Here is a 71,514-nt window from a genome sequence, read left to right as displayed (position 1 = left end):
AGAAGTGAATTTAGCCGTTTTGACATCCCCCCTTGGTTGGTGGAAAATCAAGCTGAGGCCTCAAGTTTGGCACTTTGGCTGTTATTTCCTTGTTTTCTGGACAAGAAGTAGCCGTATTTGGACAACATTGGGATGACATTTATTATGTCTGTTAACTAAGTTTGTACACTATTGTGTTGAAAAAGACTTGAAACAAGATCCTAAAAATAACTCAATGGGAAAATGTTAGCTGAGATAATACTGTGTAAGGATATGCCCTATTATATTACCAAATAAATACCTGAAACAATTCAATATAAGGCTAAATCTGCCCGCCTGCTGCCTTAGCGCAAGTTACCCTGAATGAGGGAAGACATTTTTTTTATCACGGTGTCGCTCAATTTTTTCTGAGGGACAATAGCAGGCAAAGGTCTGAAGCTAGTGCTTGATCCCTCCCTGTTGATTTTTGCTGAACTGGTTGATTGTGCCTCATGTTTGTCTCCCCTGTGCAGAGCCAGGGGTGTGCACAAAAACATGGTTATTATAAGAAAAAAAAGTGAACAGAAAGCTAGTGGACTGTGCAATATTTGTTAAATTTAAGAAAAGAAGTGATGGATCATGATCTGCTGATTTTTTTTAAGAAAAAGAGCTTAAGAAGTTTTTACGATAAAGAAAAGTGTATTTAAAGGTATGACTATATATACAGGTGCCACTTGTGAGATATCATTGTGAAAAAATATTGGGTTGGGAGAGACAAAATAGTAGAAATGGGGGGGAGGGGATGGTGGGAGAAAGACTTGAAAAGACAAACTAATATAGAGAGGTGGAGGGTGTGGGTGAGAGAGCAGACTAAGAAGATTTACTGTAACTAAGTTATTTAACACTGATGTAAAAGAGGCTTATGATTCCAGCTTCGCTCCCACCTATCCAGACACACACACGAATGCATGCACAAATATACAACTGTGTGTGCGTGTGTGTGTGTGTGTGTGTGTGTGTGTGTGTGTGTGTGCGTGCGTGTGTGTGTGCGTGTGTGTGTGTGTGTGTGTGTGTGTGTGTGTGTGTGTGTGTGTGTGTGTGTGTGTGTGTGTTTCAGTCTGCCTTTGCATAACAGCCAATAGGATCAGTGTGAATCAGACTGAACTAAGCCCAAGCCCCTGGACTTTATTTCATGAGTCTAGGGCAAGAAGCGGTGCATGCGCGCATAAACTTATACATAACACAAACACACACACAAACAAACACACAAACAAGCATTTGACTTAGGCTTTACAGGAATGTATACTAAAATTCTCAAAAAATGTCACTGCTATTAATTTTTGTGCAAACAGTTTTTTGGTATGCTATGATTTTGAATTTGCTCAAGTAGTTTTGAATATAAAGTATGTATCTTATTGCTTTTCAGTAGGATTTGCTTTTCATTGTTTCTCAAATGAGCAAAGCAAGAAAAAGCTAACAAATGCAACAATATGAAGTTTGTCAAAATACCTCTTCCTCAAACAAAGAGCATCAAGATAATCCTTCGACTTGCTGAAATCTAATCTTTTCTGCTAGCTAAAGTTTTTTTCTTTTGTTTTCGGTTGATGATAGTTTTCAGATAGTGGCACTCTTCTCTGAATAGGAAACGAAAGAGATTCTAGTCTGTCCTTACAGTATGAAAGCACTTTATGCTGCTCCACTAAGCAAATGTTTAGGGTGAGGTCATGTTTGGCCTCAGCTAACCACTTAGTCATAGTAGCAGCTCTTTTCTTTGACCTTTTATGAACCTTGCTAACCGCTTTACAGCCTTACAGATCAATGCTAAATCTATTTGAACGGATTAGCATTAAGGCGATGTGTAATGGCAAGCGCTGTATCTGTTGGGATCTCAGGTGTAAATACAGACTATTGCTAATGCCACCATTGGCATTAGACACACTGTGGCCAGTGCTAAAAGCCATTATAAAACTAAGGTAGCTTTAACAAGGTCAGTGCATGTGGGCCAATTATGAGGCTGGAAGAAGGTCATATGACCAAGGCTCAGAGAGCAGTGAAACTGGCTGGATGATAAACATGCCATGTGGGTCAAAGGTGACACATTCAAGAGCACGCACTCCAAGAGAGCATTCAACAACATGATTAGAGATGGGATTAATAACTATTTTCTTTTCTCTTATACCAGCTTCCTCTAACATCACTTCTATCTAAAAAACATACAGAGCCACTGAACTGTAAGGTTCAACAGTGGCATACACACTGTTTTGTCCAAAAATGTGCAGTTGAATTTATGATTGAGTAATGACATTTTGACCACCTCAGGTGTAACATGTGATTGGTGTAGTTAGCCCCTTTCACTCATGAACTCATGGAGTGCCGCCTGCAAGCTAGTTCAGGCAGACAACTCAAGCTGCGCTCATTCATACTGACACGTCATCATCCTCCCTATCAGCTGACCTCAACATCCTCTCATTTGGCGGTCTATTTAAGCTGCAAGTCTCCCTGTCTCTGCTCAGTGCTGTGTGCAAACTTCGTACCCACATCCTCCCTGGCATCCACCTGCAGGCTCCGAGGGGGGTTAATGGGGGAGTAATGAGGTTCAGAGCCCATACGCCAAACACAGTGCTGTATGCTGCAATAAACTTTATCTTAAGTAAACGTGAGTTGTCTGACTGAACTGTCAGTTTCAGAACATTCAGGTGTTGAAATATTTTGGAACTGCCTTTCACAAACATCACACACAGCCAAAGGGTTAGACAGAGTATTGAGGAATCGCTACATTCAAATTCATGCTAGTTTTCTGTGACTACCAACCCTAGCTTTAATAAAAGACACCAGACTATAATGCTGATCTTTTTACTGAAAGAAACTACTTCAGTATGTCTCACAAACAAAGTACCTCTGCATCTCTGCATTACCTGTGTCATCATCCAGTTCTGCTACAGTTTGTGTCTTCTTCGTGCCCTTTCAGAGACGGCTAACATTGCAGCCTTCTTCTCTTTATTCAGATTTTCCTTGTGTACTGTAGAGGTTGCTGGCTGGAGTCAGTATGACAACACTCTTGAGCAAAAACAGACAAGTGAGCGTCATGTAACACCCACGAAAGGACGTGACAAGAGAAGTAAGACGACGTAACATGTAGAGCGCCATTTGTAATGTATTTTAGGTGCTATTATGACTTGCCAACAGAACTGTGAAATGCCAAGGACAGGAAAGAACACTGGCAGCTACACTCAAATAAATAATTTGTTGGGTGAATGTAATCAAATTATGGAAAGAATTTCCACCCAATTAAATTGCTTTCATTTCGCGAGACACAATTTTGTTGACCAAAACCAATTGTAAATATGTTGAGTGAACATAAAGTATTGATGTTACCATTACTTATTTGCAATGTTTGGGTCCGACTTAATTTTTTTTATTTACTAGAAATGCACAATCCTGATAGGGGAAGGAGTTGAAAATTAGCAAAAGCTGTAAACATCTGTGCAAACATCAGTTTTTTGTCTTGTATTTGAACTATGCTTAACCACATCGTCCCTGGATATGTAAAAGACTCATAACATTCAGCCCACCCTTTCTACATTCATAACATGACCACAGAGCTAGTCTTGTTATCATATTAAGAAAGTAAAATGTGTTGTACATACACTTTACGTAAGGAGTCCAGGGGGGGGGATGTTTCAGTTGAACATGTGCCTGCTCATAAAAAGAATCAAAAACAAGATGGAAATAATATGAGATGTTAATTTTGGAGTAGCAGAGGCAGATCAGTCTCGGCTGATTTTCTGATGAATGTAATCTAATGCGTCTCATTTACCCCAAACGCCCCATCGAACTCCTAGAAGCGTTAAGCCATCAAGGGCAAATTTGTCGATTGCCAAGCTCTTACACACTACATAATGTAAGTGACAGGCTGAACTGGTCAAATCAGACTCATAATCTGTGTTATAATCACAGAGCGTGACCAAGGGACACAGAAGAGAGTGTTGGGAAAAGACACTCAGAAAGTGGAAAAAGATTATTTTGAATGCCTCACACTGATTATTCACACCGTGTTATCAGCATGACATTACAAGGACTCGGTCTGTGTAGCTGTAGCTGATTACTTACTGATGACTTGTTATTTTTTGCTGCTAGTATCCCTGTAAATACCCATTTCCAGGGTTGTGGAGATAAAAAAGCATCAGATGCTACACCACAAACAAACACCATCATTGTTTCCAGCAGCTGGAGGCGAGGTACAGCTGTTTATTGGTGTGTCAAAGCAGTTGGATACAACTCTTGCACTCAGTTCATAGAATCAAAAAGAAGGAGGGTCTTATTTCCAAGGATCAACAATGGAAAAAGATGACTTCAGGATGATTTTTCTGTGGAAGAGCTGGAAACTCTGAGGTGAATTTCACCCTTTCAAGTCTTCTGCACGCCAACGGAGCTAGTGGCAGTGTGGTAAGGCGAGAAATCCAAACTGTCCCGTGCTTATCAAACACACTAGACTCAAACATCTCCTTTGAGAGAGGACTTTGTATGTCTGAACAGTAACTGCATCAGTGTTAAACGTCTGAAAGCAGAGAGGGTCAAAATGCCCATGAAACATGCCAGTTTGTGTGGGTGGATGTGTCAGTCTGCAACAATTCCTGAATGGCTGTGCCACTACACTCTACAGAAATAAATTCCAACATTATGACACAGAATTTCTTTCAGCTTTTAGTCAATGTTTTCTGCAGCCGAGAATACAAGTCAAACACTGTATAGCTAATAGTGCCAAACAAGATGTAAAGAAGAAATGCAGGGCAACCGAAATCTTCCCATCCTTGGTTGTCAGTTGTAGATGCTTTTGTAGTTCTACTTTCTAGTCTCATTGAGTAGCATGAGGACCTTTTATAGGTAGCATTTGTTTCCCTTTGCGATATAAGCCCCCCTAACACATGGTTTATCAAGGTTTAAGAAAGCATCATGGATTGGATTTGAATAAAAATGTCACATTGGAATCATAGCCTAGTATCCTGGTTGAAAGTCCTGTGTTGTTTGTTGCGTTCATCATCAGCCCAGGGGGACAATCGTTCTTTTTACTAAGCCACCTGTCTTTGCGCATGGTAGATGGAAAGAACAGTATGTCCCAACCAACCGGCAAACTATGGTCTAAAAATATGAGTCCAATGCAGAAGTGCTAATAACTGCAGTTCAACAAGGCTGGCTCCGGAAGTACCGGAAACCACATACACACCAATTCAAAAAAGCAGGTCTTTACAGCAGAAATAAACATTGTTTACAGCCTGGTACAAAAGACGAGTGTAGTCTGGATAGCTCATGTCTCGATCAGCACACACTGCAGGGGGGGTAATTTTTTTCTAACGCAGCAATATCAAAGATATTGAGATTACGAGTCTTCCAATGAGAGGCACAGCTGACTTGATTGACAGGCGGGAACACTGTAGCTGTTGTGCTAGGAGGCTCAAAGCCAGCAGTGCAGTCTATGGTCCCAACATTTAATATTGAGGTAGATGGGTTAAGTCCAGTCAGTCTAAACAATAAGGGATACCCTCAGTATCTGCATTAGAGGCCAGAGCAGCATGACAAAGCAAATTTGCAACACGTTTGACAACAGTGGGAAAAAAAACAGGCTAAAACGGCTTTGCTTTTGTTCTCTCTTTCTGCTTTTTTAAAATCCTTTTCGGCAAAAGCAGAGAGAGATGAAAGAATACCAATACCAAATGGCAGAAATCCACAGTTAACTGAAAGGAATAGCTGAGTATTTAAAAGCTAAGGAGCCAAATACCCCCCCCCCCCACACACACACACACACACACACACACACATACTGTAGGGGGGGTGATTTTTTTCTAATGCAACAGTTCAGAAGATATTAAGATTACGAGTTTTTGCCCAAATAAGGACATGACTGACTTGACTCCCGGACGGGAACACATAGCTGTTGGCTAGGAGGCTCAAACGCCGCCTCTTTACGTCACACTCTGCCTGATTGAGTTCTGCATATCCAATATGGCTGCTGCCGTCGAAAGGCTTCAAAACAGCCCTCAGGAACAGATGGGTGACGTCACGGATACTACGTCCATATTTTATACAGTCTGTGGTTATGGCCTCTTTTGATGTGCTGTTTCCGTGTAATGCCAAAATTTGATAATACAATGCCACTCAGAACTATAGAATACACTAAAGCAATGGTTTCCAAAGTGGGGGTCAGAACCCCCTAGGTGGGTTAGGAAACACTGATTAGGGGTTCATGAAGTGTGACTCAAAAATAATAATTTAGAATTAAAATTGTATCTAAAATTGTGAAAATATAAAGGAATCTAGTAGTTAAGATTTAAATAAAACCATGCAAATAAAAAATGTTCCATCTGTTTTAAACTTTTCTTTGTTGCCACAAGACGCAGAGTAACTATAGTACACCACATTGATTGAAGTATCAATGGCAGCAGGTAAATTTACAGCAGCACAGGAAACACAGAGATATGTTCACATAGGTAAGCACATTTTCCACCAACCAGCTGAATACAGTATCTTAGGACCATTTAACCCCCTCGAGGGCCAGTGGGCATCGCCACCTCTTTTTTGGGGGTAGCACGCTGAAAAGTTTGGGAAGTCCTGCACTAGAATGCTTCTGGAATCCCTCCCCTACAGAAAATAAACTTGTGTGCAGAATCTATAGTAATATGCGGAATCTGCTTATATAGACTAAGCACAGACTACAACAAAAACAGAGAGGAAAGTCAATGAAACGCTAATATTAATCAGGTGGTCATAAACTCAACTCCAAATGAATGCTAACATCTGACTATAAAATAGTTTGACACACCCATATATAAGGTTATACTTAAAATGAATCAGTAATGTAGAATTACTTTCTGCCCATAGTGGACTGATAAATTAAAACATTTTCCATCTTTTTTCTGCAGGCAAACCTTCTCTCGTGTCATGTAAATTTTGGGGGAGCGTTTTTTCAGTTTGCCACAGCTTTGAAGAGGAGCTGGCAACACTTGAGACTAAAAGTTGGTGAAAGGCCTCTGCTGTTCAAAGTTTCTGGCTCGGGAATTAATGCAAAATGAGTGAGTAACAAAACACATATGTGCTAACACACATGACGGCAGTATATGTGCATAAAGTATGATATTTGTGCTATGGTGTGTTTAATCAACCTCTGAAACCACATATGGTGCAGTAGCCGTATAGTGGTTTCTAAGTGTGTGTGTGTGTGTGTGTGTGTGTGTGTGTGTGTGTGTGTGTGTGTGTGTGTGTGTGTGTGTGTGTGTGACAGACACAGAGAGAGAGAGAGAGAGAGAGAGAGAGAGAGAGAGAGAGAGAGAGAGAGAGAGAGAGGTGCACTTGTGGTAGTTAAAAAGCAATTTTCCATGTTAAGAACAAAGCAGTACAGTGGCAGAAAGAACAACAGCAAACCGTGATGACGCGAGTGAGAGAGAGAGAGAGAGAGAGAGAGAGAGAGAGAGAGAGAGAGAGTGTGTGTGTGTCTCCAGGGGGAATTATGGCCTAATGAAAGGCAGGCAGACTGAAGTCCCAGACACACTGTGAGGTAGCGTGACAACGTGCTAATGACTTTGGTTGCCCCTTAATGCTTAAAAAAAAAGAAGCTATTTTCCCCTTAACATTATTCCAAACTCACATGGACACTTTCACTGCCAAGAAGAAAAAGAAGAAGCAACTCTTGTTTTGTAACCCACAATCCTCAGCCCACTATCTGATAGCTGAAAGCACTTTAGAGGGGCTGGATGGTTGAGCGGTTCGCAATGATGCATGTGACACCAGTGGTGCTGAGTTTAAACCCCACATCAGTGAAATTGCTTTTCCACATCCAAAAGTGCTCAAAGAAGAAAGTTGTTTGCAGACAAGCGAATGTTCAAGCATGACAGAAGTCACCATCCTAACACTGACAAATTGGGAGCTTCAAATTATAAGGTCTGAGATGTTTCTGTGGAGTTTTAAGGATCAACATTTTGACAACGCAGCTGGCAAAACTTTTGAGTCGTGGAATCTGTCTTTATAAAGCAACAAGGCCTGCATCACAGCTCTTCTTTCCCAGCAAGATGCTTTCAAAAACTCAAACGAGAGCAGAGTGTGTTACTGGATGTTAGCACTGTAACAGTCATATTGAAACTGCAGTCCATATAAAGTTTGACCGGTTCTTACAAAGTTTTGTTCGTGGACTCAAAACTAAAGATGGAGGTCATTTCAAAGGCCAAAATTGACGTTTGAAGAACTCATGCGGCATAAATGCGTTTGCATTTCTAAGTATGTGACCAAAATCAATCATCCCACTGTGATTTTATTTATCAATACAAAAAACAACTATCCAACGTTTTGGGAGAACTTCATTACCCAGTTCAAAGTGACCTTGTATCTGAGAGTTAAGCTTCTTATGACAATATCCATAACTACAATTAGACACTTTCCTCCACAGTCGGGAGGGAAAACACATTTTTCTGCAGTGGATTCAGCTGATTAAAGAAGAAAGAGACAGCAGCAGCATGATGAAGAGATGTTGACGATGACATCGACTACTAAACCTTTTTTTTTTTAATAAAACAATAAAGTGAACATGTTTAATATCTGCATGATCTGGATTTAATTGAACTTTTATGTGCACAGTATTGGTGTCTGCAAAATACAACAATGCCAAAGAGTGATGGCATCTATGTGCTTAGGATGTTAGGTGGCAGCAAATTTTGGACAAATGACAGAAAGAGAAGCAGATGCCCTTTTGCCACCTTTACTATTAATACCAAGGGTGATGGAAGTAATAGTGGAGGTACTTGATGCTATTCAAAGTTATCAGTCCTCAGATAACATATTTTGGTGTCAGCAATGACAAAATGTGCCTCTAAGATATACATTTCAATCTTCCAAGTACGCACAAAGCACACAAGTCAATATTTGCACAATGTAAGTCTTTCACTCTCACTTGGTTATGTATATATGAATTGTAAAAAGTAAATATGCATTAGGTTTTAAATTAAACAAAGGTGGAAAATGATGACATCAGAGGCGGAGGAGGGTGTGATAGTTTCGTCTGTTGTTGATCTCTAAGGGGACTTAAGTCAAAGGCATAAAGGAACATGTAATAAAGGGTATTTTTTAATGTTTGGATGACCTCCCTTCATTTGAAACAATTTACAGAACATGGGGTTTTTTTATAACAAAGCTGTTCTTTTCCTTCCCTTTATCATGGTATTTGATCCTTTTTTTGTTCCCCTTATATTGCCCCTAAAAAACCCAAAGCAAATCTGAAAAGACACAAACTTATCGAGGAGAAGGTTCACCCTGAAAATCTCTCACTTGGGTAATTGCATCTTTTTTTGTAAAACACCATCAGATGAGTTAATGCAGGTTTGTGCGTGTGTGTGTGTGTGTGTGTGTGTGTGTGTGTGTGTGTGTGTGTGTGTGTGTGTGTGTGTGTGCGTGTGTGCGTGTGCGTGTGTGCGTGTGTGTGTGTGTGTCTGTGTATGTGTGTATATGTGTGTATATTTCCTGATTGTGGGTGGGCGTATTAGCCCACAACTTCTCATGGCTCATGGGTCAGTGGTTTAGGAAAAAATGTTTGGAACCACAACCACTCACACACATTCATGCACACACTGACTTACCACAACACAGATAACCACACCATCATGTCAGATTCTATATACAGACACACACTCACTGAAAAAACAGCCTGATCATGTGACACACATCATAACAAACATTGATCTCATTAACCAAACACCCTGTGTGTATGCATGTGTGTGTGTGTGTGTGTGTGTGTGTGTGTGTGTGTGTGTGTGTGTGTGTGTGTGTGTGTGTGTGTGTGTGTGTGTGTGTGTGTGTGTGTGCTGTATGAGTCTTGGTGTATTGAAGTTTTATGATGAAACATGAAGACTGACCCTAATTCAAACCACATGACTGCAGCAGTGTTTGATCTCTGCAGGCCCTTTGAGTCACAGAGGGGCTCACGGTGTGTGTGGTCACACATTCACTTAACACATGTGATGGGTTAATGGTCACATTCAGGTGCACACACTTACACACACTTACACACACACTTACACACACACACACACACACACACACACGCACACACACACGCTCACACGCACACACACACACGCTCACACACACACACACACACACACACACACACACACTGACGCACACACATTTAGGGACAGAAAAAGGCAGGTTTTCTTGAGTAAATTATTACTGTATATTGCTGTTGGTCTGACACATTATACTGAAGTTAACTTAAAGATAATTATTACATGATCCATGGATGACAGGATAGGCAACATCGGTTTAATTTCACAGACTGTTCCTTTCTTTTGAAATACAGCTTCACAACATCAACACTGACAGGAGGAAAATTATCCAATTATCCCAACCAGAGGGAAAAGACTTGATTACAGAATAACTTTTTATACTTCATTTTGGTCCAATCTTTAGTTTTGTTTTTGTTATGATAGCTCTAACAAGAAAACAGATACTTAAAAAGTAATATTTTTCTGGCATTATGTACCTATATGCTCTTAAATTAAATCTGCTAGGTTTTTTAAGTTGAAGACTAAGAATTAAGATTCTGTTTTACTTAACATAATGTTATCTACTTTACTATTCCAGCAAGTATGAAATCAATTTATGATATACTATTCTTTTAAACAACCTTATTTTTGGTACAGGCCTCACATCTAGTATTTCAGGCTGTGAAGGCCTTTGCTGTATTGATGTTGTGGCAGACATCACAGCCTACAGCGTATTTGAGGACGGCTGTTTGTGTATCCAGTTCAGTCGTGGGAATGTTTGTCTTGCAAACTCTTGAACGTATTCAGCATGTGTAAAACCTTTTTTTTCCCCCACTGTTTGTTCTGAGTTTTTCTAAAATTAAGAAAACCAAGACTCATCATTATTTCAGCGATACCCTTACATTCTGGTCAACTTTAACTAAATATACTTTTTGCCTGCTATGTTTAGACGATTGATAAAGCTCTTATTTATTGGTGTAAGTATAAACTGTGATCAGACATGTCAAGCCTGGGGCGCTGGTGGCCCAGCGGTCTAGGCGTCCCACGTATAGAGGCTATAGTCAAAGTCGCCGGTTCAACTCCCGGCCGGTCGACCATTTCCTGCATGTCTTCCCCCACTCTCCACTCCCCGTGTTTCCTGTCTCTCTTCAGCTGTCCTATCCAATAAAGGCAAAAAAGCCCCAAAATATATCTTTAAAAAAGAAAAAAAAAAAATAGACAAAATGTCAAGTCTAAATGAAATGTAAAGTGGGGCACAGCACGAAACAGCCAGCCTGCTTCTGTGTAGGTGAATGAAGCACCTGCAAAAACATTTATTACATTTGTTTGATTTGTGCATACACTCTGAAAATATGTTAAATCCGCAACTAGAAACAGGAGGAGGAATTGCACCCTGTAAAAATGTCTTTGTAAAACAGCTGGGTGCAGGGAGTTTGCTTAGCAACCTGAAGTCTCTTCTGCAGGGTGACGTCTCCAGACTTGGTGCCATTGAAACAGCAGCTCTTTATAAATATGTAAAGAGCAATTAACATTAACTTAATGTTGACCTTGGCTTTATAATAAATGGTAAATACACCAAATACACCATATTCATTTCTACATTTCTGGATGTTGCTGATCAGAGATAGTTGGGTCCCAAGTAGCTCCTCAGGCTGCTCTCCCGTCTGAGCCCTATAACTGTCATAATTTACAACTTTCAAGACCAGTCTGAGACAGAAGAAAAATATGCCGATTGATTTAATGTGACTGGGAATCAGTCACTGTTGCTGTGGGGTTTTGACCGATTAGAATCAGATATTTCAGATGATTATGTATAGAAATAAAAGTAGGGATACATACTTATATGTTTCCTTATTAACACTTTTGCCGTGCAATATTTCATGTTAGTCATATAATGCTACACGCCATGTTTTTTAAATTGCTTGGAACATTTATTGTTCAAATACATAACCTAGAGCATGGTTTCCCAAAGTGTGGGCCAGGACCCCCTGGAGGGTCGCCAGACACTAGTGGGGGGGTCATGAGATGTCTTCCTGAACGTTTTTTTTTAAAAGTCATCTAAAAATATTTATTATTATTACCTTTATTTATTTACCTTGTCTTCTTATGTTTATCTTCCTTTTGGTTTGCACTGTTTATTATAATCATTTCTTTATTTTTTTGTATTTATGTATTTTTTCTTCTCTTTGTTGGTTTTGTGTTACTTATATATATATCTTGTGGTGAACAAAGAAATACTGAAAAAAAATGCAATAAAAAATGACAATTTTGAATGACTATGTTATCTAAATATAGTAAATTTGACCCATCATAGTAAAGAATATCGACAAGAATAGTAGCTAAACTTGAAATAAAACCTTGAAAATAGAAAATGTAATGAGTTTTCTGCCTTTCTTTTTGCCAGATGACTCCTAAGTTTAGGGTTAGTGAACAGTTAATTATCAAAAGCATCAGTAGCAGTAGGTTCATTCATAACGGCACAGGAAACAGCCACATGCTCATAAAGTAGGGTCATTTTCTGCAGACCAGCGAAATGAAGCCACATTAAATCACTTTGAGGGACAGTGGGGGTCACGAGTCTTTGGCACCAATATTTGGGGGGCCACCGACTGTAAAGTTTGGGAACCCCTGACCTAGAGTATCTATCTAGTCAATTCTTATACTTTGTTACCTGCCTTTTTTTTAATCTTTTATAAGCCCTATTTACTTCTCTCTTCCTTTGTGGGAAATCAATGGAGTTTATCTTATCATATCTTATCTTATTTCATCTTATCTTATCTTATCGTATCTTATCTTATTTCATCTTATCTTATCTTGTTGGAATTTTGTGTCACTTTAACTTTAACTCATCCAGTGGAAATAGTGGACATAAAAGTGTCAATCATTATATATTAGGTGTTACTTTGGACAGTATCAGGCTTGGGGTCCACCCTTTGACTCTGGATTTTATGTAAAGCTACGCTAAGCTAACCACATCTTAGACTGCAGTAACATAAAGACAGCTAATTGGCATCATTTGAGGGATCCCATTCTCAGACCGTGTTGAACCATTTATTTTTCTTTCTGCCTTTCAACCTTTCTATTATTAAACTTTCTTTAGCCTTCCTCCATTAACTTTTATCTCTTTCTATAGTAAATGCGCCCTCATCCAACCTCCCTCTTCTCCCCTGTTGATCTCCTTTACCTGGCAAGCTCCTTCTAGCTTTTCTTTCCCTGCTTCTCTCTCCCTCTCCCGAGGTTTTTCTCACTCTCAGCCTTTTTCTTTCCCTCTCTGCTCCTTCTCATGTTTTCTCCCTGCCTCTCACCACTGCTTCTCCTGTGCTGATAGCCTTTTCTCTGGGGAAATCTCACAGAGGAGCAGTACAAAGCTGTAAACCCCCCATGACTGTCTCTGTTTCCTATCACGTCCTTACAGGATCCACCAAACAGAGAGCGAGCACACATGTACACACACACACACACACACACACACACACACACACACACACACACACACACACACACACACACACACACGCACTTAGAGTCGTACTAACATCCAGTAACACAAAGACACAGACACTCACTGTATCAAGGGCTTACATCACAGCAGTGTGTTTGTGTTTGTGTGTAATAGAGCGAAACAGAGAGAACACATCTATCTGTTTGTATTTATTCCATGTTGACTCTGAGCAACACTGTAATGATGCTTGTCATGTTCCACTGGGAAAATGAGCTTACTAACACACACACACATACACACAGACACACAAACGCTACTCAAGCTTACACAGAGTCAAAACCACACAGAGAGATTTTGAAACATACACCCACTGCCACTAAATAGATACAGAATATTGGAAACCCAAACCAACACAGATGTTTAAGCCAACAAACAAACACACACATTTAATCAGGCAGAAAGCTCTCACACACTGTTACAGTCCGGAGTTAAGTCCAGTGTGCTTCTGATCACATGTAGGGAGACCCTCATAGAGCAGAGAAGTCTTTAAGAGTTAAATACTGCTCTGAACAAGGATGCTGTAGCAAAAGTAGTAGTTGACACTTACCATCCTACAGATCACTATCCTAAAATGTATCATTGGATATCAGGTTTAGTTTAGTTAAGTTTAGTTTAGTTTAGTTTAGTTTAGTCTAAAAAAAATTAATGTCCTAAGAGGCAATTTGTGGTACAGCACAGCTTTAAAAAACACAACAACATGAAAAGTACATCAGACACACACAACAAAATGATCCAAACAACCCATAGTAGCTCTTTCACAGTAGTAGTCAGTGCTAGCCCTATGTGAACAACAATCACAGTTTAAAAACAAATAAAAAAAATAACATGGTGTTCTTGTAGACAATCTTAATTAGATCTCTGGTGCATCGTATTTAATTAACTCAATTAAGTAAGATGCACCAGTGATCTAATGAAATATACCATGATGTATTGACTCACACATCAACTTGTCCAGGTAAGCTATAATGTGAAATTCCAAAATAAATGTGTTCATTTCTTTAATAGCATATTTGTCCCTTTCAGCACACTGTAGTTCAGTGTCTCCCTGCTCCTGCTGCTGCCTTGAAGAAAAGTCAAAACACTACTGCACTTTTGAACATCACTTTTCCCTTTACAAACTCCCAGATGGCTCATTTGGCATGTCAAAAGTAATATGCGTTGTGCCAAACACAATTAAAATATTATCAGAGTGCTTCAAGTTTAAAGTGCCACCTATGAGCTAAGCACACAGGTGCGGCTAATCAGACTGATTATTAAAGGGGCAACTCCATCACAAAAGCCAGCAGAGCACTAATTCAGAGTGTGCAAATTGACACAGACCTGTGGATGAAACTAAATGGAAGATGTTAACTGCAGTGCGTGTTAAATGGGTGGCAACTGACTGCAGGCCAGTCAACCCCATGGAATAATTGTCCTCAGGTTGGCATCTTGTGACCAGTCATGCCTTACCGTTGCAGGGAATAATGGTAACATGCATACATGACCTGTATAAACCAGAGGAACCAAACTGGAGCTCATGAAAAGTGCAAATTATATTGCATTAACCAAGGATCGAGTCATTGAGTAATCAAAATTTTCTAAGATGACAAGAGTTGCTTTACATCGCCAATGTGGAATTGTTTTGACTGTTTTGAAATGCAAAATAACTAACTTAAAAATATGATTAATCATATTTTTTTTTAAATTTGCAACATTTTTAAATAAAAAAGGTTTAGGACGTATAAGAAATAACTTCCTTGATAACTTGGGAGCTTTGCACTGCAAGACAAACAAAAATGGTAAATATTCAAGGTGATTGCTGTATTCTTATTTACTTAAATTTATTGTGCTAAAATCATGTGCCGCCGTCCAACAAACAAGTTGTATCCAGATAGAGCACGGTCTCAAAAGCCTTGTGTGGATAGGTTTTTCCCCTCCATGGAGTGCATTGCTGTGTTAGTACTGCAGCGAGCACAATCTATGGGTTGCTGACAATATTCCAGTCATTAACTTTCACTATTTGCACAAGCCAAGACCAAAAACCTCCATGTTTGTGTTATTGTAACATGGAGGCAGGGCTGATTTTTGTAGCTGTAGCAAAATTCTCATGCTGCAAGTCGAACACTGGATAATTGTTGGGTGCACTTGAAAAGCCGTTTGGTGTATGCTTGGCATTAGGGTAGGAGAGTTTGCCTGCAATTCAGCTATATTTTGGAAGCCTATTTTCAAAGTATTCATTTGTATTCGGTTCATTAACACTTAACTGGTAAAGTTTCAGGCTTTCCGTAGCTAGTCTTATTCACATTGCTCAATGTTTCAGGCATACAAACTCTTATGTTCAAGCCTCAAAAAGCTACTGTAAGCACAGATGGGAGCATCTCATTTTTAAACATCCTTACTGCAAGTGCATATATGTGTATGTGTGGGCATGGGTGTGTGTGTGGTTTTTATGTGTGCGAGTGTGCCTAGCCCTGGGCTGATGAGGGGAGGCATGTGGCGGCCATTTAGAAGGATTAGAACTGTCAGAGACATCAAGCACGACTAATTATTCTGTTAGCACACTACACTGCAGGGACAGAGGGATACAGTGTGTGTGTGCGCATGTTAGCAGAGGGCTGCAGGCAGGGGAAGATGGAGAGAAAGTAAAGCCAGAAAAAAGATAAAGAGAGAGATGGAAAAGATGGAAGACAGATGGAAATGAATCGAGCCAGATAGCTGCGAGAGGAGGGGTTAGAGCTACTGTTAATGCCCGTAGAGGATACACTCTCTGTATGAAAGATGGATTGATAAAGACAAAGAGAAGGGCAGATTTAGAGGTGTATTAGTTAAAGGCCCTGTGGGGGAATATGTGGAAGGTAGGGGCAGGACTGAAAAAAGTATGACAACAGAGACAGAATAAAAATAAGAAAAGAAAAAGATGGGAAAAAAAGAAGGGATGAGAGAGAAAGCAAGATGAGGGGTGACCTATACCTCATGCCTTCATGGATGACTGCGTTTGTATCCAAACATCCCAACATGCACTGCTCTGCCACTCGGGGCCAAATCAGCCTGCAGCACCCAATCAGCCGTGGCCTTTTACCACCTCGCCGTGGGGCAGAGTGTGCACAGGCCGAGTAAGAGAGTGTATTTGTGTTTGTGTGTGTTTGCATGTGTGTGTGTTCAAGTGTGAGGACACACACACACACACACACACACACACACACACACACACACACACACACACACACACACACACACACACACACACACATCTGTTTGTGTGTGTGTTTGTGTGTTTATGGATATAGACCTCCTCACTACACTGCCTCTCTGATTTATCTTCAAACAGACAGCTCAGCCATCTCCTCTCCCACACCTCCATCTCTCTCCTCCTTCTTCCCTCCCTCCCTGTCTCTCCTCTGCTCACCACCCATCCATCCATCTTCCAAATACCTTCCCCTCTCTCAGTCTAACCCTCCCTTCCCTAAATCCATCTCTCCCTCCACCCATTTCACTCCCCACATCCATCTCTCCCTGTTTCCATCCATCCATCCCTCCATCTGCATTTACTTCCCGCGGGCTAGACAATTTCCTGAATCCCACTGAAGTGGAAAGATTTCAGATTTAATACATCCCCCACTCATGTGATGTGTTCAGGCTTCAGAAGAAGGGGTGAGGGGTTCAAAGGAGGAGAGGGAAGGAGAAGGAAAAGGTGTGGGGAAAGTTTCTGGAATAAATTGAAGGATGGAAAACATCATCTGAGTTGGTCTTGTGTTACCCAAACATTATCTCTAGTCTTTGCCTTCAGGGGCTTTTCTCTGGTAATAAAGAATGTGTACCTAGACTTTAAGTTCTGCAGCCATGTTAGCAGCTCTATGAGGCTAATCCTAACATTAGAGTACTTTATGCTGATTTCTAACGTTTCAATTGAATTTGTAAGCATAGATATTTGGTATGAAGAACCAAAGTAGTCCAAGTTAAATCTGGACTTAATGGTGGTTCTGGATTCATCCTCTGGGGACCAAGAATAAGACTACATAATACCCTGACAATAGTTCTGTGTAAGAGGCTTTTAAGGAAGTTTTTCAATTTAATGTGCGTCAGTTTGAAAGATGAAAAAGACTGTCACTAAACTGCAATTTTCAACCAAGTCATGTAGCTAATATTAGCCGTACTAGCTAGCAGATACAGCTGCGAGCAATCTTTAATTTCAGGCCTGCAACATTAACAGCTGCTACCCAGAATTCATGAGTCCACTCTAAACTACTTCTGTCTGAAATCAACAACACATCGTTTGTAAACTTAAGAGTTAATTCTCTTTTTATTGTGCAAAGCTGTGAGATCACAAGTGCTACAGACCAATCCCACAATTTACTGAGTTAACAAGCCCTCATTACTGTGGTGGCAACTCACTACATTTGTACATTTAAATACAAGCCGTCCTCAGAAATGATCAAGTATTTACTTAAACCAATATTGTCTGTGTAAAGTTGTTTTTGGCAGCAGTGCAAAAGACATATGGACCAACCTGTTAAGTTCTCAGCTGCTCCAATTGTCATGACTAAATCAAGCTTTGAGGAAAAAATCTATGCACAGTATACAACAAGCCTTTACCTTATAAGAGCCTCTATGAAAAAGACCAGATTCACAGGCCATGCAGAGGACTATCATATTTTTCAGAGGTGGATCAAGAATATAGAGGTGCAGCTCAAAAAATTAGAATATCTTGAAAAAAGTTCAATATTTTTTGTCACTCATTTCAGAAAGTGAAACTCATGTATTATATTGATTCATTACACATAAAGTGACATATTTCAAGCCTTTATTTCTTGTCATTTTTACTTTCTATGAATATACAGCTTGGATACAGCACTCTGTGAACAACCAGCTTCTTTAGCAATGACCTCATGTGGCTTATGCTCCTTGTGGAGAGTGTCAATGACTGTCTTCTGCACAATGGTGAAGTCAGAAGTCTTCCCCATGATTGTGTAGCCTACTGAACCAGACTGAGAGACCATTTAAAGTCTAGTGTAATGGGTAATGAATCAAAAAAGTTTCACTTTCTGAAATGAGGGGGAAAAAAATATTGAACATTTTCAAGATATTTTAATTTTTTGAGCTGCACCTGTAGTAATTATTCAGAGGTGGGCACAGTTCATCAAAAGTTGACCTCTGGTAACTGTTAATGTAAGAACCTATCCTTTCCCCATCCTGCTGCAAGGAAAAGGGTCCCCATGATCCAAGTCCAGAGGAAGATTTGATCCAAACACATTGTATTCTCTCAAATTTACGAAGGCCATCTGATCTTGCTGAAGTTGTCTAAAATCCATCTTACCATTTAAATGTTTGGAGCATTCTTCTTTCTCAGGTAATCAACCTCAGCGTGGATGGGAATTAATTCTCTCTTTAGTGATCCAGATCATTTACCTCAGCAAGAACCGGCACCCAGCTGACCTGGTGTGTTTAGTCAGAAAGCTGCTGAGGAGTGCATCAGACCTGCCAGATGAATGCCTATTATACCAAAGGATCATTAATATGGCATAATAAGTCACTAAAAATGAATAAAAAATCTATTGTGAGAAAACGGGGTGAGAGCTGGGGTAATGTTAATGGATGATCTATTTGCTCTCCTTTGAACAGCTAGTGTCTAGTAAATATAATATACCTAGGAAAGATTTTTGGAAAAATCTTCAAATAAGAAGTTGTGTGTTATAAGCAGAAAGAAACAAACCCATTGCCCCAGTCACTTGCATTCAGGAGCTATTGTGATCAAACTGGAAGCTTAGAGGGGACTTAATCTGCCCTCTATTTCTAATGAACGTCCTGTATGATTATGAAAAGTAATATTGTGACATGAAATACAATACATGTTAACCTCTAAACATCACAAAGAGGAATAGACGCTTTGTTTATTTACCTTATTTTCTTATGGTTATCTTCCTTTTTGTTTGTACAGTTTATTATTATTATTTCTTTATTATTTGTATTAGTATTATGTTTTGTTTTGTTTTGTTTTGTTTTTTTTTGCTTTGTTGGTTTTGTATAACTTATATATAATTTGTTAACTTGTGGTGAACAAAGAAATACTGAAAAAATGCAATAAAAAAGTTGAATGACAAAAACAAAGAAAAAAGAAAGCTGCTGTCACTTTATCCATGATTTTTACTCCTCGGCAGTCTGACAGAGACATAACCATGTCACATCACTTATGCTTCTTCCCTGCTTGTCTATTTATATATACATTTCTGACTGTTGATGGATATACAGTGTAAGGCCCACACACTCATTAACACACGCACACAAACACACACAGATCAGTCATGTGCCTTGTCTGTGAGGGACAGTTGTCTATGTGATGAATATCGTCTGATCAACCTCAACATCATCATTGCTGTAGAGCCCTGGAAGTATATTGGATTCAACCAATCCCAGTGTTTCTTAGTGCCTCGGAATCTTTATTCTGTGTTTAAGTCTACAGTCTATGGTTTAAGTATGTGCTGTCATCTAATTAGCCACCAGTTGCTACACTGCTTTCTGCTTGAAAAGTATGAGTGTCACCTGCATACAGAGAACATTTATAAAGTAACATCCGCCAGTCATGTGAGGAACGAGATAAACTCTAGACAAACATCTGCAAAAGTAACACCCTCTACAATTCATGAAGTCATGAGGACAGCAGATGCTTTTAATTTGTCATCATTTTACGCTTAATATTGATGCTACTTTGATGGTTAGATTATGTCAATAATGTACAATGGTTGTTCCTGTGACTCTCATTCTTAGAGCGTGCCGGGAGTTTCAATGCGTTTAATTTAATTTGCAGGGCTGTTAAAAGAGAATACAGCCATTCATTGGATTTTACATGGATTTAAAAGCACCTCAAGGTTCAAACATTTAATGAATATCACACAGAAGCATAACAGTAGAGTATTGTAAGGGAGGAAGACTGCAGACACCAGTCAACCTCTACCATTGCCCCCAAAAAACTATTAACTGAATCAGTATGTAAATATTAACACTGTATAAAAGCTGTGTGACAGAAGTATAGTAACTCTAACAGAGCTGTTTTCAAAATTATATAAATACGCTCATTTTTGTTTGGAAGCCATGTTATTTTCATTAAAATTAAGACATTAAACTAATATAAGTGCTTTACACAATCTAAATACCAGGGTTGTAATTTCTAAAGTGGATTTCCTATTTATACATAAGGTTAGTTTCAGTTTGTATCTCTTTGTCTTCATTGTAACGTCACAGAATCATATCCCTTAACCAAAGATGAAGACTTTTAACTTTTTTTGTGTGTTTCATAGTTCAAAACCAGCATAATTTAAATTCAAATAACTGTAAGACAAGAATATTGTGTTAACCTCACACTGGAGAGGCTGTAATCATCAAATCTTTGACATCTTCAATTATATTTAACACAAATTTCTACTAATAATGCAAATATTAGATGAGCAATATGCTGTAAAGCTAGCTATTGAAGTTTTACTAGATGTTACAATGAATCTTCTGATTTATCCTGTGTCTGTGCAGGGATGACGTTTAAATTTTGATTAGTTTTATTAGAGTTTTAATGTATTTAAAAATATTGATCTTCTTCTTGTCAAGCTTTTCTTGAAAAATTTCTGCCAGACATCATAGTTCATTTCAGAATCACTTGCTACTGCAGATAATAGCACATCTTTAAATAAACAACCTTTGTCTCCTCTGTTATGCTTGGAAGCACACACTGAATTGACAGAGTGCTGCAGTTAACACGAACACAATGCTTTTTTCTGTTGTTTCCTTTTACTTTATTCAGTGTATGTTATAATTATAGTGTTGTTTAACTTTTGTAGCAACACGAGACCTGACTTTTATGAAAGAAGAACACTATTTTCAATATTTTTTCATCAAATTAAGCATAAAACTCGTCTCTTGCCCTCTCAATATTCAAACACCTGGCAGTTTGTGATCTCCGCTGGCTGTGCAAGAAGTACCACAGTGCGGAGCAGCATCCACATGCTGGTGTTTACTGCACTCTGCTGGTCAACCGGATAAGTGTTTTTTGTGAGTGTATCCACACCCAAAGAGTTTATCTTCTCCTTTTCCCCTCACAGCTCCCTTTATCAAAATCTTCTCACAAATACATATTTTTTAAAAAGCAACACAACATCAACTTTCATTCTTTTATTCTGTTTCTGTTATATGCTGAATTAAAATATAATAGAAACATTAAAAAGAAGGAAGAGAAATTAAAATAAATAAAAACTAAGTATTGAAAATTACTTGCAACTCAACTTTGTCCCTGGCTTTTTCTATCCATTAAAGAGAGAATCACAGAGAGCTCGTAGAGAGAGAGAAGAAGAAAGGGAAAAGAAAGAGGATCAGAGATGACAGACAATTAAAGTCAAATTATGTGAGCATGCCAAGTACATTAGCTGCCAGAGCTGATAATTAATCAACATTGTGCTGCTTGTCAGCGGGCAATATTCACATCTGTAATTGGGACAAATTGGCAACCAGTGGGGTGTATAAACTCAAGTCTGTGTGTTTGTTACGGAGAGAGTGTGGGTTTGTTTTGTTATTACTGTAGAGTGTAGACTGGGTAAAATGATAGTGAAAAATCAAACATAAACAGTGTCTCCCAAATATCACAGAAGCTGATGTCACTTAACTCATTAGCACCTTATTAACTACAGAGGAGATAATAATCTGTGGATTGAGCAGCTGTGTGTGAAGCAGCTGATATAAAACTGTCTTGTCCTTCTCTGCTCTGTTTTTTACACTAACATTTAACTAGATCAGGGAACGTTCCATTTTGTCCTTCAGTTTCTGCACAATATTATACAGCTGCTCTTCTTTTAATTTAAACTATATAAAACATTGTGTCCATATCAGAGCTGTTAATCCATCCATAAATCCATAAACTAGTAGACTTGTTAATGGGGGCAATCATTCTAAAATATAATTTTAATTGAAAAACAGAAAACAAGACAAAAAAGAGTAACAGGAAAAATTAAGTCAAGTTACAGGAAAAACAAATTAAATATTGTTTAATTCTCCACTGCAGAATGTACGGCCAAGAGCAACAGGCTCAATACAGTGGGCTATTGGTACAAGGACATTAGTACTGAATTTACCTGGGAAAGGAAATATTGCCAGCAGTCCAAATGGGTTAGATCAGTGATTCTCAAATGGAGGGTACCTGGGGGTATGAGGGAGTACTGCAAGGGTACGTGACAGATGTACCCCCCAGGGTGGGGTTGGTTGTAAATGGGAAGACATAAGGAGAGGAAAAGAAATGCACTAAAAGAAAGAAAATGTGTTTTAACTCTTGTAACTGTGTTACATCTTGATGCTTCTTGTTTGACAGAAATGAATCGGTGGGCTCCTTGGGCCATCAAAGGGAATAGCTGCTCTCAATCTTTTAATTTTTTTTCTGAAAATATTGCACTACAAAAGTATAGAATTTGTGTTATCATTCATTTAAATGTTATTATGACACTGTAAAACCACATGCATACATTTATTCGTGTTATTTTTCCATATTATTTCCTGAGAAATGTTCTCGGCCATACAAGGGGGTGCTTGGCTGAAACTGTTTTTGAAAAGGGGTACACAAGCCAAAAAAAGTTTGAGAACCCCTGGGTTAGATAACAAAGAGGCTGAAGATTCAGCAGAGGCAAATGATTGCCATACATAGACTGTAAATAAAAAGTTGCCATACAGTTAATTGTGTTCTTATGGACAGGTGTAGTTAATAGTAATACCTCCATGCACAGTTATATGGAGCCAAAACACACCAAAACGGTGACAAAAAGTTGAAACTGTAAAACCAATCATTGAATACCTGTTTTGGTGCCGTTACAATTTTTTTTTACAATACAAGTGTTTCAATGTCAATGTTTCTTTTTTCAGTTTCAGGATGTGTTTTCAATGCCAAATTTTATTTTCAATGCCAAGTTTTATTTCCAATGCCAAATTTTATTTTCAATGCCAAATTTAATTTCCAGTGCCAAATTTTATTTTCAATATCAAACATTAAAGTCCTCGTTTTGGCTCCATGCAGTTACCGCATTAATATAGGTATTTAATTAAGTAATTTATTAGTAGTTCTATTGTATCAATGAATTACACTTGATGAACCAGTCTTTATAGCGCATGCGCAACCCGCCACAGGAGGAAATAGTGTTGTGAGCAGCGAGTGAAGTGGGACGGGGCTTGACACGAAATCTGAGATTTAATTCTGCCTTCAGCCGCGCTCTGCTTCTGATGATGTAACGCTACAGTGCGCGAACAACTTTCTTCAACCATGTTTTCGTAAACAGCTGGTAAACATTTATGAGGATAATCCGAGAGGAGAACGGAATCTGCACAGCCCCACCGCTGGCCCCGTCGGCAAGGTAACTTGGTTCAGATCAGGGCTGCTAGCTTCCTCCTGAGCTAACACTAAGTAGCACGTTTCTCGATATTAGCAAAGATTTCAGTATTGAGTTTACACTAGACAGCAGTGACTTACCAGCCGGTGTTTTTCACGGCTGTGTCGGGCTATTTCGCATGCATTGAAACATAGCAGTAGGTGATTGGTAGAATAAGTATAGTAAACCTAAAGGATCATGCTTCGTTAGCTTGTGTGTTTTCTACTGTCTTCAGTGCGTTTTTAGCAGGTAGCCATAACTAGAAAAATCCAACGTCAATTTTCTGTAATACACAGGGACTGTATCCGGTTGTGCTTTTCAAAATAAAACCACCATTGTGTGTGTGGGCACAAATTGGCCTCATAATAACAGTGGGAAATATAATAAAAACTGCAACCTATCTCTCAACTCAATGTTATTTATATAGCACCTTTGATGCATAAAAACAAGCCACCCAAATTGCTTCATAGAATAGCAGAGATAGAAAACAACAGCAATGGTAAATTTAGAAAAGATAAGATAAGATAATCCTTTATTCGTCCCACAACGGGGAAATGTAAGTGTTACAGCAGCAAAGTAGACAGTGCAAAACAGCATAAAGCAAACAAGAGCATATAAAATAGCAATTATTAAAAATGTATTAGCAATGTATACACACAACTAAATAAGTAAATTTACAAATATTTATAAAACCAGTGACGTGGTGAAAAATGTGCATAGCCTTATAGCATAGGTATAAAGAATGTACAGAACAGAACTGAGAAGATGGGTAGAAAAGGCATGATTATAAATAAAATACTTTGAAATAAAATCAATACAGAAAAATTTATAAAATAAGTAATAGTGGAAAGACAAGTTAAAAATATGGTAGACATAAATACCTAAATAAGATAAATGTATTTTAAAGCCATGATTTAAATAATAATGATTCAAATAATAATGCAACAAACGGTTAAGTGTATTTACATGTTATTGAATAAATGTTCTGAGTAATATAGTGCTGTGAAACTGTCTAAAATGAATTCATTTTAACTTGAAGGTAAATGATACTTCCGGTTAGCTTGGTCCGTCTTCAGTAACTTGATGCAGGTTGAGCTCCAGTCAGAGCGGCGCCGCTAGCAAGCTAAAGCGACAAGAGCTCTTTATACCTTGCTTTTATATGATATATACTTTTGTTCGTCGTTCTTAAAGAAGATTTGTATGCATGAGATGCTTCTTCTTTGTGCACATGGTTGTTTGGTGAGCCTCTGTTTGTATAATACTGCTAACTAACGATACTACAGTCACTGGATCATGCCATCTGCCAGTCAGGGGCAAAACAGAAACATTGTTTTTCTCGGTTTTCCCTCTAAAAGTAATCAGTAACAAGGATATTCTCAGTAACTGCTCAAATGAAACAGTTATTTTTAGCAGTGAGAGTTTTAGAACATGTGTTAGTAGTGCACAGTCCCTTTCCTCGGCTACGAGATGTTTCTGGTAACAAAACAACCCACGCATTGTATACCTTAATCCACGCACTGTTGTGATTGTTGTGTTGTTCAGTTTCGGTTTTAAACCTTATAACCCTCCTGTTATGTTGCAGGTTAAATTGACCCTTTTTAAAGTCTATTTTAGACAATATTTGCCTTCCAAACCAGCTAAATGCAGCATAAAAATCTGGGTAGCATGTGACAGAAGAGGTGTCTCTAGTTAATTTATCAACATCACTTCATAAAAAATAAAAATATTCAAAATTTAAAATGAAATACACAAAAATCTATGTCACGCTTTAACATGGATTTTAATGAAAAACGAGTGAGTTATCCTCATTGAACCATGATCTGTGAGAATTAAAGAACACCAATGGACTAAATCTTGATTTAAGTCAAGGTTAGTAATGGAGTTAAAATTAGGTTCAAAAAAATGTGTATTGGGATTTTTTGGGGTTCTGACACTTTTGGATAATTGAATATGCCCCACGTCAAATTGACCCAGGAACATTATTGCTGTTCCAGAGAAACAAACGTAACAGGATGGTGTGGAAAGGCCTTTTTTTTGTCATTTGTAACTCTTGGTCTGTAATGTTTTGTTGTTTAACCCCTGTGAGGAGTTTTATCTGGTGCGGACGGAAATTAATAGTTCATCTTCTTGATTAGCTAAAACAGAAAACAAGACCACCATCAAGAAGATGAACTATTCTCAAATTGTGATATTTGACTGCACTAACAGCTGTCATAGGGTACGTGTCAGATGTGAAAATTGAAGCCCCTTTTTACCAAAAGATCCTCATGAGGCTCTAAATCTAAATAATAAATACATATAAAAGAGACTTGGAAAGCTCCCTTATTATAATACTACAACAGTACCACTAACTTTATCCTCTACAGTGACCACTATGTTGAATGAACAGCTCCCTCTCAAATCGTCATATCAAACATTCTTTCCTCTCTTTTCAGATCTTGTCGCCCTCACTCCTTGAAGACAGTCGCCACTCCAGTTTCCTGATTATGTGAAGCTGCATTAGCAACAAACACAGTCTCAGAAATATCAGTCAGACACAAGAGTCAAGATGTCGATCACCAACACACCTACCAGCAACGATGCCTGCCTGAGCATTGTGCACAGCCTTATGTGCCACAGACAGGGTGGCGAGAGCGAGACTTTTGCTAAGCGGGCCATAGAGAGCTTGGTTAAAAAGCTAAAGGAGAAGAAGGATGAGCTTGACTCCCTAATCACAGCCATCACAACCAACGGAGCCCATCCCAGCAAGTGTGTGACCATCCAGAGGACACTAGATGGACGGCTACAGGTAGGAAACACATAAATATGATAGCAACCTTTATTCTGTAGGTAACCATTTATTTGTAGTGACAAGAACAAGTGTTTGCTCAGTTAATATTTTATGTTTTTGTCTGTTTATCTCAAACAGACACAAACATCTGTTTATCTAATGAAGTATGCACACATCCGATTAATTTGCAAACCCCCTTTTTCATGAATTAAACTAACAGTTATTCCTTGTAACTCATAGGCCTTAAGTTAATAACCATTTTCAATTCAGATTTATGAACATTACATTTGGGAATGTCAGACAATAGTGAACGTCAAATTTAATTCACCCAATAAAGTGGAGACATCTGTGCATCGCTTCAGTTATGCAGCCAACAGTGGAAAACTCAAAGATGATGATGTGTCTTTTCATAAAGTCTTCAAATTTGAGAAACATTTGGCATTTTTGCTGTCAAACCAACAAAGAAATCATTCACCACTATAGTTTTACACTGATTGGATTGGCAAGATTTAATTTAAACACTGCTGGCTGTGAAAGCGTCACAATCATTAGTTTAGTTTAAAAAAAAAAATTGGCTTTGGAAGCAGATATGTTTGAGGCAGTTTCTAAGCCACGGGTGTGTTTTTTTTTATAAATATATTTATTAGATTTTTTTAAACAAACAAAACATATACATTTGGCTCACATATATATCATGGTTGGCATTCAGGTTAAGTTAATACAGGCGTCAGAAAGAGACAGGGTTCACAATGTACATTGTAGCAGTGCAAAGATAGAGGAAAAAGAAATATAATAATAACAAGGGAATAAATATAATTTAAAATAATAATAATAATAATAATAATAGTGATGATATTAAAAAGTTGTGTCTATAGCACAAAGCCTCTTGTAAGAATAGTGGAAACATTTAGCCCAATATATATCAGGAAGGGTTCCCATGTTCTACGGAAAACATCGTCTCTGGAATGTAATTTACATGTTAGGTAGTCCAGCGGGACATATTCAAGTATAACTCTGTGCCATTGTACCTTAGAAGGGACCCTATCTGTGATCCAGTTTAAAAGCCACGGGTGTGTTAGAACCACTCATAAAATGATTATTACTTTTATTTTTGTGATGTGTTAAATCATACCACTCACCACAAGAGTGGAACACTTTGATTCCACTACAAGGACAATTTGTTAACGCCTGACTTTAACCGTTTTTTTGCCTTTTATTCTTTTGACATATTTTTGTTGTCCCCAGGTTGCTGGCCGGAAAGGGTTTCCTCATGTAATCTATGCCCGGCTGTGGCGGTGGCCCGACCTGCATAAGAATGAACTAAAGCACGTCAAATACTGCCAGTTTGCCTTTGACCTCAAGTGTGACAATGTGTGTGTCAACCCCTATCACTATGAGAGAGTGGTGTCTCCTGGCATAGGTGAGTTACAAGTTAAGATTTTCAGTCAGTGTTAGTATCAGTGAGAATGTACGGGGGAATGAGTGGACCCCACTGACACTAATCAGGACTATAAGAGATGTAGTTCTACAGCTTCAGTTCTCTGTGACAGTGCATGATGTACTGAAGTGACCTAAGACCATCTTCTCATCATTTCTCATGGCCCACAGACTTATCAGGACTGACACTGACCCCGTCTGCAACCAGCTCAGCACTGATGGTGAAGGATGAGTATGATTTTGATGGACCTCAGAGTCTACCCTCCATCGACGGAGGGCACTCCATCCAGACCATCCAGCACCCCCCTTCAGGCAGCCGCCCAAACCCTGCTGAATCATTCGGCACCCCAAACCTGCTTCCACCTGCTGAGGCTTCCACCTCTGCCTCAACGTCGGGCTTTCCTGCCATTGCTGCTGGATCAGGCAGTAAGATGCAGTTTCAAAATGTCTATAGTTGCATTTCGACCAAGAGTTCCGGGTCTTTTAGCCCCCAGAATTACTTTTCCCGGAACTAAAAGGTTCCTGTGCCCCCATTGTTGTCTGCATTTCAACTGTGGGCTGAAGTCCTGGGTAGATTGTACAAATCAGGCCAGTGACGTATGGAGAAAAAATATTATATTAAATAATATTTTGAAATCTTTATAAAAAACTAAACTATTTTGCATTCCCATGAACTCCCTCTGTGTTTCAACATCTGTGTAAACTCCACAAACACTGTTACGTTCCACCGAAAGTCCCAGGACCTTTGAAAAGTACTACCACCCAAGCAGGGGCTTTACAGGGGGAAGATTATCTACCCCTGAACTAAATTTAGACTCTGGTTCCTCTGGTCGAAACGCACGTAGTTCAGGGGTAAAGTCCCTAGTTCTGGGGTAAAGTTCCTGCGGTGGAAAAACACCTTATGTGTTTGCACGATGATTGACTTTATTTTTAGCAGGTGTTTGAAAGGTAACAGCATTTATGTCTTGTATAGAATTTGACTTAACATTGATAATAGTTCTGCTTAAAATAATAATCAAGAACTCCTAGATTTATTTTCTTTGAATTGTTCCTGTGAATATTCGTGAAGCTGTGAGTCCGCTCTCTGAGTTGCTCCTGTAAATGTCTGACTTCTTTTCTCATCACACCTTGCTAGGTGCCAGCGCAACCTGGTCTAGAAACAACAACTTTACCCCCAACATACCCCACCACACCAATGGTCATCTACAGCACCACCCTCCTATGCCACATCCAACGCACTACTGTAAGAAGTAACCTTAGCTGAATATCACTCAGCAGAAAAAAATCACTCATGTAATAATTTTTTTTGTTAATGACTGAATCCCCTCTCTGTCTCTCTCAGGGCCGGTGCATAATGAGCTTGCCTTTCAGCCTCCTATATCCAATCACCCAGGTGAGAACGCACATAAACTCTGCCCCTAATTTAATGTGTGGTGAATTAGAACATGTCTGAATAAATCTGATTAACAATGCGGATATCTATGTGTCCTTGCTAACTATGTCACAATGTAACTGTATAACAGCATCTACACAAAGATAACTTCTACTGATGCACAGTGATTTTGTTCCCCCCTCTGCAGCTCCTGACTACTGGTGCTCCATCGCCTATTTTGAGATGGATGTTCAAGTTGGGGAGACGTTTAAAGTGCCCTCTTCTTGCCCCATCGTGACTGTGGACGGCTATGTCGACCCCTCAGGAGGAGACCGGTTCTGTTTGGGCCAGCTCAGCAACGTTCATCGCACTGAGGCTATTGAAAGAGCAAGGTAGGTGACCATATTACATCCAATATTTAAATCTGTTACAGCCTTTCTGCTTTCAACCACAGATGTTACTGTACATTTGAACACAAAAGACGCTTCTATAATGCCAACAAAGAGCATACAACATCTTTGCTAGTCGTGTTGTATTACAGCAAATCAATTGTGTTTAGGTGTTATCAAATGTTCATGACTTGAGGTTTATTTATACTGAAAACTCCACATGTTACTACACTTGTCTTTATTCCCTGCTCTCACTCTCTCTTCCAGACTTCACATTGGTAAAGGGGTTCAGCTGGAGTGTAAAGGCGAGGGAGATGTGTGGGTGCGATGCCTCAGTGACCACGCAGTGTTTGTTCAGAGTTACTACCTGGATAGAGAAGCAGGCCGAGCCCCTGGAGACGCTGTGCACAAAATCTACCCCAGTGCTTACATCAAGGTGAGGACATGGCTCTGTGGACTTGGAGAAAGTGGGTATATTTAAAAACTGTTGTTTTTCCTCTTGGGTAAACAGCTGTGGGAACATCTTTTTCATGCAGTCTCCTGAGGCTACTTGCCCTCATTAAAATGTGTGTTTCACAAGTGTGAATTTTAGAGGACAGTGTCTCCGGTACTGCAACAGTTCCTCAACCTTGTTTTTCACGTCTCTCATTAGTGGAACTAAGTAATCCTCACACAGCTCAACTGCTACTGCTGGGTTCGCCCCTGATTGGCAGCCTGTGTTGGTTACATATCCTCGATGTGGGGGGTTAATTGCTGCTGAATTTTCAGTGTTTACAGTCTCTTCTCTCCCACCAGGTGTTTGACCTTCGTCAGTGTCACAGGCAGATGCAGCAGCAGGCTGCCACAGCTCAGGCAGCAGCTGCAGCCCAAGCAGCAGCTGTGGCTGGAAATATACCTGGACCGGGCTCGGTGGGAGGGATAGCTCCAGCTATAAGTAAGATACTGATACTCCAAATATAGATGCATATTCACATACCGTTGCAGTGTGGTCATGTGATGCAAGTTTGGTATAAATTTAATTGCCAATAAAGGTGCATTTCGAACAAGAGTTACGGGGTCTTTTAGCCCCCAGAACTACTTTCCCCTGAACTAAATGGTTCCTGTGCGCCCATTGTTGTCTGCGTTTGGACCGCGGACTGAAGCCCCGGGTAGATTGTGCAAATCAGGCCAGTGACATATGGAGAAAAAAAACCATTGAAAAGTACTAACCCCTAAGAAGGGGTTTTTCAGGGGGAGATTAACTACCCCTGAACTAAATTTAGACCCTGGTTCCTCCGGTCAAAACTCTTGTAATTCAGGGGTTAAGTCCCTAGTTCCAGGGTAAAGTTCCTGTGGTGGAAAAGCGCCTTAAGTGTTACTGTTCAAAGGCCATCACAATTTATTTGAGCCGATTTGACTCACTTGGATTGCTTGTGTTGCCTTACAAAATGTAGTTTACTGTTCTAAAGACTAATGTAAATATTCTAAACTCATGAACTGTCATTGTAAAACAAACCAGACATCACACTGGATTTGTTTTTGAGTCTTAGGATAGTATTCACTTTAATGTTTCCTTAAGTTTGAATAAGCTGTGTTGTTTTTCTCTGACCTGACCGTTACTCCCTCTCCTCCCGTCCTCTCAGGTCTGTCAGCAGCAGCCGGTATCGGTGTAGACGACCTCCGTCGGCTGTGTATTCTCAGGATGAGTTTTGTTAAGGGCTGGGGGCCCGACTACCCCCGCCAGAGCATCAAGGAGACCCCGTGCTGGATCGAGATCCACCTGCACAGAGCCCTACAGCTATTGGACGAGGTTCTGCACACAATGCCTATAGCAGACCCACAGCCTCTGGACTGAGCTCTTTAGAACTGCAGCACCACACTGCAACTTAAAGTGGTGATGGAAAGTCTTCCTCAGTGAACTGGTTTGCGTAGAGAATCTGATGAAACAGCTGTGACTCTTGAAGCTGTCTCACAATACGAAAAAACTTTCAGGTGTGTTTGAGGCACATTTGTGCACTGTGGCTTCTACCTATGATGTCTGAGCAGAGTTGATACTAAAATGAACCAAAGCCATGTGTTAAAGTTATAACTCCCTGTACTTCTGATACATGGCTTTGATTTTTGATGACTGGAATTATGAACCTGGGCTAGAAAAATATTACATTAAGTCATAAAGCTCACTACATGCATAAAGATGGCCTGCAGATCTACAAAACTAGAATGTACACTGATTTCTCAGTGTCCCTGAAGTCCACAAACACCAACTACTGACACATTTTAGTTGATGACACCAGAGGGCTGCAGGTTTTCTGTTTTGTCAACTTTTCTTCAAGCTGTCACAACCTGGATGTTGCAGCTGAATATCAAAGCAGCAACTCTCTGAATCACTTTTTGAATATCACAGAAGGAAGTGTCATACCACCAAGCCTGAAGCAAACTATTAACCTCTGAACTAAAAGAAAGTAAAGTATATAGTCTCCTCCAGGTCAGGTACTCTTCAACTACATGTTAGGACCATAAGAGTTTGCCTGGTGGTGTCTGGTAGTTGAACCATGTGATAAATCCCACACTGTTACTTAAACAAGAATCTAGAGTAAAAGAGTCCCAGTTGAGGGTTTGGTCTTCACTCACTCAGAGACCCTGTTTATATTTGATTTTTAAATCTTGGAGGATCAGATCACACGTTGTCAGCCCTTAATGTAGGTTGTTCTTATCCATGTGCTCATACCACTTGCCAAGGTAATCTGTTAAGTATTTGAGCATGTATCTTCTTGGGGTAAATGCTAATGCATTTTCCATAATAATAAAGAAACTCCATAGATTAATCAACGCAGGATGCGATGATCTCTCCTGTGCCTGTTATGCAAATCAAAAATAACTTTTTCTCAACAGATTGGATATCATGTACATGTGTAATAATTCTTGAAACTTGTTTGTATTCTTAGCTAGTTAAGTGTAAGCAGGTCTGGCCTCCCCCTGGCATTACTCTGATGTAATAGATTTACATGAGGCCCTTTAACTCTGGAGATGGTGGTGATACATTAAAGCAACACCTGTGCATGGTCATGTGTCTGTTTAAATCGAATATAAACGGGGTTCAAGTGAAGACAAAGTCCTTCATTTCATCATGGGTCACTTTCTAATGCCGTCTGTTTCAGGTGTTGTTTCAGTGTTGGAGGACGACCTCTTTTATGCTGCCTCAATAGATGCATCTCATGAAGCCTTCTTTGAACTGCCTTTCTTTTCTTACTTTCACTGAGCGCATAAAAGAAAACAGATTCAGGCAGATTTAGGTAAGAAGACAGGAAAGAGGCAGACCGTCTGAGATACAGAATAAGTATAACAGGGTTGATTGATGTTTTGGCAAACCAAAGTGCTCATTGCTCACAAACATGCTGTACAGTAAGTGTTGTGTGATCATGACTGCCAGTCAGCTGCTGGACTTTGCCCCAATTGTGTTAATTTTAATTTTTGTATTATAAATTCTAAAGGTTTACTTTAATTCACTGCAGTTCTATAGATTTTTATCTTCAAGCATACCCAACATCGACATTATATTCAGATATCTTATGACTTGCAGCCCTCTTACATACGACCTGATCCAGGTGTCTTGTGTATAGTTTACTGACTGAGAGAAGAGAGTTGAAGACAGTATCCCAGCATTGATATATTTTCATGGTTTTATTTTGTTACTTTTATTAACAGTTGTATTATATTTGTAGCACTTTACTTTTTTTCTTGTTTTCAATTGAGAAACTCCTCTTTTAAGGTGGTCTTCCTGCAATATGATAAGGGATTGAAAAAGTGAGGTTATATTTTATGTAGGATTTTGAACAGAGGACACATCGTGATGCATTTGTATTTAAACATATGTAACACTTGGACACCTTTCTTAAACCAGTTTTTTTCCCAGTCACTCTGAAGACATTTGAACACATCTGTAGGGTTTCTTTTAGGTCCTTTTTTCTTCTTGATTGCTGTTTTTTTTTTCCTTTAATCCATGTAAATAACTTTGTTTGAAATGCATGTCAGTGTTTGCATGAATTTTAAAGGCAAATAGAGCCCTTTGTCCCTATGCCCTTCATTTACCCTGCTTTGCACAGGTAAATGTTAGTAGTATAGAAATCAACACCCACTGTGGTTTGATGTTGTGTTGTGTTTCTGGTATATCAGAGCAACATGAAAGGCAAACAGAGGGAAGCTGCATAGAAACAATTGATGTAAATGACCCGATTGGACAATAAAAGCTCAACATTTTACCACCAGGGCTCTAAAAGATTTAGACTTTTCTACTGGAAATTAATGTGTAAAAACATCCGTTATTAGTGTGCAGCCCAAAGTCATAGGAGTATAAGAAGCATGTATGACATAGAAATGATTTGATCAGAGCACAACCTCCCCTCCTCCCTCCTCCGCTCTAACCCAGCTGCATGCGATACATTCTGTTTCTCTGTTTATGAAGTCTTTTCTTTAGATAACACATATTGATTAGTATCTTAACATCTTTTTATTCGTCTTATTTTTTCACATCAAACTGCCACATAGCATATTACTTCTTATTGTATTTTAACATTGCAATTTGATATAATTTTCTGTCTTTGTCCCTGGACGTGTGTTATGTTTTGAACAATCATGTCACGGTGGTTTGTTCAAGGTTTAATGAAAACTTAGGGTCTTCTTGTCAAACTACTGACCCACTTTGCTACCCTTCTTCTTCTTTGTCTCCCCTTTTTGACTTTTTCCCCCCTATCATTTGAGTAGCATTGTTTGAAAAAAAGTCTGTCTTACATCAGGGATTAAGAGAGTCCAACAGTAGGATTTATTTACAAAAATATGCATCTGATGATCAAATGGCAGGAAACAGGATATTTTATGACAATATGTTACTGAAAAGACTGATGCTGAACTCTTTCTGGAGAAGTTATCTGTTATATTCTTTTGTGCTTGAAAGTGGACAGATGTTTTTTTATATTACTTGCAGTTATTGTAGGAGCCTAAAGACGCAGCTCAGATGAGTTGTTGACTACTATGACAGATTGCAGATATAAATTTGACCTGTATTTCTTATGTGAGAGTCTGTTATTAAACATGGAGCTGAATTCTCTACGTGTGATCTGTTTATTTTCTCAAAAATATAAGCTATAGAAATAATTGAACCTGTAGATTTAAGATACAACAGGAAAGGTAAAGGTACGATAAGAACATTAATAATGATGGCATCCCACAATCAGGAGTATGTTGTCTGTATTCTACTTGTGCTCTTCTGGCTTTGACACATCCAAAAGTCAGCATTAAATCATTATGTTGGGTATTTTCTGTTACAAAATGTCTTTGGCTTAAAAATAAAGTGCAAACATTGTGTCAATATGATATTTTACCCAAACCACAGATACTAAGAAATAATTAATTCAGAAAACAGTGTATTTAAAGTGCACTACACACAAGTGTTTAGACCAATCCTGATATCAGTGACCGGGTTTGCTGGATCCATCCGTTAGCTTTGTTGCACCATATTTATATAGCACCTTTAAAAACAAATGTTTACAAAGTGCTTTGACTAACAAAGCATGGTTCAAATAACATAACAAAGATTTTGAACGACAGGGAGAAGGAACTTTAACAATGCAAAACAAAATGCAAAGCAAGAGGTTAAGAGGAATACACGGCAATTAAATAGAATGAAGTGGTGGGACAATAGACCAGTAAATCGTTGTTGAGAGGTTTTTCAAGGATAAATAAATAAATATAAATGGGTAACTAAATAAAAGTATTAAAAGGACAATAAAAGAGGTTTTCAGAGTAAGAGGACGACATCAAATCGGGAAAATTAGAAAAAGTGTTCAGGGTAAATTAGGAACATTAAAATAATAAATGGAAAAAAATTAAATAATTTAAAACAATAGACGTTCAAATACAATTTAAAACAATTAATTAGTTGGATAAAAATTCAAATTAACAATAAAATAGAAGTAAAAGCGGTAAGAAAGATAAAGTCACATAAAAGAAAGTCCGTAAAAATGGGTTTTAAGAAGAGATTTAAAAGATGTCACTGACTCTGCAAGCCTTACCTCCTCAGGGAAGGTTGGTGGTTCGATCCCAGCTCCGGCAGTCACATGCCAAAGTGTCCTTGAGCAAGACACTGAACCCCGAATTGCACCCTCTGTTGTTCAGAGGTGTGTGAATGTGAACAAATGAGCACAGCTAATACTGACGGTCCCTCACTACATAGCAGCCTCTACCATCAGTGAGTGAATGGGTATGAATGGGTGAATGTGATGAGTAGTGTAAAAGCGCTTTTAGTGGTCAGAAAGACTAAAAAAGCGTTACATAAGTACAAGTCCATTTACCATTTACCCATAAGTCAAGACTCGGGATGCTGGTGTAACTTTGGGAAGTAAGAATTTGAACAGTTTCCAGAGTGTTTTTTCATTATAAGCCCCAGTGATTTTGTACATCGTGGAATGCCTTTTATTCTATCAAATTACCAAGTCAGAATTTATAATCTGTCACCTCATGTTGGAATAAGAACAGGTGCAAGCAATGTTTTTGAAGGCTGAAATACATTAAGCTCCTTCAGTGACGTGTTCTTAGTATTGTGAAACTTGGCACACTGTCACAGCTTTCTGGGATATCTGTGCCTTTCATACAGTGAAGTGTCAAAATGTCTGCTGTAAAAGCAGAGCCCTCATTACAGCAGAGCTCCTCCACCTACAATCTTTGTATAAATTATGTCAGTCATAACATAAAAAGCCAGTCTGAGCTGACTTACAGTGACAGTCACAGACATGCAGAGGGCTTAGCTGTCCATCAGTCAGTTTCTACCACAGGATCATTTCTACCATTTGTACAGATGACAACTGCATATCTGACATGTTTATTGTTCTTACAGCATATAACCTATCAGGGCTTAATCGGGGGTATAGATTTAAGTCCTACAATCACACACTGCAAATTGGCATGTAAAGACTACCCACATTGTTAAAGATTATCTATGATAACTTGATTATGGAGTTGCCACAGAAAAGTAGGCACAACATTTTGTGTCATTGTCCATGAGCTGGTGGATGCCTGGAGTGTGGATTTAGGCTGCAGGGTTTAGAAATAAACACTGATATTTAATGTTTGCCAAACTCAACACAAGCTCTTCTTTGTAGCAGTCTCCAAGATGGGTCGATTTCAGATTAGATATTAAAGGTGAAATGACATGTAAAACCACATGTTGAGTGCAGGGCCATGTTTGATTTTTCACCAACAAACTGAAGCCTTATCATTTAAGAGGTACATGTTGGCCAAAGGGGTATCATGTGGCAAGAGATGAAGCCAAACACCCCCAGTCAGAAGTAGGGGGGTCTGTTTCTCAATTAGTTTTGTAAGACTATTTATGAGACTGGAACGGTGGCAACATCACATTCGTATCACATGCTTGTGTGTCAGAAGAAAATTGCTGCTTGTCTTTATTCATGAGAAATGCCAAAATGATAGAAATTGACTCATTGCGGAAACTTTTTTTTTTTTTTAAAGCTGTGCCATGTTGCCGGCGAGTTGTGACACCCTGTGAAGAATCCTGCAGAATAAAGACGGGTAGGTACGGACATTGAAAACTCAGTTTTAGAAGAATGAACACAGTAGTCAGAATATGGCTTTAAATGAAACCGTCTTTATTAAGTAACTTTAATATCAGAAAAATAAAACTCTTAAATTCTCTTTACAGCAAATATATAATATCAGTGCTTTGGCCGCAATAACTTAAAAGGCCGTTATAAAATATAGTCTGCTTTTAAACTCCTGACTCAATTTGAAGAATTTATATGCCATAAGACTCCCCCTACATATACATAACAAAACTGTAGTAAAATTAGCAAATACTTTGAACTGTTGGTACAGCTTAACAATATATGAATTTATATATAGATAATCTAAGATACATTTTACAGTATACCGTTCTTAATTTGGTGGCGTACAGACATGACAGGCAGCTTGAATCCTTGGCCTTTGTACAGTTGCAGTGTGACGTTTTACATTGGCGTTACATTATGAAGACATGCTCGTGATGCACATTCCATTTTCACTAAGTTAAACGGCAGCTATCAATACTATTATCATCAATACTGTAAACTAATAACTAGACTACAAGCAGATAGCACTGACTTCCTCCTGCAACATTTCTGGGTGTCCAACTCTTCATTCACTCAGAGTAAAGTAAAAAAAAAATTAGAAATCTTATTGTAAACATTTTAATATAGATATATATTTATGTATATATATGAAATGTAACAAAATAAAAATAAGTTCTGTATATTCATCAGTCATTAACAGTAATAATACATACACAAAAATGTCTATAGATCCATGTCGATAAAGTGAGGGCCGACAGCGTATTGCATTTCCTTAGAAAGAGAGCAAAGAGATCGACCGTCTTTGAGCAGAGAAGTCAAATCAAAAGGACGGAGAGAGGACCAGAGAGGGCAAAAGCAGGTGTGGGTTTTTTTTGCACTTCTGAGACTTGTTTGGTTCCATTTCCTCAAGAGAACTCAAACCAAAATGTAGGAAACAGAGCTAAGCAATGGAAAAACTCCCAAATACTGTTTACAGCTGGAATGCTGGAGGGACCGGGGTTCAAAGTCCATGCAGTAAAGAAACAGTATGACCTTGTGTAGTGTCAGCACAGTCCAAGCTGAAATCAAACCAGTTGCTTTCCCTTCAAAATGTCCTGTCAACTCATTTAATCCTGTCAAACAAAGTCCAGAGACACTGGTGTTTAAAGCTAACATTTTGAGATGATTTCCACCAAATTGTACCCTTTTCTTACATTTCCAGGTAGAGAAACAGACACAAGGGGAGACTGATCAAATCTTTAGGTTCTGCAGTCCCCTCTAGTCATGCACGTGATAAGATTAGGACAAAAGCAAGTTCAGATGATGGAACATGAAAAGCAAAGTGTGTACCATGGAAACTTCTTATTGATGCGTCAAAGCAGGTAAGAAAGAGAAATGTAGAGAAAAAGCAAAAGGAATATGTCCGTCTCCAATTTTAAGACCGATATTGTTTGAGCTCTGCAATTAAAACCCGAGGAGTTTAGTCTATCTAGTGCTTCCTGGAGTAGTTAACAGACTGAGACCGTTTTTGCATAGGCCTGGTAGACAAGACATGGGATTAAATAATGGAGTTATTCTATTCCCTGCTTCCCAACAGAGACATAAAAATGGCTTTGATATGACGGCCACAGGGTGGAGCAGTACAACGTGGAAGAACATTCAAGTGAAATGAAGGATACTATTGAGATGTTTGATAAGTCAGCTGGCCGCTTGTACAGTACAGCTTTTTGTTCCAGGTTCCAGCCGTCTTTCATAGTATGAATTTCAGCTCTTTTGGCTCCCAGGTTGAGGTGTAACTTTTAATCAGCCTTACCTTCTAAAGTGTCTGCAATACAGGGAAGGAGGAATGTTACCAAATATAGGAGCTGTGCATATCTTTCTAGCTGAAAACCAGAAAACGGTTTCCCAAACAAGAATATCACAGATGTAAAATAATGGGGGGGCAAAGAATGGGAGAGAATTCAAAACAAAAATCAACTAAATGGAGGAGTTGGACGCTCATAAGTATAAAATAATGATGGTAAATACTTGTGAAAGGCTCAGCAATAACGGAAGCAAAAAAATCCCTGTGATATCACCTTTGATCCACAAAGACATATTTAAAAGACTGATCTTGAACAAATACATTAAGACGTCAGTCTGTCAGCTTGTGATCTTTAGAGCTAAATTCTGGATTTGTCGATAGTGCTGTCACTCAATTATAGGCTTTCATAAAGGCCACACGTTTGTTTTAAGACAGAGCAACTTTAAGCCAGCTGAACTAGTTTTTTTTGTTTACTCTGAACAGAATTAGGCACAAGTTTACCGTAAACACTTAATTTAAGTAAAAATGGAAAGCAACGTGGCAATACTGAAGTAGTAGAACATCCTGGTACTCTGAGAAAGAGTGGTTACACTCTTAGAATCTGGATAAAAACAATAAAAAAAACTTGAGGCAAAAAGAGGTTGCCATTGGAGTGTCACAACTTTATGGTTCAGCTTTCTGTGGATGTGTTCGCAGGTGTATCAAAATAATGTTAATATCAGTGACACACAATATTCTGCTTTATGATCTGGAGGATGTAAACATCAGATCTTGTTTAAAAGGAGCAAAGATACACTAAGCTAGCCTCATAGTATTTATGCAAATGATCTAGGATAAAATGGCCAGATGATGTGGCTTATTTTAGTTATATCCAATTAACTTGAGTAGGCATTGAAATTCCTAACCAGGAGAATACTATTCATTTATACATATTCATAGAAGGGACTAACTATATGTAAACATGTTCTTCTCTTCGTCAAAGTTTCAGTGAGCACGGTTACCAAAAGGCAAAGGGCTGGGCCATATTTAAAAACAATAAAACCATATCTAGCAGCAAATTTTTTTTAAAAATGGATAGAAACTTTTGAGATGCAAACAAAAAATTACTAGCATAAAAGCCAACATTATGTATCTAATAAAATTCAAAATTCATTTAAATTTTTTATAAAATATAGGTAGGCAAACATTTATAACTAGATGTTTTGGGGAGAAAGTGTCAATCAATAATCATGATGAGCAAAAAAATATATTTATATCCACCCACCCCCACCCCCCCATGCTACACAGAGGGTTTCTAACCCTCCCATTGATCAACCAATCAATCAAGGAAGAAGACTTCACAATAACAGGCACATGAACGGGCTGAAGACCGTAACCCATGCCCTAAACACGTCATTCCTTATTCACTTATTCTTCCCCACCTTGTCAACCAAACGCCTACTTGGACAAACCTGGGGCAAGGAAACACTTAGACAATGATATGGGTTCAGTTTTGTAAATACCCCCATACGATTTATGAGTTGGAAGTGTTTGGGTGGCTGATCCCACATCAGCCGCTGGAGTTAAATGGATTAAACTCACATGTTGCGGAGCTGAATGGCCTGCGTGACCGGGAACAGACACACAGGGCAAACAGCATCTGGACCCTGGCATATGTGGGTGGCACAATCAAGACAGAAGAGGTTGTGGCCACAGGGAACCAGGGCGGCCACCACCTGGTTATCCATACAGTGGATACACACTTCCTGTGCTCTCCCTACTGATCCCAGCCCCGGTCGATAAGAAAGGGAGGATTCAGGAGGGGAGGATGAGGAGGTGGTGCTTTCACTGGATGAGGAGAAGGCCGAGCTGTAGGAGGGGAACCTCTGGGCGTCTAGGGTCCCTGCCAAGCCGAAAGCCCCCCGGTGAACACGCTGTGCCTGAGGGTGCTCCAAGGCTTCTGTTCCAGAGAAGGTTGGAGAGAGCCGGGGTGTCCCAGGCTGACTCGTCTGGAGGCAGTGAAGAGAACAGTCTTTAGATTTCAGTCATTATTGCATATAAAAGATCTATTTTAAAACAAAAGGTTCACTATTTCTTAATCAAAGTGATGAACCATTTATTAATTTGCTGGGCTTTTCTGGGTCATTTGTTGTGACTCTTTTCAAGAAATGAGCACTTACACAGGCACCGTTTAATCGGGTAGACTTGTGTCTGATGTTGTTCCACGTTTAAATTTAAAAGAGGTAGATTTTATATTTGACTATCAGTTGGTGTATGCAAAACTGTGACCCAGGCATTTCTCTTACCTGAGACTGACGGGCATCAAAGGCCTGGGGGGGCTGTTGGTCCACATAGGGGCTCCAGATCTGTGGCTGTGTTGGTGGCTGTGACACCTGGGCAGTGGAGATGGTTAGTGGGTCAAATCCTGAGGAGGAGCCTCCACCTCCCAGGCTGACAAGCTCCTCAGACCCCACAGGAAGGAGGCTCTCGCCAAACCAGAAACTGGCACTGCCATTACTGTTGTTGTTGTTATTAGCATTGGCATTATACGGACAGGTCGGGCTAAAATCAGCCATTCGGTTAGCATTCCCGCTGCCGTAGAAAGAATCAGCTGAGCTGGAGCCACTGCCCAGGGAACTGGAGCTGTCGTTGCGGTAGGTGGAAGACATTCTGACACTGCTGTTAATATTGCTATTGACTCGTGGAGTACCATTGGCGCTCAGTGGTACCACACCACCACCACCACCACCACCACCACCACCACCACCACCACCACCACCTGCACCAGCACCACCACCACCACCACCACCACCAGCACCACCACCACCACCACCACCACCTGGTGATGATGCACCAGCATGGAGCCATCCAGCCTCGCCCAACCCAGCTAGTGTAGCAGAGGTCTCAAAGCTGACGTCAGTCCCGTTGAATTGAAAGTCATTATTGTCTGCACCAGGAGCCTCAATGCCCCCACAGGTTCCTGTGCGCAGGGCGATGTGCGCCTCAATCTCATCCCTTGCACGGTCCACGTTCTCAGGCATCCCGGTGACCTCAAACACCGGCTCTTTGTCACGACTCGGTGTCACAATGTAGGTGTGGGTCTGCTGCTGAATACGCTTAATCGTTGCACCTAAAAGACACAAAAAGATCAATACCCTTTGTATTCTCTGGTCAAATTGTATCATGAGTGTCAAGACTTAGATTCACATAAGAAATGTGAGGGTGATCATGTGACAACCTACAAAAGTAAATTAATTGGAAGATTCAAGACTAAATCAACAGTTGCAGAAGACATTGATGGCACTTAAAACATTAATTCAATATAGAAAAAAAGAGAGCGTGCTACAAGGTGGCTTCTGACTTATTGTGAATTTTTTTTTGGCAAAGTTTGACTAAAAAGCTTCACTGTCATATTAATGATGATGTTTTCAGTAATTACACTCGCTTTTCCTCCAACATTGGAAATAGATTGAACGCAGCTGTGCAGTAATTATAGAAATGATTTGCAGGTTGTCTTGGTGAGTCATCTGGCTAAAGCATACACCACTCAACCACCAGGCTGTGTGTTTCAGTCTAGTGTGGGAACCATTTTGAATGTCAATATTATATTTGAATTAGAATAGATGTATTTCATTTGTATTGCACAAGGATTCCTTCACTTTTCCATCCTGATGAATTTTTCGTACTCTTTACTCATTCCTCTCTTGCCTTGTGGCACATGGCTGAGAAGCGCTGCATTTCAATTTACAAATCAACCCCAGGGCTCTCTGACACTAAGGTGGTAATGTCAACAGGGCAAGGGGTTAAAGACACTGAGCAAAATAAAACCTACTGGAGTAGAGCAGTGTGTGAATGGTCTTTTGTTTTTTTCAAACCTAGAGGATACTTTTTAAAACAAGACATTTAATTCCTTGCAAATGCAAAAAAGCCCACATCAAAATAGATTTAAAGTATGAGTCAATACAAACTATTACTTAAGTTAGAAAATACATATAAATGTTACTATAGGAATAAAACAAAGACCCACCTTTGGGACCCACAACCAGCCCTACAACACGATATGGTACCCGCACCTGTAGGATAAAATTGAAACATAGTAACTTATTTACACAAATTAGAAACGCAACCAAAATCATAAACCATAGCATTCTTCCCTTTTTTAACAAATATTCCTGCATAGAAAACCAATACAACACTTAAACAACTACTCTGTATGTGATTCACAGCACCAGCATGTGTGTGTTATATCTTAAACACATTGACTCATAATCACGTGCTTGCTGACCTGAATGGTTGTCTGTCCAGGAAGAGAAGGGGTCCCAGGACCAGTCACGGCAGACAGAGTACCAGTCTTGTTCCGAGAGGCTCTGATTAGGGAGAAATGCTCAGCTGCAGACAGGATCTCCCTCTTTGCCATGGCCACATCTTCTTTGCGTCCAGTCACAACAAAGACAGGCTGCTCTCCCCTCACTGGTGTCTTAATGTAGGTGTTGGTCTTGGCTCTTAGTGCCTTAATCTTACAGCCTGGTGGGTGGGTGAATTAAGAGAAGGAGGAGAGGGAAGGGGAAACGTTAGACTATATATGCATCAGATTTAAATAGTAAGAATAATAAAATAAAACTACAAAGAAGGCATTAAACTTTGATATCTCCACATTGACCTAATAAAAGACCATACCACGTGAAGTTTCAGCCTCTCGTCCCTAATGCCATTTAAAAGTTGCATAGCTTATACATTAAATATTCCCTTTAGCTGTGGTTGAGAGTCCAGCATCATTACCAGAGCCATTTCCTGTTGTTGTCAACACTGCAGCCTGTGCACCCTCCCCCAACTGCTTTCATATATACGACATAACAACACTCCCAAACCCCCATAATTGAGCTGTGCAGTGTGTTTAAAAACACCAGATAAGTGCTTTTGACAACTTGAAAAAGCCGCTCGTTTCCAGTGGAACCCAAATGTCTTCGTTATGTCACAGAGCTAACTATAACCCACAGCTGATGTGGCAAAGCAATGGAGACTAGCACACCGCTCTCCATGGTCTTCTCAGAGACAAAGACCAGCCTGCTTTAGCTCGACATGGCACACGCTCACTGTCAAGATAGCCCAGACACACATACTGTCTTTACACGAATATGTTGTCATAACGAGAGGACATAGGGGGCATGGGCTGTCTGAAAAAAACTTATGATGTAAACTTTTTTATGAGCGCGTTGGAGGGTAATGATGACCCACTTATGAGTGCTAAGCTAGTAGGTTTCAAGCTAACATAAAGTGCTATGGCAGGAGATATTAAATACGAGTTCATTGTGATTATTGGCGTTTAGACCAGGGAGCTCAAAGAAACACGCATAAATGTTTTCTATATATGAAAATAATAAAACTGGAGGGGGAATCTGTATTATGTGAAACAGCGCATGCTTGATTCTAATACTAACGTGAGGTCCCACTTGAAAAAAAAACTTTAAATTGAATTAGATAATTAATCTAAACTATATATATTTGGACTGTATCATTGCTATTTTGCATACTAAACCTAGAGTCCCAACTATCGGAACAGATCATGTTGTTTTTGATTACTTTAACTCTTCCCAAAATATCTTTCTAGCAACTTTCGTCCAAACTCTCATTAGCTACTTAGCATCAGCTAGCTCTATTGTTCTAACCAAAACCACCCGAAAGACAAGAAACACTCACCCTGCCTTCCCACGATCTCTGCGACGTGCTCAGAGCTCGGCACGGCCACACACTCGGTCGTGTTGACGCTCTTTCTCCGTGCTAGCAGCGAGGATTCGGCCTCATAGCCCGGTTCCCCGTAGCCGCCGGACGGCAGCATGCTAGCCGGTGGCAGGGTGCCGACTCTGGTATCATCCCGCTCGTCTCCGTTGTACAACAAAACCGTCTCCACGTGCTGTGGTTCCATCCCGGACGACATCATGGAGCTACCCGGCCCCGATGTAAGATGTTGGGGGCGGTGGGCCTGCGCTAGATATGAACCAGCGTTGCAACCCGAATCGGCGGTGGCTACCAAGTCTAGCTCTCCGTCCTCGGGCGCTGTGTTCACTTCATCTCCCGAGGGCGGCCGATGCATGGGCAGGGGCTTCAGGTCGAGGACGGTACCGAGGAGGTTGAAATGGGACACGGTGGGGAGCTGTTGGTGGTGGTGGAAGGAGAGAGTCTCATCTGGTTGTTCGGGGGTCTGGCTCTGGGTGCCGTGGTGCTCCTCGAGGCCCATACCGGCGAAAGCGTGCACTAGCGGCGGCGGGACCTCGGACTCTCCCTCGTCGGCCTCCAGCAAAGACGTGCTACTGGGCATGATAGAAACTTTTTGAGTATATTGCTGCTGACCAGTAATAGATACGAATTAAGAATCACGTTTGCTTTGGTGGATCAAAAAAAATAAAAAGCGACCAGCGCCTGTCGGTTGAAATGTGTGGCTTTTGTTTTGTCTCTCCAGCTCTCCATGCAGCCCTCCCCACTCTGTAATCTCGTACGACCCATTCACGCGAGACTTTGTTTTTGGGTCAGACGTGTATTCACTGCTATCAAGAAGACGCACTCAGCGCGCATCACGCTGGGGAGTGAACTGAGTTCATCATCGCAGTTATACAATTGTACGTGTTTTCCTACCAACCCGTTAACATTCGTTGATTCATAAAATGGATGGACTGACTTCATGTCTTCATGTTTAGGTCATAGCAAGTGTCTGTTTTATGGAAATAAGGTGGCACGGTATTTTAAAAGCAAATAATAACAACAATCTGAAGTTAACCTGATTAGATTAACTCTTTTCTCGGACGTAAATGTACATAGATTTAATTCTTGTACAATACTTCGGCATAATCACCACAAGTGTGCTTGTATAGATCAGAGCAGAGACCCGTGTATCACGGAGTCTGCCAGACCCAATAGACATTGAAAGGCAGCAATTTAAGGATATCATGACAACACATCCCCAGTATCCCCATAATGAAACCCGCAATTCCTCTTGTTTTTTCTCTCTTTTGTGTTGTTTTTTTTTGTGCGTGATTGTGTGTATTTTAGTTATCGACGGTCAAAAAGACTTCACTGCACGTGTTGGGTAGTTCTCAACTAAAATAATGTACAGAGTTCCTGTATGTCTTTACTCAGCCTTTCCATATATAATTAAAAATAAGAGTACTTTTTTTCCCATATTCTTTTTATTGTTTTCACAGTTTTACAAGGAAATAAGGAAATACAATTACAAGTTACACACACATAAACTTATCAAATCAAACATGGATGTTTTTCCAAGAGAGACCTATAACTCTTTTTGCCAATATAAAGATATATATCTACAAATATTCGTTGCTTCTTGTTTACATGCAAATTATCTGGGTATAAACCTAAAAGAAACAGCTGTGAGATTAAGGGTACGAGAGTACATTTTATTTGTATCAAATACATTTGGGATGTACCGGTCTCAAAATAAAAGTATGGTACATTGGCAACTGTTCCATTAAATAGTATTTCAGGCGCAGTGTTAATTCTAACCAAGATGTGATAAATAACTAGCAGCCACGTTGGAGCGTGTTGCATCCGGAAGATGTAACTCAGATGATCTTTTCCTATTCTTTGTTTTTAACTAATCGGAGGAGATTGGGGGCGGGCTTAATACAGATGACGGCCAATGGGGTGTCACGCTTGTAACAGGTTACGTAGCATTAGTCACATCCGGGTGAGCATATCAAGGTAAGAAACGTAAGCTAATGCTGACTGAGACTAAATCATAATTTCACGTATAGTATTGTTTGAATTTTCCCAAAATGTGATACCTAAAGTCCTCCTATAATACATTGATACATTAAGGCGAATGTAAAAACAACCCAGGCGGTTCAGTTGTTTAAAATGGAAAGCCAGCCTGCTAGGTAGTTAGCTGAAGCTAATATCTGTCGTTCATAGAGATGTCCGGGTGTGCTTTGTCTTATAGTCTCTCTGCGACCCTTTTTCATTTTGATGTTTGCTCATGTGTGTTTCTGCAGGTCCACGTACAGGTTTGCGGGTTGAAGCTTTGCTCTTGGACATCAGGATGTACGGCTCCGTGAGGGTGTTGTTGAAGGTGCTGTGGGCCCAGTTGCTCTGTGGGTGGGTTCTGGGCTCAGAGCTGACGTTTGAGCTGCCAGACAACGCTAAACAATGTTTCTACGAGGACATCATCATGGGCACCAAGTGCACACTGGAGTTTCAGGTATGATGAGCGTCATCAGGACACTTAGATCCGATGGGTGATAAGAGGGTGTCATTTTGTAGCAGTCCAGACTAACATATTGTTAACAGTCACAGGATTATTAACATTGATATCCCTAGACTACAACCAGCTTCATTTGTCTGATTGGTCAATACGTGGTAAACTATATATTAAACAAAGTTCTTTGTGTCCTCCACACATTTAAGTGTTGCTGGCTAAACCAAACACACTTTGTTTGCAGAAGCTACATTTTAATTTGTCCAATCCAATCCACTTTATTTATATAGCACATTTTTAAAACAGCAAGGTTACCAAAGTGCTGCACAACAAATACAAACAGTAGAAATAAAAATAGTTACATTTAAAATAAATTAAATTAAAAGACAAACAAAGACCAACACAAACTATTATGCTGTAATAAAAGCCAAGGAGTAAATTAGTTTTAAGATGGTTTTTTTTTGTGTGGACCCCAGGAAGACTATAGCAACCACAATGTGGAAGCTAACGGGGATCCCAATAAATAAAGAAAATAAAGACGTGATTTAAAAGTATTTATAACATCATCTAATACATTATAATGATGCACTACTAAAGGGGACCGCATTTTATAACAATATGAATATTATAAATCATGTCTTATCAGTGAGCTTTGTGAGGGCATGTTTTGCGGCTTTATCATTCATTTGATTTAGTTAAGTCAGTCAAGTTATCCCATAGTCTTTATCATTGGTCTAACATCACAGCTATAAAGCGATCTTCTCGTTTTTCTTCAAACAGCTGTCAAAGCTTCCTCGATTATATTAACCTTTGTGTTTTGTATGTCTGTCTATATCTGTGATTAGATCATCCTTGATTTAAAATTCAATAGTAGTACCACTTTCGCTGTGCTTAGCAAAAGCTATTTTTTTATAATCCTCTTAGTCTGTATTTTGACATAAGCAAAGTTTTTTATTAGTCATAGATTTCATGCATAGATATCACTACAGTCTGTCAAAGTTGCTGTGGTTAGTACTACTTGATGCAGTTTGTAATAATTAGAAATATAACATGTTTAGTTAAAAATTGAATATGCAATGATACTGAATAGAAGTCCTCTTGTTTTTTTTGTTTTTTTTCCCAGGTGGTGACAGGCGGCCATTATGATGTGGACTGTCGTTTGGAAGACCCAGAAGGCACTACCCTCTATAAGGAGATGAAGAAGCAATATGACAGCTTTACATTTACAGCAGCCAAAAATGGCACCTACAAGTTCTGCTTCAGTAATGAGTTCTCCACCTTCACACACAAGACTGTTTACTTTGACTTCCAGGTTGGGGATGACCCTCCACTCTTCCCCAACGAAAACAGAGTCACTGCTCTCACCCAGGTGAGCTGTGTGTGTGAGCATGCAAAAGCTAATGTATTACCATGTTTGTCATGGAGAGAATGTTTTCTGTCTTTTGAATCAGGTAAATTTACTGTTAGGCAGAATTACAACATTTTAGAGGCTCATTTTCCAGACAGGTTTTTTTCCATACCTGTCCCACTCTATGGTTTCATTTCCTTGTTGGGTTAGTACAGCTAACACAATTTGAGTTCTGTTTAGTACACGTGGTTTAAAACTCTGCAAATCCCCAGCATGGCTCCACCGAGTCTGACTCTAAAAGCAGTTTAACCTGCTATCATGGCCGAAACACGTCTGTGCTCTCTCAACTCTGCATACTCATCTGTTATCATTGTGTGTTATGTACACATTTTGTAAACTCAATGACATCATGTTTTAATCTCCTAAGTTATTTAGCACCTAAATCTGGGTAGTATTTGCACCTACAGCTGATGCACATTTTAATACATCAAAACATTCTGCAAGGTTGTTGTGCCTTTTATGTTATTTTTAGAATTTGCCTACAGAATATTTAAAACCAGTAAAATAAAATAAAATTATTCATTGGTGCAATTACAAGAAAACCAAGTCAGGAAAAAGTGTTTTCAACTGCTGCTTCAGATGTTAACAGTTGTGGCGCTAAAAAAGCTGAAAGACTCCCAATATTTTGTCTTAATTTTAGTCTACTGAGTATTGTAATCAGAGTTAAATTCAGATCCTTGTTAGTTGCCAATCATTAAGTTCAGCCCACAGTCAAATGTTTTATATCTGTCCTAACCTATATTATTTTACCATTTGCAGATGGAATCAGCATGTGTGTCCATCCACGAGGCCCTGAAATCTGTTATTGACTACCAGACACACTTCCGTCTCCGTGAAGCTCAGGGCCGCAGTCGTGCCGAGGACCTCAACACTCGAGTTGCTTTCTGGTCCATTGGAGAAGCGATTATCCTTCTGGTGGTCAGCATCAGTCAGGTGGTCCTGCTGAGAAGCTTCTTCTCTGACAAGAAGACCACCACAACACGTGTCGGATCGTAACAGTTTCTGAACCCTGGGATCTGATCCATCATTTTCTTCATCTGTACCAGGGCTCATGTGCATAGAGATAGTTAAATATCAGTGCCAATCTGAAATGATCAAACTGCCAGGTCTCTTGTCACCTTGATAATGCACCGATATTCTGACTTGACTTTATGCAAATGAGTCTTGAGCAAGGTTATATGTGTTAGAACTGTATTTGAGGGGTAAAGCAGGAAACCTGAGGAGAGGTTTGCTTGTGTTGCTTGTAACCATTGGAAGCACTTCAAGCAGTTGGTTGTTTAGTAAAAGCCGCCCTTGAATACTTAAATATCTGAAATTATTTCTAAATGTGTTCTTATTTTATTTTGAGTCATTTTGTACCCCTAATCTGTTCGTTCTCTAGCCTAAATCTTGATCTGATATATCCAAGGGAGTGGAAGTTGTGACATAACATACTCAGTAGAGATGTAGAGATGGGGATTTATTTCCTCAACTGCACAGTATTGGGTCTTTAAAACCACTCAGGCAAAAAAAAAGGTTGTATTTCAGTTGAGGTTGCATTTGGTTATATTATTTTTATTTTTATTGTCATTAAACTCCACTTTGAGAGTGAGAAAGACTAGATAATGTGTTTGCTTTTACCAGCTTTGTCATTTTAGAAGTCATTGGGGAATACACTGAACAGAGTTTGGGCCATCTTTAATCTAACAGTTACTGAAAACAGTTTACATTTGGGTTGAATGATTGAAATTGGAAATGCATATGTTCCTCCCCGGAGAAACTGACCTTAAATTAAACTAATCTGTTTTGAATTTGGACTGAAGTATCTCCTAAAATTCATCACCTGACTCTGTGTAGGTGAAAAATGAACTGTAATATTCTAGTGTTTGGAAATGGTGCATTTTATGTGGTCAGTGGAAACACCAGCAATGATCTGTGCACCAATAGTTATGAAAAGTATGTATTTTACTGTTTCCTTAGCAATGTTAAATCATATTCTGTCTTTGCTGTTTGAAGTGTAACATCTTATTTTCTGGTGGGCTGACATTGTCCTTTTAGTTTTAAATTATCACTGTTGTAAAAATTCATATTTTGCAAAGTATTGCTTCAATATAAGATAATTCTGGACTCTGAGTTGTAGCTGTAATATGAGAATTTCCTCCCCCTCTCACTCAAATCAAATCCTGAAGGGACTAGGTCTAAGAAACAAACTTGATGACTACTATGGCCTGTTATGGCTTATTTCAATATTATTTTTAAGTTCATTGTAATCTTATTTTCAAAGCATTACTTAGAGAAAACCTAAATGTGCCAGTTCAGACACAAAATTGCATTGTGAGAACAGTGTACGAAATTAAAAGTTAAGCACCTACACCAACTTAACTTAATCTAAAGAGAAGGTTAAACACAAAAAATAACCTTCAATGTACTTTTTTAAAATATAGCCACGTGTTACTGTGCTTGGCTCAGTTTCTGTCTTTCTCACTATTTGCTAGTTGTCAGTTTTGGAAAAAGTGCACCTCAGTTTGTGCACTGACAGGTCATGTTTGGACACAAATTCAGTGCTGAGGCATTCTGGGAACATGTTAAGTTATTGGGATGGCTTAATAAACTTTCTGTTAAAATTGAGTATACCTTTATTTTATATCATGAATAGTCTACAGTTTTTCAAGAGGGTTGTTTGAATTAGGAAACACTTCTTGGTAATGCTTCTTTCATCCTGTGGGGAGTGATATAGTCAAGGCCACCACAGACAGCTCTGCATCCATATAAAGTATCAGATTTTCCTGTATTATGCACATAGACAGGAGGAAGTTTAATGTTTTGGGGGTTTTTTTCAGACTTTATTTTTCTTGTTTTGTAACAAATATTTTACATCAATACTGAAAACATAACACAGACAGGGTCATCATCATGAGTGAGGTAAAATGCTTGACATGATATACCACAGTAAGGGACAGAGAGGAGTAAAACAAACAAACAAACAAATAGTGGGATGGCGAGCTGTTATTCAACAGCATGCATGTCTAGTTCTTAAGTGTCTGAGAATTTCTTTATAATCCTTAAGGTCCTGCCAGTTCAAGGTGGTCCACAGGAGGCACAAACAAGACATTTTCCACAGCAGAACATATGAAAATATAGACATCATTACACATCCATATAAGTTGTCCAGTTCTTCCAATATTTTTCCCCTTTTTTCGTTGCATGTCTGAGTGAGAAAGTCAGTTGTTCCATACAATAAATTTCTTGAATAATTTATTTCCTTTCATTGATTGTTGGAGATTCTTTATTAGTTAAATGTTTCTTTTTATCGGCTGAGCTTATTCTCCCTTTGTCCTGATATCTGTTAAATCCAGTGGTGGACAAAGTACACATCTTCATTACTTAAGTCAAAGTATAGATACTCCTGATCAAATATTACTCCAATACAAGTGAAAGTTGCTCTGTCAAATTATTACTTGGTTTAAAGTCCTGAAGTACTTTCTTTTAAAAATACTTAAGTATTCAAAGTACTTAGTATAGTATAATATCTCAAAACGTTGTATTTTCACAAAGCATGAGTGCAGTCAGGAATACATAGGAGTAAATTCTGTTGCATCATGTTTATTTAGAAACCATTACTTGAAATCTTTAAAAACTATATCATGGAATAAAAACAGCAACTAAGTTACTCCAAGCACAGACAACTTAGTTTGAAATGTTCATCTGGAATGAAACAAACGTTACATAGCTCAACACACTTTCTCAGGTTGGAAAGTGATTTTTTGTTTGTTCGGGCAGAAACAGGGAGAACATTTCAAATGATACGTATCATTCTTCAATTCAAAATCCTCTAACTTGGGCTGAAGATATGGCCATGGGTGCTCAGGTGGAGAATTATAGCCATCATTACCACCTCTAAATGAACTGCCTGATCTGAGTGAAATCTGCTCTGTGTTTGATATACAAGTACGACTAAACCACTGAGACAGAAGTACACAAACACATTTTACTATCTTAGGGATCAGATTTCAGAAAAGAGAGGGAAATTCATGAGCTGACTTCACAGCAAAGGTAGTGAGTAACTAGAGCACTGATAGAAATGTAGTGGAGTAAAAGTAATAAGTTCCCCAAAAAAACAATACTCAAGTAAAGTACAGATACTCAAAAAATGTACTTAAGTACTGTACTCAAGTAAATTTACGCTGTTACTGTCCACCACTGATTGACACAGAGGTATAGTTTACTAAAGCTCATTCTCTTGTGAGCAGCTTAAGAAACACCTATACATCACTCATTTGAATGGAGTTATGAATTTGTCTTCAATAATAATGTACTAAAGGAATGATGTCAAAGAGACTGGTGTTTCTCCCCATAGACCCACAATGATTAAACTTCTGTCTGACTAATGTAGCCTTAAATTAAACTGTACAAATCATCATGGTTGGTTAAGAATCTCTTTACTTCAAATATCTCACATTGTATGTTTGATCGCATTAGTCCCACCGAAAAGTAATTTTGATACTTGACGCTTTTTAACGAATGACTGCAATGTGTATTTTTTGTTGAAGATCAGAAAGGTTTAAATGTTGTCATTAGATGCACTACAGAGCTTTTATGTCAATTAACTTTACTCAGCTGAATCATCTCCACTCATTGACATCATTTGAAGGCCTTTAAATCCCTATTTTTAAAAACATTTTATACACCTGAAACTTCCAACACTGAGAGAGATGTTTTCCAAAGACCGCACAGATATTTCAAGGAAACTGAATTGAATAATCCTCCTATCATATGAAGTTTTAGCAGACTCTGACACTTTACACTGATTGCAGGAAACACTTGAACAAACTCTTAACCTTTACTCAAGTACATTAACTCTGTTACTGTCCACCACAAGTTAAATCCCAGGTACTCAAAAAGCAGCAATCTTTGTCGTGTTTTAATTGTGTACGTCACAGCTCCCCGGCTCTGTGATTGGACGCTTCACATGTCAATCATTTGCTTCAGTACAGAAAAAAGACTGCGTTGACTCTGCGATTTGACAGTAACTGAGTCGTGATCATCCGGTGGAGCCGTGGGTGGATAAACGTCCCTGTTTACCTTCCCCTCCGCTGAGATTATCGTCGTGCCAGCTTGCTGAGTGGCTCCATGAGCGGCCATTAATCACAGCATCGGAGGTAAAGTCTGCCGTCGTTCTTCGCCGTGTGTGTGGAAGTAAAAAGGACTCGGAGGATGGGGAGACCCCCGAACAGAAGAAACGTCGATTACACAGGCTAAGCTAGCAGCAGCACAGCGCTACGGGTGGGGGTGGATTCATTGAACTCGGCCCTCTGAACGCAAATATACAGAGCATATCGGGAGTATGTTGTAAAACGATGACAATCACAGGAAGCAGAGCTAATAAAGGAGGAGAAGACATGTCTGTGGAGGAGTATCGGATGTTCTATCACTAAAGAGGCGGACAGTGTGTCAACTAAGAGCTAAGAGGTTAGCTTAATTGATCAAGGAAGTTGATTAGCCACATTGCTAACGCGGTCACAAATGTATTACTGGACCAAGGGTCGCCTCAAACGTGTGAGTTATTAATAGAGATCAATGTTCACATCACGTGTTGGTGATTTGTTTTTTTATTCTCTGACATTTGAAGATCTGCTGAGGGTCTTTAACTAAACAGCTAACACTAGTTGGTTTACAGCTAGCTAGACACTCGGAGTTGTAAACAAAGGGTCCACACACATCGAGTCCTGGTTCACAGGGTGCTTCACGGACTTCTTATTCAACAGTGAGACTACCTGTCAGATAATGGATTTAAAGACAGCCGTGTTTAACGCAGCCAGGGACGGGAAGCTCCGTCTGCTTCAGAAGCTGCTGGAGAACAAAGATGGACACGAGGTGACCAAACTGATGGGCGAGAAGACAAACGGTGCCACCCCGCTCCTCATGGCCTCTCGGTACGGACACCTGGAGCTGGTGGAGTATCTACTAGAGTGCTGCAGTGCTCCTGTTGAGGTCGGGGGGTCGGTGAACTTTGACGGGGAGACCATCGAGGGAGCCCCCCCTCTGTGGGCGGCCTCGGCTGCGGGTCACCTGAAGGTGGTGCAGTCGCTGCTGGGCCACGGAGCCTCTGTCAACAGCACGACCCTGACCAACTCGACGCCCCTGAGGGCAGCCTGTTTTGACGGACACCTAGACATTGTGAAATACCTGGTGGAGCACAAAGCTGACCTGGAGGTGGCCAACAGACACGGGCACACGTGCTTGATGATCTCCTGCTATAAGGGACACAAGGACATAGCGCAGTACCTGCTGGAGAAAGGAGCAGATGTCAACAGGAAGAGTGTCAAAGGTGAGGACCTTTAGTCAAATGATCATAGCCCAGCGATAACATAACCCTTTACGAGTTTGTGTTTATAGGTTAGTAAAATAGTATGTCTTTATTTTTTTGTCATTCAACTTTTTATTGCATTTGTTCAGTGTTTCTTTGTTCACCACAAGGTAACAAATTATATATGTTATACAAAACCATCAAAGAGAAAAATACAAAAATGATATTAAATAAAGAACATTCATTTGGATTGTGATCTGTATGTCATCATGCAGCATGAGCATGTTTCCATCATAAATGACTCAACAGAATAACATGAACATCTGGTTTCACAGTGGAAAGCTCTGATGTGTACGTCAGCCTGGACTGAGCCTGTGGGAGTGTCTGATGGATCTGATTCTCCTTAGATGGCATTTTAAAAATACTCGAAAAACAGTGTCCATCTGTTGTTGTTTTTTAGGCGGCTGTCTTACATGAAATGACATACATCAGGATTGCTCTAAAGTGATCTGCTGCATTCAATAGGTTTGAGTGTGTGTCAAACACTTGGCCCATGTAGATGCAGGAGGCTAGGAAATGTGTGTTGTTCATTCATCCATCTCGCACAGCAGCTGTAGAATCAAGCTTGATGCAGTGGATTTCTATAGTTGATTCAGGATTCAAGAAAGCTTTCTCGCCAAGTGAGCTCGCACACACAAGGAATTTGACGTGGTGAATGGAACACTGGTACTTTAAGACAGTAAGGGCAATAAATATATAAACCTAAACACAAATCCAAAATTTCTAAATAAAAATGAAAATACTATCTGTACAAAGAAAGGTATAGAAGTACTTTTAAAGACATGAAATAAGCTAAATCAATATCTTCTTTGAAGGGTTCAAATTGAATAAATACCTGTAAAGCAGCCAATGCAGTGAATGTTTGGCTGGAATGAAAATGCTTTAATTAATAACACTGATCAATAATCTTGAAAACAATCAATTGTATTTAGACCAAAATCAGACATTTCTGAGAGTTTTTGTACATTATAAGCAAATTATTAACCATTAAATAATGAAACTGCAACTTAAATACCACAACAAATGTTTAGTTAAACTTCTCTGTGATATGCTTGATATCAATTGACACATCTTGTTTGCACAGATGTCTAAAACTGCTACTGCCTACATCTCCTCTGTCTACTGCATTTTTGTTCAGTGTGTACTTATCGTGGTCTTGAAATATATCTATGGGTCTAAATCAAGCAGCAACCTCCGGTCTCAAGCATAGACTGTATAAAATATGGACGTAGTGTCCGTGACGTCACCCATCTGTTTCTGAAGTGCTGTTTTGAGGCAAATCGTCTTGCTGCTGTGGAGCCAGTGTGATGTAAAGAGGCGGAGTTTGAGCCTCCTAGCCAACAGCTGCAGTGTTCCTGCAGTCAGCTTTGCCTCTCATTGGAGGACTCATAATCTCAATATCTTTGAAATTACCCCGTTAGAAAAAAATTCACCCCCCTCACAAAGATTGTCTTTTTCCCATTCATGTGTATGTGACTTCTGGTACTTCCGGAGCCAGCCTCAAGCGGATCCTTGATGAACTGCAGTTTTTAGCACTTCCGCATTGGACTCATTTTTAGACCGGAGGTCGCCGCTTGGTCTCAAACGATGAAGCCCATGCGGAAGTTTTATAAACTGCGATTCATGGAGAATTCGCTTGAGGCTGGCTGCAGAAACACCGAAAAGCACATATACGCACCAATTCAAAAAAGACGATCTTTGCAGCAATAATAAACATGTTTACAGCCTGGTTCAAAAAACGGTTTGGCTTTACGTAGTTAATTTCACTATCGGCACACACTGTACGGGGGTGAATTTTTTTTTCTAACGCAACGGTTCAGAAGATATTAAGATTACAAGTTTTTGCCCAAATAAGGACATGACTGACTTGACTCCCGGCTGGGAACACATAGCTGTTGGCTAGGAGGCTCAAACTCCGCCTCTTTACATCACACTATGCCTGGTTGACTTCCACATTTCCAATATGGCTGCTGCCGTCGATTGGCTTCAAAACAGCGCTCAGGAACAGATGGGTGACATCCCGGATACTACGTCCATTATTTATACAGTCTATGGTCTAATTATGGCATCTCTGGGAATCCCCATGAATGACCCCCTCAAACTTGTGTGTACCTCTGTATTAGTTATCTCCCATTCAGTGCCTCTCCTTTTCCATTTTGTGAGTTTTCACTGATCTTTGCCCCAACCAGTGAACCTTCTTTATCATTTGTTATTCTTCAGATACTTTGTGGTAAAACAAACACTCACTGAACAATCTGTAACACTGAAGTTGTGACGTTCAGTTCTCCTGAGCACACGAGCAGAGGGCAGGTGTTCTATTGTGCACAAACCAATGCATGTGCTTCAAATTCACCCTTTCCACATCATACGTGTTGATTGAAGTGGAAAGCACTCTTACTAGCTCATTCTTCAAACTGTTGCCCTTCCAATAACAGCTGAACCAACAGGAAGGAGCAGATGTTTAATATTAGATATGAAGCGGCAGATATTCAAAAACAATGGATATTGTGTTGAAGGAGTGGGGCAGCAAGTTTAGTGGTGGGGAAAAAGTCAGGAGATCACAATGGAAGCTGTGGTCTGCTCTCTCTGCAGACACAAACACTTGTGAGTTTATATCATTAACCCAGCAGAACGCCTCTTGGTGAGATGCCCTCTTCGTCTGGGTTTAAGGTAGCCTAAGCTGTGTTTTGAGGCACATAATGAGTATTAAGTCTAATCCCTGTTTTTTGAAAGGATTCCTGAAGTCTCTAGATCAGCTTGTTCTGTCAACCCTTGTAGAAACAGGTTTTGAGGATGGCCTGAAACACAATAATGAAGTATGTTATTATTTCGTTGGATCAAACAGAAGTTAAGATCTGAAATTGATTCAAACATTGGCACATGTATCACTTTGACGCATTTGCTGTCCAGATCTAGACGCAGTCTGCCTCCAATGTTGACCCACCCTGCTTCACCCATCTCTAATAAAGTAGGACATAAACTGCAGCACTACTGCCCTGGATTTCTCTTTTTAAGGGGTTAGAAGAAAAACAAACTGGACCAGAGTAGTTTGGTCAGAAACTTGACGTTTGATCTTTGCTTTAAAGTCCTCATGGTGGTCAGTCTGGAGGCTAACAGGGAGAGGATAGATTTGAAGTGTATGAGGTGTGTTGAATTGATTTATTTGTATGTGTTAACTTAAATCTGTGTAGGCTTCTTTTTAATCTATCAAATCAGGAAGTGCCCCCACAGGACCGCGACTACACATGTTTATCCTCAGGAAGTACAAGCTTTGGCAGCCTTTTTGACAATGTTTTTGTTGAGGATTGACCTGGATTCTCAGGTTTGAGTGACCTATTTTGGGGGACAAGGATAGGGAAGACGTGTATAGACAAAGGTAGTGCTTTACTTCCAGACTTTTGCTGTCATTTAACAATAGATCTGTAGTTCTTGAGCTATATTGTATTATATTTAATTCTCTATCAAAGTAAAGTCTAAAGTCCTCCTGTTTCCTTAGACCAGGTGTGCACTTCAAATCTTCACTGTTGTCACATGGAGAAGGTGAAATTTGGCACATTTTTCCTGGTCAGCAAAATCAGAACAAATACACGTGTTTTAGTGTCTCATTTTCTCCATTATGTGTCACTGTCTGTTTAACACAATGTCTTAACATTAGGGGTGTAATGATTCTGTTTAACAATGATTTAATTCGCATCACGATTCGTGGTTGCCGATGCAATTAAAGGGCGATATTGATCCGATCCGATCCGAAACGATTCAGTAACTTGAAATCGATTCAGTAACCTTTTAGCCCAAAATTCAACCAGTGTGACTGTGAAATAAATACCTTGATACTTGTTTCTTGTAAGGTAATCAGGATAGATTTGTGGTGTTGCCGTGATACTTGACCTTTACATATCCTACAAACAGCGAGCGACTTATTGAGAACATCTCCGTCTTTGCAAAAGCCAAAGTGTTTCCACACACTGGACCGCAGTGGTGGCTTGATAATTTCTCACTTGCCGGCTTCTCCTCTGCCATCAGCCATGCGATATTTTGTTGTCTGCTGGCGTGTGGTGATGACGTCAGATAGGCAGCCTTAAATGATTAACGTCTTTACCATTAAAAGTGCAAAAAAAACACATCCATATAAAGTCTGCTGTGCTTAAACCCAATGTGTTATTTCCTTGTATCGATACAATCGATTTCTAACCTTTTAAATGATTTTAGATCGATATATGTCGTCTGGAAGGCCAACTTGCCGATCACAAATCGATGTAGTCGGATCAAAGGAATATAAATCAATACATCGATGTAGTAGATGAATCGTTACACCCCTACTTAACATGTGTCGCCTGCCATCTGACACACCCATTAGTTGAAAGCAAAGGAACAAAGGACTTTTACAGGACATTGCACTGTGCCCAGAGTGGGAATATTATTGTGCCGAGTTGTCACACCACATACGCACATGTCTGTTTAACAACAGCTCCGGCTTCAATTTTCCAACAAAGCAAATTGTGTTTAGAAAAACCTGCACCTACTGTTGGCATGACACGCTGTACCTGAACTGTTAATCACTGGGTGGAAGTGAGAGTTTAACTCAATGACTTGATGACAGCATCCACAATAATCTAGGTAGAATGTTGAATTTATTCCAAGAGAAAAGACAATGTGCTGGCTAAACCGCTGCTGTAGTGACTCTGCTGGGGCTCCAGTTCTTTATAATTAAAAGAGAGAATATTTGGTCATTATTAAATGGTCAGAGTGAAACCATTTCTGCTTTATCAAAAATCTGTGGCTCAGCTGGGAATTTCCAGTGTGTATGTGGCAGAGTTAAAGGCTACAATTACCTCTTCCTCTTGCAACATGGAAATGCAGTCTTCAAGTTAGTTATTTTCAGATCCTCTTCTTGTTTTGTACTGACTTCTTTAATTGGAAAAGAGCATTTACATCGATTTAATAATTGTTTTTAATCAAAAAGGTTCCTTTCATTTTATGAACATACATGTCTCGGAAATCGTCTTTGGTTTTTCTGTGGTGGCATGTCTATCTGTATTTCATTGTAACATATGTGTCCCTCTCTGTCAACAGGCAACACAGCACTTCATGACTGTGCAGAGTCGGGCAGTCTGGAGATCATGCGCATGCTACTACAGTATGGAGCATCCATGGAGCAGGATGGCTACGGCATGACCCCCTTGCTCTCTGCCAGCGTCACAGGACACACTAACATTGTAGATGAACTCACAACGCATCATCAGGTCAGGGTTCCACTCATTGTAATGCAGAAACCGTGATAATCTTTAGAATTAGCTGAATATTCAAATTAAGGTAAATGTTAAATTACAATGTCTCTGCAGACGAGCCACACGGAACGAATTGATGCCCTGGAGCTCCTGGGAGCAACTTTTGTTGACAAGAAGAGAGATCTGCTCGGGGCTTTGAAGTACTGGAAGAGAGCCATGGACCTCAGGTACTTGGAGAGTAACAACATCGTCCACAAACCAGAACCCAAGCAGCTGATCATGGCATACGACTACGCAAGAGAGGTGAGAATCTTCAGTGTCTTTGTCATCTAGTATCACCAAGGTGGTGTTTGGTCTAGTATTGATTACTCCTGCAATAATAGTACTGCAGATTTCTTAATGTATTGGTAATGGAAGAAAACATTTAGACAGTGACAGCTTTTTTAAATTGGCTGAGCAGCATTCAAGTCTAGAGTATGAGGAGACAAAATTGCCCAATTTTCTTTTTGTAATATAGAAACAGAAGACAGAACGATACATGTTAAACAGCACAATTAAAAATATTTTTTAGGCACGAAGAACACCGGTAAAACTGCAAAATAGTATAATAGAAAAAAAAAAAAAAATAGAACACAGGTAAAACTGCAAAATAGTATTAGTATATCACACAGACAATCGACTGCAGCAGTCCAGTGTAATACCATGAAGCAAGTTGCTTCTAAAAGCCTGACTTCATGTGTGATACGCCCATGTTTTGACCTTGTATTCCCCTCTCTAGGTAACAAACAGTGAGGAGCTAGATGGACTGATATCTGACCCTGATGAGATGCGCATGCAGGCACTGCTCATTCGTGAGAGAATCCTCGGCCCCCAACACCCAGACACGTCTTACTACATCCGATACCGAGGTGCTGTCTACGCTGACTCTGGGAACTTTGAGCGCTGTATCAACCTGTGGAAGTATGCGTTAGACATGCAGCAGAGTAACCTGGACCCTCTCAGCCCCATGACCGCCTCCAGCCTGCTGTCGTTCGCTGAGCTTTTCTCCTTCATGCTGCAGGACAGAGCCAAGGGGCTACTGGGGACATCTGTGTCATTTGAGGACTTGATGGGAATCCTTTCCAAGAGCGTGTTGGAGATAGAGCGGGCGGTTAAACAAAACGGACCCATGCCTCCTGACCCTGCTCAGCTTAGCAAGGCCCTGTCAATCATTCTGCACCTTATCTGTCTTTTGGAAAAAGTGCAGTGTACCGCAGAGCAGGACCACTTCAAGAAGGAAACCATCTATAGGTGAGTATCTTTAAATTACTAGCACTGGCAACAATATAGTCTTCATTACAGAAATGCTTCAGTAATCTTTAATGTAAGGAGACATCTCAAATCTGGCAGTTTAAAGGGAAATGGATGTCTTTTGTGGCAGTTATTTTCTCTGACCTCATTTCTGAAAATGTCTTTTTCACACTCTGCCAGTCAGGTTCTAAGAGCATTTTTACAACCCCCTCCTTTGGCAGAAAGCAGAGTGTCAGTCTGACTAGAAAAGGCGTTTCATCTGCTACATATTTTCAATCAATCTAAAATGTCTCGTGGTCAGTTCAGACTTTGTCCTGTTCTTGCACAGTGTTGTTACAATGATGTATGTTTTTATTGTCACCTCTTTTGCTACTTCTTGACTAAAATCTTAACATCTCTCTTCAGATTCCTGAAACTTCAGCCATGTGGTAAGAACGGCTACAGTCCCCTTCACCTGGCAGTTGACCGCAACACCACCTGCGTGGGCCGCTATCCCGTCTGCAAGTTCCCCTCCCTCACAGTGGCCTCCATTCTTCTCGAGTGTGGGGCGAATGTGAACAGTCGCGATGAGGATGACAACAGGTCTGTTTTGATTTCAGCACTCATAATAAGCTTCTCTTTTATTTTACTGGGACTGATATTAAACAATGAGAAATAACAAAGTAGACAGTACCTGAGACTAGCAGTGCATTAAAGAGGACTAAAAACAGATCAAATAGAGATGGGGCATACCTGCCATAACCCTACCAGAAAACAAGCTGAACGTACCCATGATTACAGAATTTCTAACATAATCTCACTCTGATCTTTTCCATCCCTCCAGTCCCCTCCATATAGCCGCAACAAACGGTCACCCTGACATCATGAACCTGCTGATTTCATGCGGGGCTCACTTTGACAGCACCAACGCCTTCCAACAAACGGCCTGCGACCTCCTAGACGAGAAGGAGCTCTCCAGGAATGTCATTCAGCCCATAAACCACACCACGCTGCAGTGCCTCGCCGCCAGGGCCATCATCAAGCACAGCCTTGACTACCGAGGAAACATCCCAGAGAAACTGGAGGCCTTCGTTTCACTCCACAGATAATGACGGTGAGGAAAAGAGGAAGGGAGGTCTGATCACATCGAGTGGACCTGACAAAACTGTGGAGTGCTACAGTTCAACACCTGACCCACAAGGTGTTTGAGGAGCTGGAAGACATAATTTTGTGGGTTAGTTTTGCATATTCAAACTATTTAGAGATCATGATACGTTTGAACAAAAATGTCCTCTTTCGATGAGAAGAAACTGAAAAACGACTCTGGAGTAATGGGAGGAATGAGTTTACATTTTCTTCCTCTGTTTGCTCCTCATCATGGAGCCACAGCTCTGACTGTTCACAGCACGATCTGTGGGAGATGTATTAAGAGCGAATTGCAACATGGACAAACAGTTGTATCTCTGGATGAACTGAGCGGGGGTTTACATAATTTTGCTTTATAAAAAATAGACTTTTTTTTTTTGCATATTCCACTATGCTATTTATTGAATGAAACTTGAGAGATTTTTCTCCATGCTGGCTCCAACCTGGCCTCAACTTTGCCTGCTTCTCTCTTCTCAAAGCAAGGATTGAGGCGTTTCTACATATGCTGGGACTTCAGGTTTTTTTTTTGTTTGTCCCATCACTGTTGCCAATAGTCATGGACCCTTACTCATTTATCATTAGGTTACTCCTTTTTTGTACTTTTACAATACTTTTAGTTATTGTCATGCAAACCCGGATCTGCCAAGTGGTGTGGAGCCTAGACTCATTTTGTCTTTCCCAATTTAAGTGTATAACAAAGCTTTACGAGAGGGGTTAAATGTCTGCGAACACCATAAGTGCTTTATTCTTCCTATGCACAGGTTAGGCTGTTGGAAAGAGAGACTGTTGTATTCTGTGCCGGCACTGGTTTGTGCAATATCTCTCATGAGTTTTTTGTGTTTACCTCATTGCTGCCGTTTCCTTGGTATCCCCTTACTCCACTCAAAGACGGGAGAGGGGGTTGCAGAACCATTGTACTGATTTGTTGAAAGATGAGTGAATGACTTTGGGTGATTGAGTTTGTTTGTATTTGTTAAGGAGTGAGTGTTTCTTGCAGAGTGTGTTTTTTTTTGTGTTTTTTTGTTGTTTTTTTTAGCTTACACAACTGTTTGAGGACAAGAGTTTGGTGTAGTGGTACTCATGGAGATTCCATAATGCACATGACTGCCACACAAGAAACCACAGCAGCCAAACTAACTGTCTACAACAGCCTGAAAGTGTGCAGGCTTGTACACATAAGTGACCTCTTATCGTTCAAACATGGCCGACCTATAAACACCATCGTTCTTTTAATAATAATGCTCAAAAAGAAAAATCTGGGTAGGTTACCAACATTGGTCCACTGTGCATGTGCAGCAGCAGCATATCAACCAATTAATCACTGCAGAAAACCTATCATTTGATCATTTATACAACCGTCAGCCATTTCTAGGAGAGGTGAAGAGACGGAGGAGTGGGAGGTTGCCTCGACATACACAATAGTACAGCTTTGTGAATTATCTTGTTTGCACATTAGCTTTAGATGTGTGGGTTAAAGAAAAAAGGGCTTTTCATAATTTGTAGGACTTCATATTGCGGTCTATTAAACCTGACAGTTCAAAACCAGACATAGAAAAATGTATGAGGACTCCCAGGGCAACTTGATTTGAATCTGCACTTTACTACAGTGGAGTTTAAGATTTGATATGGCATTAATCAAGTTCATGTCTTAATAACCAGTTTGACAATAAACCCATGTTGCACTCGTCTCCTTGTCAATATGTCTTCTTTTTTTTTTCTCTTCTCACGTCTACAACCCCCATTCCAAAAAATGTTGAACACTAGATTTGACTGAAAATATTGCAAAAATAACACCAAATATTAAAACTGAAAACTGCTCTCATTTTAAATATGATGCCAGCAACACATTTTGAAGTTGGAACAGGGACCATAATACTCCTCCATGTAAAATTGCAAAGTATTTGGGTATTTCACCATCTGCAGTACAAAATATTAAATAAATTGAGAGAATTTAAACCTGAAAATTCCATACAAGGTGGAAAACCAATACTGGCTGGCTAGGATATTTTGGTCCTCAGGCAGCACTGCATTAACAGAAGTGACTCTATAGTGGAAATCACTGTATGGGCACAAACTACTTCCCAAAATTGTGTAAAAATGTATTTATATTGCACTTTTAAAATGTCCGGTTTACAAAGTGCTTCACAGGCACAGAACAATTAAAAACAAGCAAGATAGAAACAAAAAACATATGCAGAAAAAATCAGACAAACGAAGCAATAGACAGACAACCGTAGAGATTAGATCGGAGGTTCTATGAAGGCCTGAGTATACAGATGTGTTTTGAGATTTTTTTTTTGAAGCTATCAACAGACTCCGCAGACCTAATTGCTTATGAGCACAGTCTATTGCTGAATCCACAAATGGAGTTTAAAACTGTACCATGCATAGAGGAAACCATACACAAACGTGTTTCAGACAAGCCGGCAACATCTGTGGGCTTCAGCTCATTTGAGGTTGACTGGGGCAGAGCAGAAAACTTTCGGACATTCTTTTTGGAAATCATGGTCGCTTTGTCCTCTTCTCACATTCTGTATTTTAGATTGATCAGTGTGTACTACTGTGTAATACCATGTTATTTCAAAGAACCCATAGCCAATTATGTTTTTAAAGAGTAGAGTAAAACAGTTATTTAGGCTGCAACAAATGGCTATTTGTGGTATTCATATTTTGGAGGTTCATGGTAAAATAATCTTGATTATCTTACCTTACCCATAGACTGTATAAATAATCGACGTAGTATCAGTGATGTCACCCATCTGTTCCTGAGTGCTTTTTTGAAGCCAATCGACGGCGGCAGCCATATTGGAAATGCGGAACTCAACCAGGCAGTGTGACTAAAAGGGGCGGAGTTTGAGCCTCCTAGCCAACAGCTATGTGTTCCCGTACGGGAGTCAGTCATGTCCTTATTTGGGCAAAAAGTTGTAATCTTAATATCTTCTGAACCGTCGCGTTAGAAAAAAATTCACCCCCTTACAGTGTGTGCCGATAGAGAGATTAGCTACATAGAGCCAAGCCGTATTTTGTACCAGGCTGTAAACATGTTTATTTCTGCTGCAAAGATCGTCTTTTTTGAATTGATGTTTATGTGGTTTCCGGTGTTTCTGCAGCCAGCTTCAAGCGGATTCTCGATGAATTGCAGTTTATAACACTTCCGCATGGGCTTCATCGTTTGAGACCGGAGGTTGCTACTTTATCTTACCTTATATGTGTTCTGTGTACTTCAGCCCACAACTTACTCTTGTTTTACAAGACACGTTTTACTCACAAAAACAGAGATATTCATTGAATTTTCTAAAGGGACTGAAGTCACACAAGTGTAAACACTTCCACTATGGATGTTTCTCCAAAACAGACTAACTAATATAATTATATAATTATCTAACTAATAGATTAAAATATACCATCATTTGAATGGCCAACAGCTCATTGATTCATTTTTGCTCTATTACAATTTACCTATCAGCCACTCCATTTGTTTCTCGCATGTGAAGCTTCTGATGTATTTTATCTGGGGTTCCAGACTGAAGTTGTCCATGCTCCTGCTGCTTTTACCCCAGTCCCTGCATGGTAGACTGTTTCCAGTTACTTGATCTGGGGGACTCAGAGGACCCCTCAGACTGGAATGTGTCCAGAGAAACCTTTGACATTGCAGGCGAGGATGCCCATGTCATGCATCCAGTTGCTTCCAAGAACTGTCCGAAGTAAAAACATGCTGATTTATAGCTTGTTTGTACAACACTCATGGCTTCAAGCGATAAAAAACAACAGTGGCTGACAGTAAGGTTGCCTTACTGAGAACCATGACTGTTTTTCCTTGTGAAGAAATAGACACTATTTACCCACTCAGTGATAGGAACTCACTAACTATGTTTGCCTTTGGCCGTAGTTCAAGGAATGACATCTGCTGCCAGCTTTTCTGTTTTGCACAAACATAATATAGAACTGTTTCTATCAGAAGTAGCTGGTAAACGATCAATGTGTTCTTACAAGATCTGACTGCAGACAGGGAAAGAGAAATAATTCATTCTTGAGGTGAGTGATAGCTGCTGGGTTTTTTTGTTAACAAATCCAACAATGAATTTACTCTCTTTTAACAATGTGTCATCTAAAGCCTTACAGTACTAGTTTATGTCTCTGAATCACAGAGCTCCATCACTGTGAGCTGCTCTTTTTCAACCACTTATGTCCAGGCTGATATACTATCTCAACTATCATGATGGATTGAGATATACATACTGTATGTAGAAATTCATTGTCTCCAGAGGATGAACTCTACTGACTTTGGCAATCCTCTGACATTTATTCAAGCACCTTTTGCTTTCAGTGAATTCCCTTCACATCTGTTCAGTTGGACAGATTGACATGAACTTGGTACCAGATGCGGATGAACCCTATTGAGTTTGGTAAAAGCGACATTGTCCATCTAAAATCGAGTCCAATACATTTTTGTTGCACATTTGAAACTACATGAGATGGCTCAGGTACTTTACAGACGTGGAAAAAGAATGTATGGTAAACAGACAAAAAATATCATATACCAGGTGAAGATCAAGAGAAAAAAAAACTAATGATATGATAGAAAACAAAAACAAAAAAAAAAACATTTTACAAAGGGAATTCAATCTTTTTTTAAACCAAAAGCCATTTTCGTATGTATTATAAAACATCTGAACATAAATAGAATGGGTTGTCAAATTTGTACTTGTACTCACACTCCTCTAAGGGTACATCCAAATGACTTTGAAGGAGCCCTGACATTTTATTTACAGCTGCTATGAGGTTCATACGGTATTTGTGGTTTTTAGGTGTTTTTGGATTGAACAGCAGTGTTTGATGAACCTGATTTTTAAAAGCTTGCTGTACATTTTTATATAGCATAGTTATCCATCCATCCATCCATCCATTTTCTTCAGCTTATCCAGGGTCGGGTCGCGGGGGTAGCAGTCCAAGCAAATTGACCCAGACATCCCTCTCCCCAGCAACAGTATCCAGCTCCTCCTTGAGAATCCCAAGGCGATCCCAGAAAAGGCGAGAGATATAATCCCTCCACCGCGTTCTGGGTCTACCCCGGGGCCTTCTCCAAGTTGGACGTGCCCGGAACACCTCTAAAGGGAGGCATCCGGAGGCATCCTTATCAGATGCCCCAACCACCTCAGCTGACTCCTTTCGACGCGGAGGAGCAGCGGCTCTACTCCGAGCTCCCTCCGGATGTCCGAGCTTTCAAGCACCCTGGAGTAGACTTTTCCTGGGAGGCTGAGAAGAGTGATACCCCTATAATTGGAGCACACTCTCCGGTCCCCCTTTTTAAAAATGGGAACCACCACCCAAATTTGTGGGTTATCAAATCAAATTTGAAAAACGCGTTAAATACTGTCTGTGACCAAATACCTGAAAGAAAAACATTCCTTATCACTAGATTTGAACATTCTTGGTTACTTCCAGCCTAATCTGCCATTTGAGACAAACATTTGGTTTCTTTACCAGTTTTTACTGTTTTTCTATTTGATGTTACAGCCTAAGAAACAGTAGAAATATTATCTAACAACTTGGTGATGAAGCTTCCTCTTATGCAAGAAAAGGTCGATAACAGTCTTCATTATGCATAAATTTCATTACATAAATCTAACAATGTGTTATGTCTTGATCACCAACAAATTTAATTGCAAAGATGATTAGGTGTTTTACCCGCCCACTCTTCTCTCACAGTGATATCCTCACCACCTGTTTCCTCCACATGTACAGCAACAGCAAAAACTCAGTCCCAGAAAGTCACACCTCTTCTGAATCTTCTCTGATGAGTCAGTGCCAGGATCCCTTGTAAAGCAGAAAGTGGGAATCTCTGAATGAGTCACGATCACTGTAGGTCAGTGTTTCTGAACTGGCTAGCTGCAATGTAACAGAGCAGGTATGGGTAGGTGATTTTGTCTCAATAGCAGCGCAACACACTTTATGCATTTACTCTTTGGAATGGTTTGAGCTCAATGAGAGATTTGGTCAACTGATAAAACCAGTTTGAAAGAGAAAATGAAATAGACAAAGGTGGATGGTCCTGGGTGTGGTTTTCTTGTAGGGCAACTCTGAGAAGCATCATCAAGCTGCCCTGCTTTGCTTTATTTTAACCACACCCAAAATTACCTGCCATAAATAGCTCTGTTTGAGGTGAAGGAGGACACATGGTTATTAATTTTTTACTAAGTGTTAGGAGTAGCACCTCACTGTGAGCTGTATCAACTGGAAAATCAATCTGACTTCACCTACATTCCTATAACTCTTCCTTCTTTCCAACCCTCGGTTAACCTAGATTTCCTCCTGCAGGAATCTTATCACCACTCTTTGACTGTAATTGTAATCGTATATACTGTAGGTGTTTCTGGATCTCAGTGCTTGGAACAAGTAGAGGCCTGTCATAAGAAAGTGTAAAACTTGTCAGTGTTTAAGTGGAGCAGCCCCACGTAATGCTTGAAATGGAGGTTAACAGTGCTGCCATCCCTGTGTCGAACCACATGTTGACATAATGAGGGGGAGATTAAAAGAGGTGTGGAGAGATAGAGAGAAAGAGGAGTGCAGCTGAAATGAGCTCCGTGCCACATGAAGGTGTGTACGTAGGAAGACTGTGAGCTCAACAGCCAGATTTTCTAGAAAAATCCCTTGTCGGCTCAACAGGGAGGGGGTGGAGTGAGTCAAAGGGTTGCCCATGAAGCCCCAGCTGAAAAGTTGGCAAAAAGCTACCTTACTGAGCTGTCTTTGAGAGGGATAAAAGCAACTTATCTGTATCTTAAAGTAGGTTATCTCTCTTGTTATAGGAGGAACAGGATACAGTGAGTATTATTATGGAGTAAAGTGAAAACCCTTGTGCATATACTGTACAGAGAGAAGGCTTTAAAAAACCCTCTAACTTCTCAAAAAACATAGACAAAGGTATAACCCCAATTCCATAAGAGTTTGGATGCAGTTTAAAATATAACCCTCAAATTGGATGCCCAAAATGTGTTTCAAAAACATTGGAACAGAGAAAAAAACACTGAAAAAATGCTATGCTAAAACATGGAAGAATTTCTCCTAGCTTATTACAATAACATGTTAGTGTAAAATGGTTGGCAATCTGACAGGGTGAAAAAAAGATCACTCCAGGGAGGCTAAGTCTCTCAGAAGTAAAGGTGGGAATAGATTCACCACTCTGTGAGAGACTGGGTAATCAAATAGTTTCAGAAAATTGTTCCTCAGCGTGAAATTGCAAAGAATTTCAGGATTTCATCAACTACAGTACATAATATTGTTAAAAGATTCAGAGAATCTGGAGAAAACTCTCCAAATGGTGCAAGTCCAAAAACCAATACTGTATAGCTGTGATCCCTGGACCCTTTGGAGTTAAAAACAGACACGACTCTGAAGTGGAAATCACTGCATGGGCTCAAAACCCCATCCAAAAACTATTGTCTGTGAAAACAGACTTTTGTTTGTGTACCTGAATGCATTGCTCTGTGTTTATCACACTGAATAGAAATATGACCAACTTCTTGGAGTAACTGCCGTTAGCATATGCAGCTATTTTGATTCATGGACAGTAGGTTCTGCATTAAATTATGTTGGCTAACATTAGCTTGTCAACTAACTAATGCAGTTACAAGCAATCTAACATAGCAAAAATATACTGTGGTTCAATCAGACAACTCAGGTTTAAATTGTTTATTGTAGCCGCAGATACATATTACATGTTTGGCACCCAGGCTCCGGCCTCATCACTCCCTGCAGATAAGTTTACGTGGAGACATTGAGGAGTGATTAAATGTGTTTAAATGTATAACCTTTATAGATTTTCACTTTCATGAGCGTTGGTCAGGATTTTGAACCAAAGGAGATGTTTCAGATGTCCACCACAGAAAACAACAAAGTATTAGAGGCTTGGCTGCAACACATAAAAACAGCAGGTTGCTTTCAAGTAACAGTTTATAGTGTCAAGATTTCTTTCAATGCAGTGCTTTGCATCCCAAATCCCAAATAAGTGACGGTTTAATGTAAAACTTACTTTATCACATTTTTGTTAAAAAGAGATCTTGCCTTCTTACTCCATCTGACATCAACCTAGTTCTGAAACAGGCCTGGTTTAAGCCCTGTTTAAGAAGTGGCTGAACCTTTAAGCTTTCAGAGAGATTGTTTGTTCTTTTATAAGCAGGACACAAATCGTCATACACAGCTCAGCTATTCAGCATTTCAACCTAATTAAAATGAATACAAAGTACATCTAGTTATGTGTAACCAGAGTAACATTTATTAATAACGTTTGTGTCAGTTTTTGCCTTCTGTGAATGTCAAGAAGTGAAGTCAAGAGTTACCATTCCTATATTTTTCTACATTTTGAGTAAAAAAAAAAAAAGGCTTTAATAATGGATGAATACATGCAATAGATAAAGTTGGAAGAAAACATATCCAACTCGGTCCACGCTCACTGTCCACAAAGCCTCATACTATAGCATTTTTTCCATGGCCTTTTGGCAGCGCTGTCAGCTCAGCCTACTTCTGCCTTGTCTATATTTAGGGATGAATATGCCCTGTTGGAAAGCTGTCCTACATTAGGCGTGCTCCTCCATCTCTGAATACCTGCAGGTGAACTTAGTCACCAGACACCTCTCTTTTCCCGTGCTTCCATCTGTCTCCACGTGCCACTCAATCCATTTCTGTTCAGAGAGGTTTTACTAAGATGGCTGACAAGAACATTTATACTACAGCACATTCC

The 71,514-nt window shown here is 39.7% G+C and overlaps 4 protein-coding genes across 6 annotated transcripts; 3 read left to right on the top strand and 1 right to left on the bottom strand.

Annotated features, from left to right (window-relative positions):
• The first annotated feature begins 23,597 nt into the window (after positions 1–23,597).
• LOC117818497 (mothers against decapentaplegic homolog 4-like) lies at positions 23,598–34,900 on the top strand. Of its 2 annotated transcripts, none has more exons than XM_034691419.1 (10): positions 23,598–23,834; positions 26,285–26,637; positions 27,865–28,039; positions 28,228–28,482; positions 29,192–29,299; positions 29,399–29,449; positions 29,637–29,820; positions 30,085–30,253; positions 30,613–30,751; positions 31,440–34,900. In XM_034691419.1, exons 2-10 carry the CDS (start codon positions 26,398–26,400, stop codon positions 31,649–31,651), a joined length of 1,533 nt encoding a protein of 510 aa, XP_034547310.1. In that variant the 5' UTR covers positions 23,598–23,834; positions 26,285–26,397; the 3' UTR covers positions 31,652–34,900. The 2 variants fall into 2 exon arrangements, with proteins under 2 accessions (XP_034547310.1, XP_034547311.1); XM_034691420.1 differs by lacking the exon at positions 23,598–23,834 and adding an exon at positions 24,918–25,088.
• A 2,531-nt stretch (positions 34,901–37,431) lies between these two features.
• Positions 37,432–45,698, bottom strand: LOC117818650 (RNA-binding protein MEX3B-like). Its single transcript, XM_034691606.1, has 5 exons — positions 44,872–45,698; positions 43,460–43,698; positions 43,202–43,247; positions 41,481–42,304; positions 37,432–41,183 (listed from the first exon to the last, which is right to left on the bottom strand). Exons 1-5 carry the CDS (start codon positions 45,488–45,490, stop codon positions 40,773–40,775), a joined length of 2,139 nt encoding a protein of 712 aa, XP_034547497.1. The 5' UTR covers positions 45,491–45,698; the 3' UTR covers positions 37,432–40,772.
• A 1,058-nt stretch (positions 45,699–46,756) lies between these two features.
• On the top strand, positions 46,757–51,395 carry tmed7 (transmembrane p24 trafficking protein 7). Of its 2 annotated transcripts, none has more exons than XM_034691744.1 (4): positions 46,757–46,887; positions 47,178–47,383; positions 48,504–48,749; positions 49,548–51,395. In XM_034691744.1, the coding sequence occupies exons 2-4, from the start codon at positions 47,225–47,227 to the stop codon at positions 49,782–49,784; spliced, it is 642 nt and encodes a 213-aa protein (XP_034547635.1). In that variant the 5' UTR covers positions 46,757–46,887; positions 47,178–47,224; the 3' UTR covers positions 49,785–51,395. The 2 variants fall into 2 exon arrangements, with proteins under 2 accessions (XP_034547635.1, XP_034547636.1); XM_034691745.1 differs by lacking the exon at positions 46,757–46,887 and adding an exon at positions 46,907–47,063.
• A 2,384-nt stretch (positions 51,396–53,779) lies between these two features.
• fem1c (fem-1 homolog c) lies at positions 53,780–64,464 on the top strand. Its single transcript, XM_034691600.1, has 6 exons — positions 53,780–55,095; positions 60,208–60,377; positions 60,477–60,665; positions 61,141–61,652; positions 62,058–62,234; positions 62,476–64,464. Exons 1-6 carry the CDS (start codon positions 54,552–54,554, stop codon positions 62,738–62,740), a joined length of 1,857 nt encoding a protein of 618 aa, XP_034547491.1. The 5' UTR covers positions 53,780–54,551; the 3' UTR covers positions 62,741–64,464.
• The last annotated feature ends 7,050 nt before the right edge of the window (positions 64,465–71,514 follow it).

This window comes from Notolabrus celidotus, chromosome 9, assembly GCF_009762535.1.
Source record: "Notolabrus celidotus isolate fNotCel1 chromosome 9, fNotCel1.pri, whole genome shotgun sequence".
NCBI lineage: Eukaryota > Metazoa > Chordata > Actinopteri > Labriformes > Labridae > Notolabrus > Notolabrus celidotus.
The sequence above is the reverse complement of the archived record's forward strand: the minus strand, read 5'-3'. Positions and strand labels throughout refer to the sequence as shown.

What these genes read in the sequence shown, in the direction of transcription:
- LOC117818497 (XM_034691419.1), top strand. Translation starts at nt 26,398, where the DNA reads ATGTCGATCACCAACACACCTACCAGCAACGATGCCTGCCTGAGCATT. An exon ending in CACTAGATGGACGGCTACAG is followed by an intron (nt 26,638 to 27,864) that starts GTAGGAAACACA and finishes TGTTGTCCCCAG; the next exon opens with GTTGCTGGCCGGAAAGGGTT. An exon ending in AGGGATAGCTCCAGCTATAA is followed by an intron (nt 30,752 to 31,439) that starts GTAAGATACTGA and finishes CCGTCCTCTCAG; the next exon opens with GTCTGTCAGCAGCAGCCGGT.
- LOC117818650 (XM_034691606.1), bottom strand. Translation starts at nt 45,490, where the DNA reads ATGCCCAGTAGCACGTCTTTGCTGGAGGCCGACGAGGGAGAGTCCGAG. An exon ending in CTGGACAGACAACCATTCAG is followed by an intron (nt 43,248 to 43,459) that starts GTCAGCAAGCAC and finishes TTTATCCTACAG; the next exon opens with GTGCGGGTACCATATCGTGT. An exon ending in GCTGGTTGTGGGTCCCAAAG is followed by an intron (nt 42,305 to 43,201) that starts GTGGGTCTTTGT and finishes TGTGTCTTTTAG; the next exon opens with GTGCAACGATTAAGCGTATT.
- tmed7 (XM_034691744.1), top strand. Translation starts at nt 47,225, where the DNA reads ATGTACGGCTCCGTGAGGGTGTTGTTGAAGGTGCTGTGGGCCCAGTTG. An exon ending in AGTGCACACTGGAGTTTCAG is followed by an intron (nt 47,384 to 48,503) that starts GTATGATGAGCG and finishes TTTTTTTCCCAG; the next exon opens with GTGGTGACAGGCGGCCATTA. An exon ending in GAGTCACTGCTCTCACCCAG is followed by an intron (nt 48,750 to 49,547) that starts GTGAGCTGTGTG and finishes TACCATTTGCAG; the next exon opens with ATGGAATCAGCATGTGTGTC.
- fem1c (XM_034691600.1), top strand. Translation starts at nt 54,552, where the DNA reads ATGGATTTAAAGACAGCCGTGTTTAACGCAGCCAGGGACGGGAAGCTC. An exon ending in CAACAGGAAGAGTGTCAAAG is followed by an intron (nt 55,096 to 60,207) that starts GTGAGGACCTTT and finishes CTCTGTCAACAG; the next exon opens with GCAACACAGCACTTCATGAC. An exon ending in AAGAAGGAAACCATCTATAG is followed by an intron (nt 61,653 to 62,057) that starts GTGAGTATCTTT and finishes ATCTCTCTTCAG; the next exon opens with ATTCCTGAAACTTCAGCCAT.